Genomic DNA, 51890 nt, shown 5'->3' with positions numbered 1-51890 from the left:
CACTTCATAGCAGATTTTTACAACTATTGACATTTACTTCTAAATAAAAATTGTTTTCATTTTGAAATTCCACTTCTATAAACTCATCACAAAATATATTTTACAAGTGAGCAAAGATTAAGAACATTCATTAGAGTATCTTTTGTAAGTAGACAATAAAAGACTGGTTCAATAAATTATGGCACATTAACACCAAAGAGTATGAGGTAGCTACTAACAAGAATGAAGAGACTTTTTCATACTAATGCTAAAAGCTACCCAGAATATCTTGTGAAGTGGAAAACAAACAGGTTATAAAGTGTATAGGATGATCACAATTTAGTTTTAGAAAATGTTCATTCATACTTAATGGGGAAAAGGCCAACATTTACTAAAAACTTAACTATTGTCAGGCACCATTTTAAGTGCTTGACATATTAAATAGTATAGGTACTGTTATTATTCCTATTTTACATATGAATTTTCAGATGAAAAGAAGCTAAGTTCTTGTCCAAGGTCATTAGTGACTGGCAGAGCTAGTTTCCTGGAAGACAGGCTCCAAAGAATATAATAACATAGATTGCTAATGCTGGTTGTATCTTAGCAGGTAGGTTTAGATGAGACTTTTGTTCTTGTATATTTCTGTAAGGTTTAACTTAAAACAAAACAAAAAAATAAATTTCAGCTGGGTGCAGTGGTGCACTTCTGTAATCCTGGCAGCTGGGGAGGCTGAGTCAGGAGGATTGCAAGTTCAAAGCCAGCCTTAGCAACTTAGCAAGATTCTGTCTCAAAAAAAGGCAGCTGGTGGGGGGGGGGGGGCGGGCAGGGCGGCTGGGGATGTGGCTCAGTGGTTAAGCATTCCTGGGTTCAATCTTTGGTAACAAAACAAAATGTTACCTTTTTGGTATAGAAAAAAACAAAAAAAAGGTAAAAAAGGAAAAATTGCTTTCCTGTTCACTGGCTAGGCATGGTAGAAGAAAGTGGTTTGGTGAAGACTAGTGTGTAATCTATTGTAGCACTTGCATATGCTAGACCTATTGACATTTTAATTTTTTCTCCTCAATATCTCCAGAGGAGTCTGCAGGAATTCAATTAAAAGTCTGGGAGTCAGGGGATCCTAGGGTTTTGAGATTCATTAACTGCTTTGCTCTAAGTTACAAAGGGAAAAAAGTAACTCAACCAAGGGGTTGAATTTCCACAGTTGGTTAGAGGCAGAGTCCTCTTTGATTCAGTCAGGGCCTCTGGCAGAGGGAAGGCAGCTCCACACAATAGCACTTATTAAAACAATAAAGGCAGTGGAAAGAGCCTGTCACAAATACTTCCATTCCACCAAAAGGACACTTGAATGTAAGCCTAATGTGGCTTCAAGTCCTTGAATGATTTTTTGTTGCTAAGAAAATGACCAATAATACGGTAAAGCAAGTCAGTTCCAGACCCCATTCTTCTGATTTTTTAAAATATTTTTTTAGTTATAGATGGACACAATCAATACCTATATTTATTTTTATGTGAACCCAGCGCCTCACACGAGCGAGGCAAGTGCTGTACACTGAGCTACAACCCTAACCCCCCATTCCTCTGATTTTAAGGTCTATCTGGCTCCTGCATACCCAGATGTGGTCTCCCTGGTTAGAAAATAATTTGTGTAGGTTTTTTTTTTTAAGTATGTCCCCTAGTTAAAAGATAATTTAAAAAAAAAAGTAATAAATGATTATAAAAAAATAAAACAGTAACTACATCAGCATTCTGAGATATGTAGTTTTGAAATTTTGGAACACTTTCTTCTAACAGTCTTATATATGGATATTATATAAATACATATTTTTAAAACTTGAACCACACTCTAGTATTCTATAATTCTGTATCATTTTTTCACTTAATATGTAAAGATTTTCTGACAAAAATATTCTTTGAAAAATAATTTTTAATGGCAGCATAATACCTCATCATATTGATATGACAATTTTTATTTAAATAGCTCAAGATCTCTTTACCAGATCTAGAAACAGCAGAACAGGTTCAAGAAAGGGTTCCTTCATTTCCTCTTGTACATTAACTGCAAGAGACTGCAGGATACCGCCAGGGGTCAGTGCAGAGCCATCTTCTTCAACAGAAGCTATTACCATGCAATTCTGCAAGTAGCCTTGATGTAAGAAAACTGGTTATGCAACAATCCATATTAATAAATTCTATCTACGAGGCTAGAGAAATCCAATTCACATTATTATATTATTACATAAGAGTAGGCTTCCTTATACATATTTCTCAGATTAAAAATGATCAGTCTTCCAAATTAATTTAACATTTCCAAAAATAGAGATACTTTATAAACAATGTCTATTAATATAAGACGTGGTGTTAGAACCTGTTCTCACCTGATTTGTGTGAGATCAACTGTGCATAATATACTTGGCTTATTTGATACAATTGTTGGGTACAACGCAGCATATAAACTCATATAAACTTAAAATTATACTATATTTTAATTATATGTTAATCAGCTGTTTGGATGAGTTATCTCCTACAAAATAAAGAATTCCAGGTAGTAGTTTGACTATGAATAACGAGATACAAGGGCATATAGTTTAACATCATCTTGGATTATTCAGTCAGTTTTCTTCCCCACAGCCATTGCTCTCTGGTTTTCAAGGTCATTGTAAAATTAGTCATCTATCGTTCCTAAAAGCTAAAGTTATCATTTATAGTCAATTTGGTTTTGGTTATTTTCTATCCTTATTTACCTGAGGCTCCTTCAGGAAAATTACTGTGAGCTCAGAAATAGCTTAAATAACTTACAAGTAGGTGGATAACAGGGATCCAAAAGGCATTCCAGGCCCAAAATGCTTGACAGGCATTCGTGGTTGGCCTTCCTGGCCCCTCTGAACCCAGAAGTTACTACTAGGAACAAAAGATACCCAGGCTTCTGATTCAGTCTTTCACTCTTCCTTCTGTCTCCATGACCTCTTCGGTTCTTAGGGCCCCATCATTTCACATATGGGATGGAAAGGAGCTGGGGCTAGTGTCCTAGGTACCTGCAGCACTCAAACTCAGCTTGATGATGGCTTTCTGGGGAGCAGCCCAATCTTCTGACAGGTCTACTCTGACCAATCTCAGGACATACAATGGTCAGGAAAAAGAGGTCCTAGGGAGTCCCTTATCACTGACACCTAATTTTCTACTGGGCTAGAACCTTAAGCTCTCTGGTGACAGAAGGGCACAGAGGCCACATCAAATGAAGATACATGCACAGCACACCCCACAGTGTGGGCAGCTCCTATAGAGAGTGGTCCTGCATTTTCTCTCTGAGGTCACAAGGTGCCAGCTGAGCAGTCTGTGCTCTAGATAAGGAGAGTTCTTGTACACTGTAGATGTTTGAGAAATAATAGTTACATGAATGAATATCAGTATTAAGCCATAAGACCAGTATTAGACCACAGAGTGCCTGGATACAATCATATTTCTATGGCCAGTCAAAAAAATAAGCAACAAGCTGGGTATAATGGGGTATGCCTATAATCCCAGATACTCAGGAGGCTGAGGCAGAAGACTCACAAGTTCAAGGCCAAACTGGGCAACTTAGTGAGACCCTGTTTCAAAGTAAAAAGTAAAAGGATTTGGGGGTATAGCTTAGTGGTAAAGCATCCCTGGGTGAAGTCCCCAGTACTACAAAACAACAACAACAAAAATCTGGAATTGAAGGACAGAACTAAGCATGGGGTACTGAAATAGTTAGTCTATAAGTCCAATACCCAAATGAATGCAGAAAAGCTCAAGAGCCATACAACAGCAATGCAGCAACCAAGATCAACCACTGTCATTATTTAAGAATAGGATCCAACTGGGCATGGTTGTGCACATCTGTTATCCCAGTGAGGCAGGAGGATCCCAAGTTCAAGGCCAGCCTGGGCAGCAAGACCCTGACTTAAAAAATAAAAAGGGGCTAGGGACAGAGCTTAGTGGTACAGCACCCTTGATTCAATCCCTAATACCATAAACACACACATAGACGTACCCACACACAAAGAGTGGTTTTCAATATATAGGGCCTTGAGGAGTTTACAATTCCCACAAGGGCCAACTACCTGAGATCACAGTCAGATCAGCTGGCTGATCCCACCCTGCATCCAGGAGGGCTCTGAAATACCAGCAGTGCCAACAAAGCAGTCCCAGGAAAGTGTGATTCCCCTGGCTTCAAAGCCACGAGTAATGGCCTTTGACCTCCTAACCTGTTAGGCTTCCCACCTGCTTCAGTCTCAAAGATTGCTGCAGATGCCTGTGCTAAAGAATGAGCTGTCCCTTGCCTAAGAAGGAGCCCACAAGCACATATGTCCTGGTCATTCAATGTTGTCATAGACATGAATCACATCCTCATAGTTGCCAAGAGCCTGGATGAGATGAGCAGCCTTCTCCAGGTCGGGGTCAGCCAGTCGCACTGTTGAAGTGGGGATGAACTCCAGTGTACAGGACACAGAGCATAAGCCCAGAGAGTCCAGCTTGTTCCTCACTTGATGCAGTGAAGAGGCATCACAAATAAACTAGGGATAAAAGAAAGTCAGAAGGTATTAAAACAAAGCCAGATAGAACTTTGCAAAGTTTCAAGTGGAACTGCTGTACTGTAATATATCATTGGGTTAAATTCACAGTTTTCAATATTCTGACTCCTTCTCATCATCCTCAGTAGAGTAGGCCCCTTATCCAGTATTCATTTCATTAATGTTCATACAATATGTGAACTCTTTTCCTCACCTGTACCCTGGGGCACAGGAAGAAACAAGAGAGGCATGTTAAGCCCACCAAAGATAAAGACTTCAAACTCACTTTAAAAAGGTTCTTTTCTTCTTCATCTTCAGTTTCCTTGACATCTTCAGCTCCTGCTTCAATTGCCAGCTCCAGGGCACGCTCTAGGTTCACAGCTTTCTTCTCTCTGTCTTCCACTCCAACCACAACCACCCCCTTTTTGTCAAAAGAATGACGAGCTCCTTCTGTCATCATTCCCCTGAGAAGAAAGGAAATGGGCCAGAGTGCATGGATGCCTTTAGACATTCAGCCTCCACAAAGTACAGACTTTAACACCACCTCTTCCTCACTGGGCCTATAGAGCAAACATGGACATGGAGCAGCTCCCTCCCTGAGGAAGATGCAGCTAATGCTAGGTAAGGAATAGTCTAAGAACATCCCCACCCTCTATTTCTGCCCTGATTGGAGTCTGAAGGATACAAAGACTTTGCTAATTATTTCCTGGAGTCTTAAAGACTCCAGTCCTGGTAAAACATTTTAAGACCTGACCATTATATAGCTACAGATGGGATAATGGGACACAGATCCTGTCTACACAGATGAACATGTCTTTTGGATCCTTCCTAGAACAGAATATATTAAGATCAAATCAATTATGCCAGGCTGGGGTTGTGGCTCAGTGATAGAGTGCTTTCCTAACACATGTGAGGCTCTGGGTTCGATCCTCAACACAACATATAAATGAATAAAATAAAGGTACTATGTCCACCTACAACTAAAAAAATATTTTTAAAAATTCAGTTATGCCAGTGGATTCTAATAAGGAGAAGGTATGCTTATAATTTGAAATACCACAAGAAGTCAACAGTACTTACCTTGCATAGATTAGAACCAGAAGGCTCTGTTCCCTCCCACACTTCTCTCCCCTAGACACACACCTACCCATTCTTGTTCAGGATATGTCGAATGTCTGACTGGCACTTGGAGCCACTGTTAGATAATGCCTCAATGAGCAGAGAAGAGCCACCAGGGCCTCGACCCTCGTACAGCAAATAAATGCCCTTAGTTTTCTGCAATAAATAACACAAACACATTTTCCTGTTTCCCAATTCCCTCCTACACGCCAAGTCCAAACCACGGGCACCACAAAGTTGGCTTCATAAGATGGGCCTCTAGGCTGGAGCCTGGACTCTCAAGTCTTTATTTCTGTCCCCATCTTCTCAGAGGAGGCCCTAGGGACCAACTTTTGAGGTAACTGAAAACATCACCTCTTCTCGGAAGGGAGTCTGTTTTGGTTCCCTGGTCCCTTGAATAATCAGCCATCTCTGAATTCTGCTTCCTCCCCTCCCCAGCCAAATCCCACATCTGTCCTCCCAAGTCACCCCCCACCAGGATTCATCCTCCTACATCCTATTTTACATGAAACCCACCTGTTAAGTCTCAATGCTCCTACCCCTGGATTGCTGAATACCGATGCATAAAAATCATACAACAGGGCCTTGTCCTAAGAGCTGGTGAAAATAGCATGGACTCAAAATTCAAACACTCCAGAATGCCAAAAATCAAATTCATCTGGACTCCCCACACCTCTTACTTACCCCTGTCTACGCATCCAATCTCTACTACTCTTTTCAAGCACCCTGTCCTGCACCTTTCTGGAACTTTCAACTGATGACTTTTCTTATTCTTTCACAAAGGAAATACAGGGACCCTGGGTGGAAGAAAATTGTATCTCTGCCTCTGTCTACATAAAGGCACTATGCATAATGTTAGAGCATAGTTTCTGGAGTCTGATTCAAGTCTGTCATTTTCTGTTTGAGCTAAGTCCAGTCACCTAAACATTCTGTGCTTCAATTTCCACTTAAGATCATTTTGAGGATTCATTGAGATAATGCATATAGAGTTTTTAGCAAAGTATTTGGCCTGGCATAAACACCCAATAAACACTAGCTATTAAGATGATTACTAACTCCTTCACATCATTCTTCCTTGTCCCAGAGGAAAAGTACCCCTCGCAGGAGTTCAACATCCCTGCTCCTCCCACCATCACTATCGCTGTCACCCTTTGCCCTTCTACTGGCTTTTCTTCTACAGGGCATAAACATTTGAAAAAGAAAAATAATCCTTCTTCAAACTAATATCAGGGCTTTCCCCACACTGTGCCCATTCTTTCTATCCCATCCCATCACAGCTTGGTTGGGAAGTTCTGGAACACCATCTACTCATCCTGCTTCTGACTGTGCTCCTCCAAACCCCAGAGGCACTTGGGTTGAGAGTGTCTGATAATTTAAGGAGTGTTTGGTAGCCTTCCAAACAGACCCTGTGGGAACTGTGTTCAATAGCAAGAACATTAAACTGAAGACACACCTCCATTTTTAGTGCTGCCTCAATCGTTGATTTGGGCATATGCTTGCTGCGACACACCTCTAGGATATTAGCTAGGTGGCTGTTGCTCTCAGGGTCAGGGCCTCCCTCTGAAATAAAGAAAAAAAGAGTCAGCAAAAATATCTCATTACAGCATGGGAGAAAAAAGGGATTTACAGCCCTACTTCCAGCCAAAACAGTGGCAAGTTACCATTTCATTCATTAAAACAATGTACCCATGCTGAGCACAGTGGACAGGCCTGTAATCCCAGCCATTGAAGATGCTGAGGTAGGAGGATCAGGAGTTCAAAGCCAGCCTGGGCAACAGTAAGGCACTAAGCAACTCAGGGAGACCCTGTCTCTAAATAAAATAAAATAAAATACAAAGTAGGGCTGGGGATGTGGCTCAGTGGTCAAGTTCCTGAGTTCAATCCCCAGTACCAAAAACAAACAAACAAAAACCAAAAAAACAATGTATCCAGTACCTGCATGGAATATAGGAAGTATTTTGGAAAATAAATTTCTAATTCTCTGCGTCTTTGGGAATGGTTATCATTCTGCTAGGTTTTGGCAAACTCTACTTTTCATTAGATAAAATGGTGAGAGACACTGATGATAACAATATCTCCTAGATTTATTAATACTCCTTGCTCTAATTCTATTACTTTGTGCATAATTACTGAAATGTTCATATGACATTGTAAGTACGCTGTCTCTGAGACTAGGGGCTGTATCTCATAATCTTTGTATGATCAGTGCCTGTCAGGAAATAAAACATTCCATACTGTTAGTTGAACTTAATATCAAGAATTCTTAGCTGGATATGCCAACTCATTCCTGTAATCCCAGTTACTCAGGAGGCTGAGGCAGAAGAATTCCAAATTCAAGGCAAATCTGGGCACTTTAGTCAGACCCTGTCTCAAAGTAAAAATTTTAAAAGGGCTGGGGATGTAGCTCAGTGGTAGAGTTCTTGCCTAGCATGTGCAAGGATGTGGGTGATCTCTCAGTACTGGAAAAAAAAAAAATCCAAGAGTGAATGGCTGTTGGTGTTAGCCCTTCAGTAAAACACATACATACATACACACAGAATTCAGAAGAAAAGGAATCAAAAGAAATACCAGGCAAGAGTTCTAGAGGCAAATTAACATTAAATGAATGCTTATTATGTTCAGTAAAATACTTAAAAGCAGGCAAAATCCATTTTACAGAAAAGGAAACCAAAACCCAACAAAGTTAAGCCACTTGTGCAAGGTCTTGGATTAGAATCCAAGTCTTCCTGATTTCAAAGTCCCTGCTTTTTACAGGATTTTTTTTTTCTCTACTCCTATGGGTGTCTGACACTAAAAAGAATACAGACTTTTTAGGGTGGCTACAAAACTGGGAAAAGATATGGCTGCAAGCCTACCTTCTAAGAAAATATGTCTCAAGAAACCCTAATGAGGCAAACTGGGGCTTAGGCAAGCAATAGCCTCTGCCACAACCTACATGCTACAAAAAGCAACTGCAGAGGGCTTGGGTTTGAGACATATATCTGACTTGAGGATTTGTTTTTATGGAGCTCCTAACTACAGACTTGGATGAAGTCACTTTTACTTCTTATCTTTCTTTCTAGGGCAGCTCTCTTTTTAACAAGAAAAAGTGTTTGGAAGAGTGAATGAGGGACATCCAATGTAGACAGGTTCTGAAGGTTAATGAGGTGGGTAACAGTGGTAATTGGGGAAAGAAAAGAAAATGAAGGTCTCGGGATCAGGGTGCACCCTAGCGCAACCCCAGGAGGCAAGCGAGACAATAGGGTCGGAGAGGGCATCGGCGGCCAGAAGGGGCTATCAGGTTCTCACCTTTAACCGCCAGGCGGATGCTCAGACAGAGTTTGGAGAAGATGCGACTCCTTTCTGTATCCTTGGGACCTTTAATGTGCCGGACTTTAGACCATTTGTTGTGCCCGGCGAGGGACGCCGCGGTAAGGTGCAGCTTCTTGCTCGCAACAGGGCCGTAGCCCGGAGGCTCTGGGTGGGAGGCGAACCTAGATGCCGCAGGGAACCCGGGGCCTCGCGCCCGCAAGCATCGGGCAGTTGTTTTGCTCACGTTGGCGGCAGCCCAAAACGCCATCGGCTCCCACTCTTGGCTGCAACTTCCAACAGCAGCGGCTAAGATGAGCCCGTCCTGTCGGCTGCCGGAACGAGTAGGTTTGGACGCTGAGCTTGCTTCCGCCGGTCACGCCTGCCTGCAGCAGTCTAACGAGGAATAACCTCCGCACTGTCCTCCCGGCAGCCAGATGTGGGGAACCTTGAAGGAGTAGTGCACTTCCTCTCACAAGTCCGTTTCAAAAACAGGTCCCCATCGCCCGCAAAGTCCGTTCCGTGGCTTCACTGTACTTGGCTCCTGTTTTGTGGTTCCCAAGAGTCTGAGGCGTGGCCTAGTGTTCAGTCCTTCCGGGTTGCTTGGGGGAGCACCGAACTTTATGTCCCACAATGATTTAATAGGGATACATCTGGTTTATGAAACTGATTTTGCTTCCAAATTCCTTCCTAACACTGAGCCAGTCCAGAATAATAGGTCGTCTGCTGCTGTTGCAAAGAAATATGTCGTTTAATTGCCTCGTTTTAAGGTAAGAAAGCCGCCCTCAGAGAAGTGAGTTATCTAGACCTTTACTCTCTGACTCATTTACATTTACTCTCTGGCTATAAACAAGGATACCAACTTTACCAACGTAGAAGAGTTCAAAACACAACACAAGCCCTTTGAGCTTTAAAGTAATAAATTCTAATATAAATGACAGCAGTGATCATAGTGATTAAGCTCCTAAACACAAGAGGTTCATTAGGGCACATTCAGATGAGCCACCGGCTTTTGGGGGAGAGGAGCCTTTTGTAGTTAAACTCGCTGCTTTAATTTCTGCCCTGTGGCTGAGTTCAAACTTTGGCTGTTTCATTTACTAGTGCAACGTGGGGCAAATTCCTTTACTTTTCACTTCCTTAGATATAAAATCTAAGATTGAGGTAGAATAGAAGAAATAAAAATATATAGGCAGAAAGGAGACATAAAGATAAAAGAAATTCTGCATAATATTTCAGGCCAGTCACTCCCTAAGCCAGTGTCTCCTAGGCCAGTCACCCACGAATTCCTGTGAAATCTGTAATTCTACCTTTGCACTGTTGTTAATCAACACCCCCCCAATAAATATGTTAAATAAAGAGAGATGTAATATTTTGAGAAACCTATAATTTAAGGGACTTTCCAGTGCTATTGATCAGACAATCAAGAACACATCGCCTAAGGATCCTGAGATTGCCCAGACCACCATAAACTGTCGAGATCACTAGACCGGTATCTTTCTCATACCTCCTCTCAGCAAGTTTCTTTTAAAAGAAGAGCCAGAGCCTGGCACAGTGGCACAATTGGTAATTCTAGTGACTTGAGAGGCTGAGGCAGGAGGATTGCAAGTTTGAGGACAGCCTCAGTAACTTAGGCCCTAAGCAACTTTGTGAGACTCTGACTCAAAAACAAAATATATAGGGCTGGGGATGTAGCTCAGTGGTAAAGCACCCCTAGATTCAATCCCCAGTACCTAAATAAAGAGCCAGAATTTCCAAACCACATCTCTCATTCTCAAGATGGCCTGTATTCTCACTTGAATGTGTATTCCTTGCTTTACCTCCAAAAGCATCTATCTTGAGATTGTCAGCATTCTCCCTGAACACATATCTACCTTCCTAAATAACAGGAAGTAGACCTCTGTTTATGCCTCTGACTGATACACACTTGAAATTATTTTCCATCATTTAAGGAAAAGATCTTGCTAGTACTGAGTCAAATCCCCCCTTCCCTTTGGGATCTCCTAGAATCCTTCTCCAGAGACACCTATTCTCCAGTGTCAGGATAATGGGATAATAGATGTAAAGCACACAGACATAGATTTATTATTATTATTAATTATTATATTTTATTTGTTATGTATTATTTTATTTGTATATTTTTATTATATTTTGTTAATATTTATCATTTTATTTTATTACATAAGGACCTCCCTAATCCAGCTACTCATTTTGCAGTCTCATGTCCTGATGCTGCACTCCAGTGTGAGGAAAGAGTTCACTATATCCTTCCTCAGCTCCTACCACCTGACCCTTTCACTGGAATTACAGTGGTACACCACTATGCTCAGCTCTGAGTACAAAATCTTATCACCTCTTTGCATCTGTTTAAAATGCCTTCGTTGTCTCATTGGTGAAATCTTTATCATCTCCCAATTTGGCTATCACCTTCTCAGTGATCCTTCTTATGGAACTTCTTCAAAATTTTAGCTGTAATTTTTTTCTTGTGGTGCTAGAGACTAAACCTAGGTCCTTGTAGCATGCTAGGCAAGTGCTCTGCCACGGAGCTACATCCTTAGCCCTTTAACTGTAATTAATAGTTCACTTAGTAATGTGTGTGTGTGTGTGTGTGTGTGTGTGTGTGGTGCTAGAAGTGCCAGGATCTTGAGCATGCTAGGCAAGCACTCTATCATTGAGCTATACCCCCAGTCTTTTTAAAATTTTGAGACAGGGTCTTGCTAAGTTGCCTAGGCTGGCCTAAAACTTGTGATCCTTCTGTCTCAGCCTCCTGAGTAGTTGCAGTTACAGGTGTGCACCAATGTGCTCAGCAAATTTAACTTTTTAAAAAATCCAGGCTTCTTAGTGATGAACGCAGGCAGGCATCCTCTTCCTTGCAGATTAGCAACACCATATTGCTCTTAATACTTCTCCCAATTCCTTTTAAGCACAGACCTATGTCTTTTTTTTTTTAAAAAAATGCTTTGTCCTTAGCACAATTTTATTTAATTTTTGGTGGTGCTAGGGATTGAACCCAGGGTCTTGTGCATGCTAGGCAAGCACTCTACCAATTGAGCTATATCCCCAGCCCCCAGACCTATGTCTTTGCTGGGCTCTATTATACTTCACTTTACCTGGTTAGTTTTCATTCTTCCTTCAGGATGTAGCTCAGGTTGTCAGGCTTGATGGTGCATGTCTATAATCTCAGTGACACAGGATGGTGAGGCAGGAGGATCACATGTTTGAGGCCAGCCTCAGCAACTTAGCAAGGCCCTAAGCAATTTAGTGAAACCTGATTTCAAAAATTAAAAACAAAAGTGGGGGCTAAGGATGTGGCTTAGTGGTAAAGCATCCCTGATTCAATCTTCCCCCCCACCCACCGCAAAAAAAAAAAAAAAAAAAAGATTCAGCTCAAGCATTATTTCCTATCTTAAGATCAATATCTACAAACTCTCAGGTTGGGCTGAGGTGCCCTACTCTGCCCTCATATAACCCTTCATGCATGCTTGTATTTTGGTACTTACCTTTTTTTATATCAAAATGCTTATGTCTCTCCATTATGATACTATTCCTGTGCCCATAGTAGGTTTTGAAAAAAAAAATGACTTTATTAATACATCCCACATGTAATACAGGCCATCAACTTAAAAATGATTTTTGGTATATTTACAGAGTTGTGTGGCCATCACCATAATCAATTTTACATTTTCATCATTCTCAAAAGAAACACTATATCCATTAGCAGTCACTACCATTTCTTCCCAATTTTCACTGCCTGAGGCAATAGCTTCTGTCTCTGTATATTTGACTGTTGGACGTTTCATACAAATGAGATCATACACTATGTGATCCTTTGTGATTCACTACTTTTTTGCTTATGTTTTCAGGGTTCAGTTATGTTGTAGCACATCAGTATTTCATTCCTTTTTATTGTCAAATAATATTCCATTATATGAACATACCACATTTTATTTATTTACGTTTCCACATTCTATTATGAATAATGATGCTATGAATATGTGAATATGTGTAAACTTGGGAACTTCACTTCTCTTGGGAATATGAGTGGAATTTCTGGGTCAGGTCGCAATTCTATGTTTTACCTTTTTGAGGGACAGCCAGACTGCTTTGCGGAGTGGTTGCATTACTTTATATTCCCATCAGCAAGGTATGAGGGTTCAGTTTCTCACACCCTCACTAAATTTATCTTTTTGTAATTGTTACCATCTGAGGGGTGTGATGTGTTCTCATTGATTTGATTATACTTCCCTTTTGAGTAATAATGTTGAACATCTTTTTTTTTTTAAATCGTGTATGGATTGTATTTGTAATATATATATATACATTTTTTAATATTTATTTTTTAGTTTTTTTCGGCGGACACAACATCGTTGTTTTGTATGTGGTGCTGAGGATCGAACCCGTGCCGCACGCACGCCAGACAGGCGCGCTACCGCTTGAGCCACACCCCCAGCCCCAAGTTGAACATCTTTCTATGTGCTCACTAGCTATTCATGTTACGTTTTATAATTAAATGTAGTTATGATGTTACCTTAGTAGCAAAATGCAAATTAATAGAATTCATATTCACAAATAAGTGCAGAAATCAAACAAGGTTGCGACTGTTCTTGTATCATCACCAGTCCTCCAGGGACAAACCTGTCATCCAACAGTCAAGCTGTTGCTCACTGCAGTAGGGGAGAGTACACACCAGAGGAATGGTGGGAGGATGGTATCTTGTCAGGTAAAGGATATGACAGTTACTATAGGATTATGGGGAAGGTGGAGATTTAGCCAAATTTAAGTGAAACAGTTTGATAGGCTCAAAGGAACACAGAGTATGCAAAAATCTGCTGACATCTGCTTGGACTGCAGAGGGCCCAAGGCATCAGTCTCCTCAACAGATATAAAGTTAAGATAAATTTAAAGTTGTGTTCACAAACCTCTGCCTGGAAGCCCTATACCTGGATTGGAAATCAAGGCTATGCTCCTTTCTGTCAAAGTGACAGCTCCTCCAAGTAAGACAGTCAGGATTCAAACAGCAAACTATGATTTTAGAGAACAGTTTCTTGGTGAATTTTTTTAAAAAGTAGTCACTCAGAAGAAAAATGTGTGTTTTTGACACTTTAAGCTTCAGCATGTGATTTGGAAAGAAATATAATTTGCTTTGACTCTGAAGCTGTTTTTATGTGTATTTTATTTTTTTGACAGGGCTTGGGATCACTCCCAAGGTATAGGCACACACTAGTTCTACCACAGAGCTACATACCCAGATTTTTTTGCTTTTTCAGTCCGAGCTATTTACTTCCTCAAGACCAATTCACAAATGACTGAACTATCTCCAGAGGCTTGATTGTCAGGATCATTGAAATCGCTTAAAAATGAACCTTGGAAGGGTGGGGCTGTGGTGGCTCAGTGGTAGAGCACTTGTCTAGCACATGTGAGGCAGTGGGTTCAATCCTTAGCACCACATAAAAATAAATAAAATAAAAGATATTGTGTCCATCTACAACTTAAAATATATTTTTTTAAAAAAATAAAACTTGGAGGTAAAAGACTGGTAGAAAGTATCATTCTATTAGGTTCAAACAGCTTTCAACAAATGACGCTGTTATTCCAGGTAGTGCACCCTATGATATATTGTAAAGACATTACTATTTACTGGTCACTTTATTTCCTCTTCCAGGGCCCACAGAAGACTTGATTTCTTGACTTTCCTTATGTTGGAACCATGTGACTGAGTTTGGTAGACATGGGCAGGAGTAAGCCACTTCTAGGCCTACCTGAAAAATATTACTTCCCCTTTCCAAAGTGACTGGGAGGCCAGATGTTCCAGATGAAGGTGGAGAAGGGCTGATCTATTGCCAAAAGACTTTGTGTAAGCAAAAAACAAACTTTGGTTGTGCTCAGTCACTGAGATTTGGGAGTTTGTTGCACAGCCTCACCTTACCTAGCCAATTGAGAATGCAGTCAAGTGTCACTCTCCCGGTTTTATCCTTAAAAACATGGGAGCAGAATCACGTATTTCCTATAAAACATGCATTGTAGATCATAGCCCAATTCCAACAGAGCCAGTGGGTGCTCGGGAATTTTAAGTTCTTGAGTACACACTTGTCTTCAAGAACCTGTTACCTCAATTCCATGTTCTCTTGCAATGGCAGGCACTTGCTGAATACTGGCTCACTAAACTAACCAGTTTGCCTTGCTTCTCTTAAAATGGACTAACAGGAACAAATAGCTAAAATAAATGGGGGGGTTGCATTTCATCCAGGCTGCACAGCATTGGAATAGCAGTGGGATAGGAACCTTTTCCCCATCCTACCATGTTGGATCATAGGTTTGAGAAACTGGCATGGCTTTGGAACTCTCGAGTCAGCTGTTAAGAGCCTGGTGTCCAGATATGAGATTTAGAAGTTATCATCTCTTTGTTTTTCAAAGTCAATAGATTACTGAATTTTGAATATTCCTTCACTGTGCCCTGTCCTCCTCATCTCTTATGCTCCTGCCTTAGTTCAGGCTTTTGTTTTCTCTCACCTTGACTAATACAGCATGACACAACTCCCCATCTCACTACCCTTTCAGAGGCTTCATTGCCTATCCTTCTAAAATGCCTTTTTTTTTTTTTTTTTTTTTTGTACCAGGAACTCAATCATGACCCTCTTTCCTCATCCTAGAGTGCTTAACCACTGAGCCACATCCCCAGCCCTTTGCTCAGCTCAGTTCTCTTCCTAGCCCTTTTTGGTTTATTTTGAGAAAGGGTCTCACTAAGTTGCTGAGGCTGGCTTTGAACTTGTGATCCTCCTGCCTCAGCCTTCCTAACTGCTGGGATTACAGATGTGCACCACCATACCTAGCCTAAAATGCAATTCTGTTCATGACTTCATTTTATGTAAATTTTCCAATGTCTCATACATGAGTATTAGGTATAAGGTCTAACATTTTTGCAAAGCACAAAACTCTCCCTGATTTGCTTCTGCTTACCTCTCTACATTTCCCACAATTTCCCATGCACAATTCATTAATATGTAGTTCTTTCTTGCCTCTACATATGGGTATTCTCTCTGCCTTAAGTAACATCCCCTATTTCCAAAGAACTCCTACTCAAATTCCTGCTCCATGGCAGACTGCCAGTCCCCAGTGCTGAAAACTAAACAATATAAAACCTGAGTCAGGCTCCCCTCATCTTGCAGTCTTCTCTGGCTTCCACCCAGGCAGAGGCCAATCACGGCTTCCTCAGGGCTACCAGTGTGCCTGAACACATCCCTGTTATTGTAGTAACATTACAAACTATTTGTAATTTGTCTCCCTTTGTAGAGTGTAAGCAGTCTGAGGGACACAATCCTTGGCATACCAAATAACAAGCAAGTGACCAAAACAGAGCAAGAGATGATGAGCTGGACTGTCAGATAAGTGTAATAGGCTGAGGTGGGGTTTAATCCTCCAGCCAGTGTCTCTGAAACATTACCAAAAGGGCAAACTGGGAAGAATTGAATTCACCACAAGAAGAAATTCAATCTATATATGTTCAAGTTTTATTACAAAGTATGATGGGCAGAAAATACGGTACTTCTTATACAGGAGGCTGAAACAGAATGAAAGGGTGAAAATTAGGTTTAATATACTTAGGAAACAAGAACTAAAGTCATAGAAACACTCCACTTTCAAGTGCCTTTGAAGTGGCCTTCAGTGGAGATCCTCAGTGTGGTTTCACAGCACAGTGTTATAATTTTATTACAAGCCCTGTGTACAATCAGTCCTGTGAAAATAATATTCATAAAAGAAAAACAGTTACAGTACAGTTCTGTAAGGGGCAGCTTCCTCTCCACCTGACAAGGGGATGCCACAAAACCTACAGGATAGAGGGAAATTTTAGATATATAACAAGAAAATAAGTTCAGACATACTAGGCTAATGGGCACAGAAAGACTGGTTAGATAACATTTTAGGGAACAAGAAATCTCCATTTTCTACATCGAGGCTTATACAATCATGCTACAAATTCACACTTGGTGGGGAACGAGGCAAAATCACTGTCAGAGGGGTCATAAAATACACAGGAACCAAAGCAAGTGATTTATACTGGACTAAAGCAATTAAAAGCTTCAGCTCAACATTTTTCATAACACACTGTATACTACAATCAACCCAAGATGAGAACCTTTCTTTTAAATAGTAGATGTGACCATAAGTTCATCTTCACTGGTTTGTCCCAAATGTGGGTGCTTGTATGTTTTCCAGCTGTCACACAAACTGTCACCATCTTCCTTCTGGAGTCCAACTTTCTTTAGCTTATTTGTTTCTGGTGTGACATACCAGTCCAAGCCTCTTTCAGAAGGCACCTGCATGTTTCCATTTTTAAAAACTGACAACCAGATAAAGCAGTCCAAAAGGACCTGGCCCATCCAATGTAGCCACATATTTGACTTTGACCATTAGCAGCAATGACAACAGTGGGAGGATAGGGTGAGGTGGGCAAGGTGCAACATAAGACACTCTCAGCAGTGGCACAGCCAGCACAAAGAAGATGACTCTCGGAAAGCCTGGCCCAGGTTCACCTTGCTTTGCTCAGCTCAGTTCTCTTCCCAGAAAACTCAACCTAAGCATCAATCATGACCCTCTTTCCTCATCCTGGAGTGCAGACAGTAAAGGGAGAAGGCTCTACTTCAATTCTCTGTGTTTGGGTCAGTTCTCTACCCCAAAGCAGACAGACCAGAGATGTCACATTCTTAAAATGGGGAAGTGAAGGGCAATCTAGAAGCCCTCCCACATTTGGTAAACCCAGCAGTTCTTGTATGTCCTTAGAGCCTAAGATTCTAGAGTCTAGGCTGCAGCAGGGAGAAGGTTCTATAGTGGAAAGGTAAGGGGTAGAAAAAAGAAAACAAAAAGGAGGAGGGAAATATGACTGCTTATCACCTCTGTGCAATACAATCAAGAAGAACCATGGTCTGGAATGGTCACAGGTCATGCAATGCTTGTGGATTCTTATCACCCACCAGACATTGCCTATGGCTGCCTGCTGCAGGGAGGGGTCCCCTCTGACCTGAGCCATCATCCTGTCTCATAGCTACCCAGCACCACTGATTGGTCCAGGAAGGCAGACTTCACGTTCAATACTGCTCAGGGGCGAGTTTAACAAGTGTGGGTAGAGCTCTTAGCTGTTTCAGGATGAGGGCAGCCTCATTCCACAGCCACAAAACACTCTCTGAATCCCTACTTCAGATCTGAAATGCCCTCTAACATTTCCTCCTTTCATCCACAGAAACACCACTTTTTCCCATGTCCAAAATTTCCTCCTAAAATTTCAACTATTGTAAACACATCGTAGGACTCTGAATTTTTTTTTGTTGTTGTTCTTCCTGAATCTTAGCCAATTTTCTGAGCTGAACCTGATTCTATATGGAATTCTCACCAGTCATCAAATATCATTTCTCTTCAAGTCCTAACCTTGCAGGCTCATTCCTCCCTGGAAGGGGAGGACTTCAACTTCCTGAGTCCATCATTCAAGCCCCTGAATGCCTTGGACTCACCAGCTTGGCTGTCTGATTGTTAAGAGACCTGAGGTCCAACTGACTCAGCATTCCACCCTTCCTTGGAAGCAAAGACACCTGAAGCTCAGCCTGCCAAGATAAGTCAAAGGGCCATCACAGCTACCAGAGCTCAGAGATGCCTCTGTGGCCTCCCTAGTGAAGTCCTAGCAGCATCTCAAGAAGAACAGATCAGGAGCCCCCTTGTTGACTGTCATTTTGAGAACCAAAACCAATTAAAGAGATCTGCTTTAGAAACTAAAACTTCAAGACTTTCTACATCCTCACACTACAGAAATAGCCACCTCAGCCATAAGGCCATGTTCCTGATGGGAGGGTGAGAGACCTGGATCTTTAAAATACCAGTAACCTGGCAACTGTGTGTATATGTTTTTTGCTAAGAGAAGCAAGAGTGAAGTCTCAATTTTGTTCCAAGTGGGGCACAGAAGAATAGGACTGCACTTCAGGGCCTACAGCAAAATGACAGGTCTGGAAGTCCATAGGGCAAGGAGGGAAAAAAACATCAGAAGTAGGTGGTTTCCTGGGTAAATAGCTACCTCATCAAAATCTATTTTAATAACTATTGCTAATTATATTTTCTGAATTACTATTTTTGAGTTCCAGTTAATAAATCTCCTTGCCACTCAGACCAGGTTTAAGTCCACATTGAAGCTGGGCATGGTGGCATGTGCCTGTAGTCCTAGCCACTTGGGAGGCTAAGTTTGAGACCAGCTTGGGCAACATAGCAAAACCCTGTCTCAAAAAAAAAAAAAAAAAAGAACTCAGTAGAGATAGGCCATCCCCAGCAAGACCAGCCCTTGCTATCACTTTGCAGATTCTCTCCACAGAAAGAAACTGGGGGCCTCCTAGAGCAATAGCCATCAGCTGGACTTGCTACCTTTAGAGAAGACCCCATAACCACTAGCAAACACAATTAAAAGCAGAGAAGGAGGGTCAACCAAGAATTGCTCACTCTACATCTTCAAATGATACAATGCAAAGCTGGTGGTAAATGCAGAAAAGTCAACCTCAAGTAGATGGCCAAACAGATCCCCAAATCAGAATGATAAAGTAAGAAGGTCAAAGCTGAAATACCCCAACTAGAAAAGGCTCTCCTATGGGACAAGCCCCTGTGTGGTAAAGCAAGCTATGACTTTTGGCATACTACTCCATCAGCTGTGGAAAAGAAAGACAACCATAAGAGTTTAAGGGCTCAGAAGAATGAAGTTAACATTTACTTTTTGGTGAGATCCCAAGAGGACAAAACCACTGGCCTCTAGACCTGCTACTCTCCTAATCTCAGACAAGTAACTCAGTCTAAAAAACCTTCAGGCACTTGGTAGAGCCTGACAAGCTAGGTGAACTCTCCTCAGAGCACATTACAAACTGTGCCCACCCTAAGGGCTCATCCAAAGTTGGAATTACACACAAGCCTCTTCTGTGAAACCCATTCATGTAACGGAAACTGACATTTGTGACCTGTAAGTCAACAAAGACAACTTCAGACTACAAGTCCAATACTGCTCAGAGGGTAAACTGGGTGAAGGTGAGTTTGACAGATAAGGGTAGATCTCTTAGCTGGCTGACCCTGGAGCCTGTGATTCTTTTATGGCTATTTACTTGATGGCCTGGGATCATCACGGCAGATTAGTCCATCCCTTATGAACAGCCTGTATCCCCTACTCTAATGATCTTGCTCAAGGTCAGACGCATGGACTGTATCTCTCAGGAAGGTACTTGTTCAGAGCACTCAATCCAGAGGGGCCAATATCCCATCAGGCACAGGAAGCTCAAGAAACCAATACCCAAGTTCAGCTTAGAGATCATTCCTGCCTCTCATTCATTTCTGAAACGGAGCAGCCCAGGGTTTACGTCTGGAGGGAAAAACAGACTCTGGAACTAGGTACTGAAAACATAATCTCAATTCAGTTTTCCTGAAACAATTCCCCTTTAGCCTGGTCCTTCCAGGTACCTGCCTATCTCAGTTCTAACAAGTGCCCAAAGGTACCTAATAGGGCCTGACACAAGAATTTCAGAGTGTAACAGAGGCCTCCTACATCTGTCCTGGAGCCTAGAAAGGCCTTGAAAAGGGCCAGGTTGAGAAAAGGTTGAGGAGTCGGTGGACTTCAGAGCACCAGGCAGTTTGAGATTCCTGGTTGGATGTATGCCACTCAAGCAGTGACTCAGGAAGGTAAACTGCTCATGGGATCAAGGACCCAGTACCCATTCCAGGCACTGAGGGAAAAAAGAAAGGTGCAAAAACAGAGGACTATGAAACAAAGGAAGAAAACAGGAAGAATGGAATTCTTTTCATAAAAAAATTAGCCTGATAGATAAAAAATACACAAAGTGAGATTTGTTGAAGACACTGATACCAGGAGAAAAGACAACTTTGAATTTGTTCCCGCTTAAGTGCTAACATGGACATGGATGGGGAAGACATGGACTGCTGCCTTGGGCAGCAAACAGAGACAGCTAGGGCAGATGGATACAACAGAGCCAGTGCTCATTAACACAACAGATGACAAACAAATATACAGAAATGTTTAATTGAGGCAGCAAAGGAGAAGAAGAAAGGAGAGAAAACAGTAAAACTCAGCCCTGGGCTGAGGAGGAGCCACATAGCACTGAGTCCGGCACAGAGAGTGAGGGGTGACTGGCCGGGAACTCCTAGAGCAGCTTTTGGAAACAGTGGGTGCAAAGCAACAATACACATACTGGCCACTGGAAACATGTTTCTTCTTACTTGGGGTGGGGCAGAGACGGGAAACACAGAGGCCCCTGCCTTGTGGGTGAGGTGCCACCAACACTACACTCGGAGTATCTCCAGGCAGTTGTTGTAGCAGATGGCAATCCAGTCGGGCTGAGTGGATGCCCATTGCACATTGTTGATCTCTCCTTCAGCTGTGTAGGCCAGGATAGGGTCCTCGATGGCCCGGGGCATTTGCTGGATGTCCCAGATGAGAGCCTGATGGTCATCCGCTATGGACAAAGAAAGTGAGCAAACAGTGTCACAACTCAGGCAATGGGTAATGAGTCACAGCTGACAAAGCAATGCCTGTGAGGAAGGTTTTGTTTTAAGACCCTTTTTTATACATGAGGAAACAGTTTCAGAAACGTTAAGGCACTTGCCCAAAGTCATACAGCTATGCAGTCAGTGAGTGGCAAGCTCAGGTCTAGTCTTTATTCCAGGTCATATATGTCCTCAGGCCCCATGCACATTGCACCAGGGTTAGGACATTAGATCAGGACTAAATGAGCACCTCTCATTGGGCTCAGGCATCAGGAGAGGGCAAAGGGATAAAAAGGATCCCAAAAGAGGAAGTCATTTTCAGACACTAAAAAATACCCGAGTGATTAAAGATCCCGCTCTCATGATTCAATGTAATGTGAATATAAGCCTATGAAAATGACTAGAAGGAAATCTATCAAAACGAGAATGATGGTAACATTAGAAAGACTAGGTTATCTCTACTCTTCTCCATTTCCTAAGTGAACTGTAATGTGGTCACATTACTTTTTATTTGGTACTGGGGGCTGAAACCAGGATGCTTTACCCCTAAGCTACATCCCCAGTCCTTTTTATATTTTGAGACCGAGTCTTGCTAAGTTGCCAAGGCTGGCTTCATATCTGCAATCCTTCTGTCTCAGCTTCCCAAATTGTGAGATTATAGGCTCATGCCAAGTTGATCACAGGACTTTTATAACCGAAGTAAAAAACTTTTGAGAAAAAAAAGCAAGGACCTTCACATCATCCATCCTGATGTGAAAGCCAGTCTTGGATATTCAAGGAATCTGAATAAACTGATAGACTAGGCTAACCATAGGCAACACTGGTCTCTTATCAAGTCCATGTAACATGGGCAAAGTATAAGATCCCTTTCCTGGGAACAAGAGATCTGAGGCATTGCTTCAAACCCTCAGTCATCCAAAGCCCTGAGATCCTGTCCTAATACTCAATAAAGTACTCTTAAGCAACAGCTCTTTCAATGGAAGGGTCTCAAAACAAGTGCAGCATACACACAGCAGGGAGCCTGGCGGAGGCACACTGTTGGAGCAGAAGGTAGGGCATCTGCCAAGCCAGTACTACTCTCTATGAATGAAGAGTGACACTTTTTTCTTCCTTTTCCCTCCCTATCCATACTCCAGGACAAAAAGAGGGAAGTAATGAAGAAGGCAGACCATGACATGGGGTTTAGAAGGTGGCAGCAGCCTCCAAGTGGTCCTCAATGAGATGTGAAGCCATGAGCAGAGGGCTATAATTGAGAAATGCTTCCTGCTAGTCAAATTAATACTATGATGGCAGAAAACCATCAATCCTCGATGCTTCTTTGACTATATAATGGATAAAATTCATCATAAGGCTAGTAATTATTGAGGAGAAGAAAAAGTATGGTAGAAGGAAGCCTGATGGGCTGGGTATGGTGTAGCACATGCCTGTAACCCCAGTGGCTCAGGAGAGTAAGGTGGAGGATGGCAAGTTTAAAGCACTTAGTGAGTCCCTGTCTCAAAATAAAAAATAAAAAGGGTTGGGGATGTGGCTCAGTCGTTAAGTACCCTTGGATTCAATCCCTACCACGCACCCCACCCACCCAATACACATACACAAAGCCTGATGCACTGGGGAAAAAAAAGAAGAATGCTGTGGGACTGGAGTAGAATCCTGTTGCATAAAATAATGGGATGTGTGCTCATATTTGGGGGTATGTATATGCTTGTATACACCAAAAGGGTCCAGAAGAAGACACCAACTGTTGTTAAAAGTCACCTATAAAGAGTGTGGTTCAGAGGTGGAAATGATACAGCAAGGAGAAAAAAATGACTTTTACCTTCCTATTATACCTCGGCATTATTTTCTGTCTTTTTTTTTTTTTTTTTGGTGCTGGGGATTGAAGCCATGCGAGGCAAGCACTCTACCAACTGAGCTTATCCCCAGTTCCCATTTTCATTTTTAATAATAGACTTGCATTATTTCTAGAATAAAAGTTACACTGACAACCATCATATTTTTAAGGGATACTCTTTTTGGTCTGCAAAAATGGTGAGAACTATAAGTCACATGATACTGATCATGCAAGGTTATGTGCTCTTCAATACATTCAGAGCTTCCTGCAGATTTGTTATTGTGAAGGTAGGAAGTCTTGACAGTTCCAAAGATTCTATTACAAGAGGGATGCCTCTTCTTGAATATGCATTCCCTGTGTGAACCTAAGTTTCCCAGGGGACTTTGAGGCACAGCCTCCCCTATATTATTTAATATTTTTTTAGTTGTAGATGAACACAATACCTTTATTAATTTATCTTTTTTATGTGGTGCTGAGGATCAAATCTAGTGCCTCTCATGTGCTAGAAAAGTGTCTACCACTGAACTACAACCCCATATTATATTTATATTAATAAATACTTTATTAATTTAATTATATTTTAACAAATACAAATTTAATATTTATATTTATTAATATAAATATCAAATATATTTATATATATTTTTTTTTATTGTTTGTCGTTCAAAACGTTACATAGTTCTTTTTTTTTTTTTTTTTTTATTGGACGTTCATAACATTACATAGTTCTTAATACATCATATTACACGGTTGATTCACGTGGATTATGAACTCCCGCTTTTACCCCGTATACAAATTGCTGTATCACATCAGTTTCCCTTCCATTTATTGACATAATGCCTTTCTAGTGTCTGATGTATTCTGCTGTCTGTCCTATTCTCTACTATCCCCCCTCCCCTCCCCTCCCCTCCCCTCCCCTTTTCTCTCTCTACCCCTTCTACTGTAAATCATTTCTTCCATTTGTATTATCTTGTCTTACCCCTCCTTTCCTCTTATATGTCATTTTGTATAACCCTGAGGATCGCCTTCCATTTCCATGCGATTTCCCTTCTCACTTTCTTTCCCTCCCACCTCTCAACCCTGTTAATGTAAATCTTCTTCTCAAGCTCTTCGTCCCTACCCTGTCCTTGTTTCCTCCCCTTATATCAAAGGAGTCATTTGGTATTTGTTTTTTAAAGATTGACTAGCTTCACTTAGCATAATCTGCTCTAATGCCATCCATTTCCCTCCAAATTCTATGATTTTGTCATTTTTTAGTGCAGAGTAATACTCCATTGTGTATAAATGCCACATTTTTTTTTATCCATTCATCTATTGAAGGGCATCTAGGCTGATTCCACAATCTTGCTATCGTGAATTGTGCTGCTATGAACATCGATGTAGCAGTGTCCCTGTAGCATGCTCTTATTAGGTCTTTAGGGAATAGACCGAGAAGGGGGATAGCTGGGTCAAATGGTGGTTCCATTCCCAGCTTTCCAAGAAATCTCCATACTGCTTTCCAAATTGGCTGCACCAGTTTGCAGTCCCACCAGCAATGAACAAGAGTGCCCTTTTCCCCGCATCCTCTCCAGCACTTATTGTTGTTTGACTTCCTAATGGCTGCCAATCTTACTGGAGTGAGATGGTATCTTAGGGTAGTTTTGATTTGCATTTCTCTGACTGCTAGCGATGGTGAGCATTTTTTCATGTACTTATTGATTGATTGTATGTCCTCCTCTGAGAAGTGTCTGTTCAGGTCCTTTGCCCATTTATTGAGTGGGTTATTTGTTATCTTATTGTCTAATTTTTTGAGTTCTTTATATATTCTGGTTATTAGGGCTCTATCTGAAGTGTGTGGAGTAAAGATTTGTTCCCAGGATGTAGGCTCCCTGTTTATCTCTCTTATTGTTTCTTTTGCTGAGAAAAAACTTTTTAGTTTGAGTAAGTCCCATTTGTTGATTCTAGTTGTTAACTCTTGCGCTATGGGAGTCCTATTGAGGAATTTGGAGCCTGATCCCACAGTATGTAGATCATAACCAACTTTTTCTTCTATCAGATGCCGTGTCTCTGATTTAATATCAAGCTCCTTGATCCATTTTGAGTTAACTTTTGTGCATGGCGAGAGATAGGGATTCAGATTCATTTTGATGCAAATGGATTTCCAGTTTTCCCAGCACCATTTGTTGAAGATGCTATCCTTCCTCCATTGCATGCTTTTAGCCCCTTTATCAAATATAAGATAGTTGTAGTTTTGTGGATTGGTTACTGTGTCCTCTATTCTGTACCATTGGTCCACCCGCCTGTTTTGGTACCAGTACCATGCTGTTTTTGTTACTATTGCTCTGTAGTATAGTTTGAAGTCTGGTATCGCTATACCGCCTGATTCACACTTCCTGCTTAGCATTGTTTTTGCTATTCTGGGTCTTTTATTATTCCATATGAATTTCATGATTCTTTTATCAATTTCTACAAGATATGCTGTTGGGATTTTGATTGGCATTGCATTGAACTTATAGAGAACTTTTGGTAGTATCGCCATTTTGATGATGTTAGTTCTGCCTATCCATGAGCAGGGTATATTTTTCCATCTTCTAAGGTCTTCTTCTATATCTTTAATATAAAATGTCATTAGTATATGGATAATGCTCAGATCTCCACTGAGGGTAAAGATGATCTGGAAATGTGGAGAGGCTCCTGATAAGTTAGTTACTTTGTATACATCTCTTAAAACTAACCTTGACAAACAGTACGGATTATATTCCTAAGAACCCAGGAGTCAAAGATTCTTCACTACCCCTTGTTAATTTCTCCCCATCACGGTTACCTGCAGTGCAGATGTGGCAGGATGAATGTGGGGCCCAAGCAATGCCATTGACACATGCTCGGTGGTTGTTTAACCTGGCAACAGGTGTGCAGGGAACTCGGACATCCAGAATCACCACCTGTAGAAATACAAGCAAAATGCCCAGGAACTGCAAGGTGTGAAAGAAAAAAAGAAGAAACAAGCAAAACACACTATACACACAATTTTTTTTAACATAACTGTTCATTTGTGGATTTAAATAATATTAAAGGCAGATTTCCCAAGGGTTGAGGAATAAGAAAATAAAGAACAAAAAAAGTCCCTATTTTGAACAACATCAGGCCCTGAGACTGATAGGAAAGGGGAAAAGAAGGAGTAGGTAACGTGAATTTGGACAACACCAAACCCCAGTAGGTGCTTAAGATTTTATTTTTTTCTCTGTGCAGAACTGGGGATTGCACCCTGGCTGTGCACATGCCAGGCAAGAGCTCTACTACTGTGGCTCCTGGTAGTGCCTATGGTAAGAATTCTGTGCATCTCAGCTAGGCAGAATGAGAGCCTCACCAAAACAGAAGTTGAAATGTAAGAAGTCTGAGGCATCCACTTCACCAAACCAAGGTAACTACTACATCATCTCTACCAACAACCTACTCCTTTCATCAAGTCACTGTCATTTCTATATCTGCTTGCTGAAGTCAGATGGGCAAAACTGCCTGTTTTTCACTCACCCTATAAACACAAATGATTTGGTTTGCTTTATAGATTCTGCTTGTTTTGGTCCCAACTCCAATTCTTCAGATTAGTAGAAGATCTTAACAAAGTCCTTGTTCTTGATCTTGGTATTATTAACATTTTGGGTAGGATGACACTTTATTGGGAACTGGCCTCTGCATTGTATGATGTTATCAGCATCCCTGATTTCTATCCACTAGATGCCAGGAGTACTAACTGCCTCCCACCGTGTGTGACAACCAAAAATGTCTCCAAATATTTCCCAAGATCACCTGGGTACAAAATTGCCATCAGCTGAGAACCAGTCTTCTAAAGATATACTAAGAAGTGATGGAGTTAGGTGGCAGGGCCTATGTGAGCCTGCATGGTATGCTCACCTCCATTCCATCCATGGCCATGGTGGCCAGATAGTTAGGGTCCTGCTTGTTCCAGCAGAGGCGAAGAAGTGGGTGATGCTGTGGGTCTTCATAAATGATGGTGCTGTGTTCCAGATGGCGGAGGTCAAACATCCGAACTGAGCCATCGGCACCCACAGAGGCAAACATATCCCTGCCACCCCCAGCTCGGCTAAACGCAATATCATAGACCTGTTGATGAGGAAGAAACTTCAGTCAGATTCAGATCTGTTGCCTCCTTTTCCTGTATCAGGGAAATTTTTTTCATATGAACCCCAGCTCAAAACACTGAAGCAGATAAATAAGCCCAAATGGTGTCTGTGAGTATTGGAACCCAGAGCTCTGACACCCTTTCCAAGTCCTGATTTCTAAGTCTTCTTCCTCCAACACCTGTGATAAAACAAAAGGCACATACCCTGGTAATCAACATAGTACAAATAACTCTGAACAAGAATTCAATATTCATAGGCTCAGTGGAAGTCAGAGCCAATGGCTATCTTCTGCCACACTCCAAGACTGAGACACTTATTTCCTGGGTTCTGGTGGCTTTCACTTGTAGGAAATCACAGGCAGGTCCATGACCACATTATGGTTAAGGTCATGAATGTGAGAGGTGAAAGCCAGCCCTCCTGTGGCTACTTAACAGCAGTAAAGCTGGTTCTGTTATGACACCTGGACTTAAGATTCATTTGCAAAAAACATGTAATAGCAATTTTGAATCATGAGAGACTCAGGTTTTCCTATATTCACAAAAGTTTAGGATCACTCTCTTGCCCTAAGACATGTTTTTCTTCTCCTAGAGGGCTTACGTTCATAAATGAATGAATATAGGTTTTTTGTATTTATAATTTGCTGCAAACATTGTGTATCACTAATGCCTATGAGGAAACAGAGAGACAGCAATGGAGAACTTCAAAGAAAGAGAGGGACTGAGAGAGACAGATAACGCCAGCACCAGATGAGTGGAGAGAGACAGAAAAACAAATGCCAACCAAAACCAACCCTCTACAGTCAAGATAACAATGACAGCTGACTTCTAGGGAGACATGGGTGGAATTTCTCTCTAGACACTGCAGCTCCCGCCCTCCTAAGGTTCTGCTTACTGAGGGACATTGCCAAAGGAGTATCTATTTCTATCCAACCTCTTTAGTTCCTTTCTCCCTGGCTGACTGTGAAGAAATTATGCTTTTCTATGACAGAGATTTAGAGTGGTTCAAAAGGGACCTGGGTCAGTTATCAATAGGAGGCACCCAGGCCTAACACACCTGAACCTCAAGGCTTTGTCAAGTGCTGTCCAGCTACTTGTTTAGACAGACATGTTTAGCAGTATGTGTGCGCTATGGTGCCAGCTCTGGTTAACTCTTGGGGACAGAGATACAGGGGCCCAGGGACAGTGAGGCTCAGTAACAAAGATTGATCAGTTTCATTCTCCATCTGTATGATTAATCAGAAACAAAAGGACAATAACAATTCCCTAACATACTAAACCTTCCTCTACTATGATTTGCCAAGTAGCCACAAAGCCTTCCAATGAGTCTTTATTTAGACAGAGAGGTGGACTGAGAGAAATCAAAGATTCTAAGAAGTATTTCTGTTTAATTCAGAGTCACCATCCTTGGGTTCATTCTGTCAAGGCCAGGGCATTGGGCCAGGGACTGTATGCAAAGATCCATTCCTGGTTCTCCCCCAGCTGCTCCTCTTTGTACCATAGGGAACTGATTCCTACAGGTTAAGTTTGGCAGTCCCAAGCTGTGAGCTGCTTCTGACTGGTTCAACCACGGGAGGCCCTGTGGGAAATGGATGGTGGAAAGTAGAGAAGCTAAGTATTTTTTCCTCCTCGCCCTGTTCTTAGAAGCATTTCTGCCAGGTAAACTCAGCCCCTGGGCTCCAGGAACCCTGCCTCCTCCTTTGCCACCTTTGGTCTACAGGCAGTGTCAGCTTCCTACTACTCTTAGCTCAATTATTCACTGTTGCCTCTGTAGGTTCTCAGCTTAAACAGCATCTATGGAAGCAATTCCCTGGCTTGAGGCCTCCCGGTTCAAATATCAGAGTAATTGCCATCTCTGGGTTGAATCTAACAGAGAACAGTGAGCGAGGCTGTCACATAACTAAAATGCAGCATTGTTCCACATGATGCCCAAGATGGTTTCCAGAAGTTCCTCACTAATCCTTTCTGTAGGACAAACCTTCATATGATTAGCAGGAGTCAAGCCAATAGTCTTTGTAACGAATCTTATGTTTAGAAGTACAGAAGCCTGAAGAATAATCCCTTACTAAAAATGATAACCTGATTGTCACCATCCTAGTCTCTTGTCAACCTCAAGTTTCTGGCATAAGGTTAAGGCATTTTTTCCCCCCTTTTGGCCACACTGGGGACTGATTGCAGGGCCTTACCTCACATTATTTTTGTTTTTTTTCCTGTACAAATATTAATACCCCTAGCCATGTAGGTAAGGGAGAATAGAAAAGGAAACACGACCTCCAGGAAATCAGACAGGAGCATGGAATGGCTCTGGAAAGAAAAATTTATGACCATTTCCCCAAATCATCAAAGGAATGCTTTTACTAAAATATAATCACCAATAGCTTTTCTGACAGATTAAAAGTACAAGATTAATAAAACCTTTTTAGACAAAAAAAAAAAATTGAAAATTAGGTTGGTCTGTCAAGAAACAACCTTTTACTGCCTCCCTTCCCTCCAACAAATGCTATTAAGTTTTGAGGCAAGTATTACTCTAAGATTATTTTTAATCACATCAGTTTCCACTGTGTCTGTAAGGGACTTCATTATTTTTTAAAAAAAAACAACTTTTGGGGAGGCTGAGGCATGAGGATCCCAACATGGTTGAGGCCACCTTAGGAAACATAGTTGACACCCTGTTTCAAAGAAATTTTAAAAAGGCTGGGATAGAGCTAAGATTGTGGCTCAGTGGCAGAGTGCTGCTTGCCTCACACATGTGAGACACTGGGTTCAATCTTCAGCACCACATGAAAATAAATAAACAAAATAAATATATTGTGTCCATGTATAACTTTAAAAATATTTACAAAAAAAGAAGGCTGGAATATAGCTCAGCGGTGGAACATTTGCCTGGCATACAAAGGGCCCTAGATTCAACCCCCAGTACCCAGGTGGGGTGGAACCCCCAAAACTCCAGTAACCTTTGGCATGAAAAGAAAAATGATAAAACTATAGAATAAGTCATTCATATCGGTCAAAAAATTCATTAGTTGCTGGGCATGCTGGCTCGTGCCTATAATCCCAGCGATTTGGGAGGCTGAAGCAGAAGGATCTCAAGTTGCTTCAGCAAATCAGTAAGGCCCTGTCAAAAAATAAAAAATAAAAAGGGCTGTGGATTTGGCTTTGGGATTAAGTGTCCCTGGTTCAATCTCTAGTATCAAAAGAAAAAAAAAAGCATTAGTTCACAACATATCTGCTGTTTTGACACGTTACTGTTTTTAATTTAGACAAGCATATTGGCATTATGATCTTCTATGTAACAAGCACAATAGTGAGAGAACAGCCTGACCTCTCACATACAGATACAGAAACATTTGAGGAAAGAAGAAAGTGTCATTACCTCTTTGTCATGTGCGATCAGCTGGGTCTTCACATGGCCAGACACAAGATTCACTCGCCCCAACACCTGCCCTGTCTCCAGTCCCCAGATGGTGCAAGTTGTGTCGATGCTTGAGGTACCTGCAAATACCACTTCAAGTGAGAGGCTGCCAGGAGTGAGGTTCTCCTTGCACACTTGGGGAGTGAGGTGCACACTTCCCTCCTGCTCATCTGCTTGGCCAAGCAGACAACATGCCACAAATACTTTCTTAGCACAGGGAGGGTCAAATATAAAATTATTAACTCATGACCTTAGATTTTAACAAGAGACAAGACATATACACATAGAAAGCTCAATTCTATATAGAGGAGTTAATAACTATATTCCATATTTAGCCTACTTCTCACTTGGCCAGTTTTAGGATGATGTACTTAAAAACTGGCCCAGGGGCTGGGGGTATACCTCAGTGTTACAACATTGGTCTACCATGCATAAGGCCTTGGGTTCTATTTCCAGGACAGCAAAAATGAAGCGGGGGCGGGGGGGACGACTGGCACAGTGTTATATATGAGAATATGTATCTCTGCTTTTTCAAACTGGACTACATGCTCCCTAACTTCTTTACCTAAAAGATAAGGATCCACCTCATTCCAGTCAAAGGAGGTCAGGGGGGCACAGAAATCCGAGTTCTTGTTATTGTTTAGCAAACATTCCAGCCTAGTCTCTGTTTCTCCAACCTAAAGGGAGGGGGGGAAAAAAATCAACCAGTCTTATCTTAACCAACAAAACAAAACAAAACCCTGTTTAGGTAGTACCTTAGTAAATCTAAGACACGAAGGAAAACATTTCAGCATAAAGAATGAGAAACTTCCTAAATGCCACATTATTTCAAACTTTCTCCTCTACCCAACTTTGCTTTCAAAATTTTCTTCCCTGAATCTTTTCAGAGGGGTCTTCTCACTTTGCTCTACTCAGAATCTTGGCATCTTGCCTGCTAGACACAATGCCCAAGGCTACTAAGGATGTTGCTGATGGTGAGCTAAGCGATGGGGCAGGAGTGCTCCAAGACCCACTCACTTCATTTATTAGACTCAATGACCTGGTATTTGGTTTAGTTTACTCAAAAGTATCTTGGTTGTCAAAAGAATAAGAGGCCTGACACCCACTGAGGGCTGTTCAAGTCATATCAGGTTAATTAACTAAGCCTCAGGTTTTCAAGGCTGACTACAGCCAGCAGTAAGACTCATGGAATCTTTAAAGAAAATCTGCTGAGCCAAACAAGGTCAGGCCAGATAAGCTGCACTTGCTTCTCCCTTGCTAAAATGACACTTGCCTCTAGTCCATCCATTCTCTGTGATTCCACACTAACAGCTGACAGTAAGAAAGCCCATTTGTCTGGCTGCTAATGAAGCATCTGCTTACCCTCCACACTCGGAGATAGTCACCACTTGTGGCCAGTAGGTCTGGATAGACGCCCTTTGTGTCAGGGATCCACATGAGTTTTGTGGTGGGATATGGATGGTCAAAGGTGTTTCGGCAAATAAACTCCGAACTTTCCTCATCTAAACCAACAAGCTGAACCTGCAACATAACAAAGTTGAGCCACATAAGCTTTTTTTTTTTCCCCCTTCCTTTCTTCTCTTTTTCCCTTTTTTTGATGCTAGGGACTGACCTGAGTGACATTCTACCTAGAACTTTTTGAGACAGGGTCTCACTAAGTTGCCCAGGGTGGCCTCAAACTTGTGATCCTCCTGTCTCAAGCTTCCCAGTCTTTAGGATTACCAGTGTGTGCCACCACACCCCAGCCAGCATAAGCATTTGTTCTTTTGGAGAAGTATCAAATACATCAGATCCCTAGCCAGTGATAGAAATCTTGACCCTGTATTATACTTAACTCAGAGTAAGAAATTATTACATTGAGAGGGCACTTAGACAAACCATCCCACTGCCAGACAGAAAAATCAGACCCAGAAGGTTCCATTACATTCAATACTGCAAAGCCAGTATTAGAGACAGATAACCTCTCAATACATGTTCTCTGACTCCCAATCCTACACTCTTGACCTCAAATCACAAAACTGCATTATCTGTTCAGCTGGATGTTACTTAAAAATAGTCAGGGTGAAGAAGTGCTTTTGACTGGAAATGTGGTGGGCATCTGGTGCTTGGAAGCCAGGTATATCAAACACCTTGTGCAGTCTCTTACAGCAAATTATGTCCCACTAAAAAGTCAACAATGCACAATCCTCACTCTCACCCCCAACTTTAACAATGGTTAGTTACAGGTTTATACATAAGGGTTTGTGAATGAGTATTTGAGAATACAAACCACTGTGAGTGGCAAAAATAGTGGCATCACTGATAAGAAGTCCCACCTAGTTCTGGCTACTTTTGCTTAGAGTCAGTTTTCCACCATTAATTTCCAACTTCTCCTGTCAAACTCAATCTGGTTCAATGCGAAATGACACTCACATACATTTGCTTACAAATTTTTAACTCAAAGACAGAATGGTGGGATAAGAGGAAAAGCACTAACCATAGAGCAGAAACAAAATTCCTTGTCTTTCTGGTCTTAGTTTTAGATACCTGTACATACTCTCCCCAAATTAGGTTTAGGTACATAAATAAATTCACTCAAGTGTACAGTTCCGTGACTTTTGGTCAACATACACAGTTATGTAACTCCCACAACAATTAAGATATAAACACTTCTACCAGCTAGGTATAGTGGCTCATGCCTATAATCCCAATGACTCAGGAAGTTAAGGCAAGAGGATCACAAGTTCAAGATCAGCCTGGACAACTTAACAAAACCCCATCTCAAAAAAATAAAATAAAAACAAATACAAGGCTGTCTGAGTGATAGAGTCCTCCTAGATTCAACCCAAGTAACCCCATTCCACACACAAAAAGAACACTTCCACCAACTCGAAAAGTAATCTCTGGCTTCTTAGCAGACAACTTGGTTGTATTTTCTTCCATATTTCAAGCTGTGCACTTAGGCAAGAGTCTTACTCAATGTGAATGTTTCATTTATGCAACCTAGTATCATTTCCCAGAGACCTCATATGTTTGCACCAAATTGTGTTTTATTCTCAAACAGACCCAAGCTCTTCTATTCCCAGTTGCCAACCAGATATGAGAAGAATAACACTTGGCTCTAACTTTGGTTTGAATTTTTGTTCAGATACTCAAACATTTAAATTTGACAAAAGAGAACATGAGTTCTCTGTGAATAAATTCACATAATACAGAATAAAATGATAAAGTCTCCCATTAACTTCACCACCGATTTTGATTCTACTTATTGACCGTAACAAATTTTTATGACAGTTCTACATTGAGAAAACACTATGTGATAGGTATTTTTCCAAATGTTTCTCTATGTATTTGTATGTGTACAGGTCGGGTGTTTTTGTTTTTTAATATTTTTATTTATTTATATATGGCGGTGAGATTGGAACCCAGTGCCTCACACATGCTTGATGCTAGGCAAGCACAGAGCTACTACAACCCCAGCAACCCCCACCCCCGCTTTTTTTTTTTTTTTGATGGTGCTAAGGATTGAACACATAGCTTTGTGCATTCAAGGCAAGTACTCTACCAGCTGAACTATATCCCCAGCCCTTGTTTTGTTTTTCTAAGCATAGATTTGGTACATAAAATTTATCTGCAACTTGGTTTTAACAACTTGTCTTGAAATATTTTCCTGTGTCTGTACAAGATAGTGCCATCTCACTCTTCTACAGCAGATTATGATAAGCACACCATAATATTAACTATTGTTATTTTGATTGTATTCCATTGCTTTGTTATTATAAACAGTTCTATAATGAATAAATATCCTTATTCATTTATCTTTGTATACATGTACAAATGCTTTTGTTGGATATCCCTAGAAGCAGTTGTTGTATCACATTATTCCTTCTATCAGTCTTCAAAAGGTTACTTTCATTTATACTTTTATCAACAGTACACGAGAGTGCTAATTTCCCCATGCGAATGAAAAATGGCCATTTTCCAACATTGTATTATTGACTATTTTTGAGTAACAATAATTAATATCTGAGAGCATATGATGAGCCATCTGTAAGCACTAGAAATGCTTTATGTGAATCACCTCATTTAATCGTCTCAATATCATCATGAAGTAGTTACACTTCCAGAAGAGTATGCAGAGGAAAAGAAAGTTGAAGTACCTTGCCCAAGATTTAGAACATCTGTCAAATTCCTACTGGATTGTTTATCTTTTTCTTACTGATTTGTAGAAACTTACAGATGGTTATTCTGCCTTTATCTCTTACATGTTTCCTTTGGTAAATTAGCCCATAAAACTCCAGGGGTAAGCACCTATTTGGAGGTAGTCTTTGACTGTATTTTCAATATTTTCCATCATTTCAAAAATTATTCAGGTTTTCTACTTATTAAGAAAATCTGGCAGTACTTGCTTTCCTATGTTTCATCTAGATTTTCCACTGTGCTATGACAAATTGTTAATAGCAATCTTACTCTTTAAACTTCTCTCTCCCTACTCCATATTTCCACTCGTGCACCAAAAGAAGAATGTGTTCCTGCCCCTCTTCCCCCTGGGGAGAATATTTAGGGTGAGGGGTCCTGATCTTTCATCCCAACTAGTAACTAGCTCCACTCAATGGAGGAAGAATTGTTTTTTTTTCTTCTTTAAAAAAAATTTTTTTTTTTTAAAGAGAGAGTGAGAGACAGTGAGAGAGAGGGAGAGAGAGAGAATTTTTAATATTTTTTTTTTAGTTCTCGGCGGACACAACATCTTTGTTGGTATGTGGTGCTGAGGAGCGAACCTGGGCCCCAAGCATGCCAGGCGAGCGCGCTACCGCTTGAGCCACCTCCCCAGCCGGAGGAAGAATTGTTGAAGTGACAGCAAAAACCTGAGTTGGGCCTGTGGGCATGTCTCCCTGGTGAGCCTGACCACTCTCCCTTAGGCATACCCCACAGAACTCTTGCTTACTCTTCCAGGCAAATCAGTCTTCTCAGAATGCCTGTGTCCATCATCTACTCCAGTTTCTCAGAACCTACAACTTCTGGGGGAGCTCAAGTTGGATCTGTCCTTGAAATAGAAGTAAAAATTCAGAAAAGTCTCACTTCAGCTTCAAGGCCAAAGTGCATTTTTCCAACTTAGTTTACCAGGACGCAACACTACATTAGAGGTGATTAATCAGTTAATAATAGTGAAGCTGTTTCCCTTTTGACGACTATAATTTTTTTAAATATTTATTTTTTAGGTGTAGATGGACACAACACAATACCTTTATTTTTATTTGGTGCTGAGGATTGAACCTGGGTCCTGTCCTGTTAGGCGAGCGCTCTACCACTGAACCACAATTCCAGCCCCACGATATGATTTGAATGTAATTTCTTTGATAAGAAGTTCCCATCCATGGGCTGGAGTTGCAGTTCAGGGGGTAGAGTGCTTACCTAGCATGTGTGAGGCACTGGTTCGTTGACAACTAAAAAAATATTTTTAAAAAAGTCCCCTTGGCTGGGGATATGGCTCAAGTAGTAGTGTGCTCTTCTGGCATGCGTGAGGCACTGGGTTCGATCCTCAGCATCACATAAAACTAAAATAAAGATATTGTGTCCACCTAAAGCTAAAAAAATAAATATTAAAAAAAAAAAAGTCCCGGGGCTGGAGTTGTGGCTCAGTGGTAGAACGCTCGCCAAGTATGCATGAGGCACTGGGTTCAATCCTCAGCACCACATAAATGTAAAATAAAGATATTGTATCCACCTAGAACTAATAATAATAATAATAAAATAAAATAAATTTTTAAAAAAGTCCCCAACCAAAAAGGGGGTGACTGGTAAAAATTTAGATACCAAGAATTCTATTCCTGAACCCTTTAGCATCATTTTCTTTCTTGCTCTTTGTGGGTGGAGGTGGGGTTTCCTGGGGAGTGAACCCAGAGGCCCCTTACCACTGAGTCACATCTCCAGCCCCTTTTATTTTTATGTTGAGACTGAATCTTGCTAAGCTGCTTAGAGCCTCACTAAATTACTGAGGATGACCTTGAACTTGTGATACTCCTGCCTTAGCCTCCCAAGTTACTGGGATTATAGGTATGAGCCATGCCATGATGCCCAGCTGCTTTTACCCTTTATGTGACTTTGGGTGATTTAGCATATCTTATAAATCTCGTCATTTTCCCATGAATTTTGATATGTAGCATTTTTTCTTGGTCTGTTGGTTTCTTCTTCTTTTTTTTTTTTTTTGTCAGTTGATTCCCCCCTAACTTTAAAAAGAAATTTAAGACATAATCAATAATTTTCATAAACTGGTTTATCTTTTTATTTTTTGTTAGGTTACTTTGGGGGGGGTACCAGGAATTGAATTCAGGGGTACTTAACCACTGAGCCACATCCCCAGCCAGCCCTTTTTATTTTTGATTTTGAGACAGGGTCTTGCTAAGTTGCTTAAGGCCTCACTAAGTTACTAAGGCTTGAGGCTGGCTTTGAACTTTCGATCCTCCTGCCTCAGCCTCCCAAGCTGCTGGGATTACAGGTACGTACCACCACACCTGGCTGGGCTACCTTTTTATTTACTTATGTATTTAGTTGTAGACAGACATAATATTTTATTTATTTTTGTTGTGGTGAGGATTGAACCCAGTGCCTCACATGTGCTAGGCAAGCACTCTACCAAAGAGCTACAACCCTGGGCCTGGGTTACCTTTTTAAAAACTCCATGTGAATGCAAACTGGAGATTGAACCCAGAGCTTCAATACTAAGCATGCACTCTACCACTGAGCTATATCTCCAGCCCCTTGTTGGTTGTAATTTTAACAATATAAAGTATTTTCTTTTGTTCCAACTTTTTTTTTTGCCTTGCTTTTAATTCTATCTGAAGTTAATATTATCAGGCCTGATTTCTTATAAGAGATCTTGCTTTTTTGTTGTTTGTCATTCATTCCTCTTTATTTCCTTTTAAGTCATACTATGATTTAATTATTTTTAAATCATTTAAAAACATTTAATTAATGTTAACTGTTTTACTAGTTATATTTACAAAAGGTATAATATTTGAAAGGCACAAAAGCAACAACAGTGAAATTAAGGCCCTACATCCATCCTAGCTCCCCTTCCTGGATAAGTCAACATTCCCCATCTCTTATGTATCCCTTCCACACATGAGCATATATAGGTATGCATGTGGATGTGTGCATTTTTTTTTACATGAATGGTAGTTTGTAATATGCTATTCTGCACATTGTTTTCTTCACTCAATGTTTTTTAAAATGTTCCATATTAGTATATGTAAAGCTAATCCATTCTTTTTTTTTTTTTGGCAGGGTGGTACTGGGGATTTAACTCAGGGGCACTCTACCACTGAGCCACATTCCCAGCCCTGTTTTGTATTTTATTTAAAGACAGGGTCTCACTGAATTACTTAGCAACTTGCGGTTGCTGAGGCTGGCTTTGAACTTGCAATCCTCTTGTCTCAGCCTCTGGAGCTGTTGGGATTCTGGGGTGTGCCACTACACCTGGCTAATCCATCCTTTAAATAACTGCAAGGATGTACCACAATTTATTCAATAATTTCTTTAATATTTTCATATTTTATGCTTATAAATAATGCTAAAATGAGTATCTCTGCACATTTCAAGCATGTAAGCATAGTTGTAGTGTGAATTCCCACAAGTGAAACTACAGGGTTGAAGGTAATTCCATTTTAAATTTTGATACCAACTGCTACTTGACCTCCATAGTGGCCAAGAGAAACTACACATACACTCAATGTGTGTTAATAAGGTTTTAGATTTTCCTTTATCTAGCTGAAACTTTCCTTTTTCTTATGAGGTTCAGTTACATTTTTTTATACCTTTATTTATTTGTTTTTATGTGGTGCTGAGGATCAAACCCAGTGCTTCACATGCAAAGCAAATACTCTACCAACTGAGTTACATCCCCAGCCCCATCAGTTCTACATATGCTTAAGAATCATTTATATATCCTTTTCTGGGAAGTATTCATATTTGCTTCCCTTTTTCTCTTGATTTACTGGGTTGTAATTTGCTGATGTTTATATATTAAAAGATGTATGGTCTACAATGTTACATGTAGTTTTTCAATGTCACTTATTTTTTTACTTTGTGGGGTTAGTTGGTTTTGCCGAAAGTATTTTATTCTTATATGGTATTGTTCATTCCCACTTTTACGCTTTCTCACGCCGTGATTACAAAATTCTTCCATGCTCTATAGTTGTATACTCACATTTTTTTTTATTCATCTGGAATTCCAGTATAAGGTTTAAGAGAATTTTTTTTCCCTAGTCTCAATGCCACTGATTTTTCATTATTCATATTGCACCATCTTTTTGCACAGACAAAATTTCTTTATGCATTCTGAGTTCATTTCTAGAGTCTCTTCTGTTCATTTGTTAATCCTCGCAGTACTACCAAACTATCTTAATAACTACAGCCTTATAGTTACAGTTTGTTGTTGTTTTTTTAACATCTTGGTGGTTAATGTCCCGCCTCCTTCATTGCTCTTCCTTTTCTGAAGTTTTCTGACAATATGTGCATGTTTGTAAAATGCCTGTGTAGAATTAATTAATCAGTTTACCCTGGTTCTAAAAAATTTTTTTTTTAAATTATGATATTTTTAACAGGGATCATATGAAGTTTATGGACATGGATACTGATGCTAAGCTTTTCTAGAGTCTACCTTTCCATTTTTCAAGCCTTGTCTCATGTTCATCAGCATTATTTTTTCCATATAAACCTTATAGATATTCAAGTATACTCCCAGGTACTTATAGTAAAACACAATCCTACAATATTTATAGATCTGTAAACATTACTCCATTGCCTCTGTCAACAAATGTAGTTAGCCTAACATCTTTTCCCCTTCTTAAAGAGGACTTGAGCACTTTGATTAGATGTTCAAAGAATTCTTTCTTTATTCTTTTTTTTTTTTAATATTTATTTTTTAGTTTTCGGCAGACACAACATCTTTGTTGGTATGTGGTGCTGAGGATCGAACCCGGGTCGCACGCATGCCAGGTGAGCGCGCTACCGCTTGAGCCACATCCCCAGCCCTCTTTCTTTATTCTTAAAGTGCAGAAATTTTCCTACAATGTTTCAGTGCCAATTGCTTTTTGATAATTTTTCTTAAGACTCTGTATGAACTCATTACTTCAAATCTCTACCTCTGAATTCCTCTTTAACTATGTATTTGAGCTTTTGATTTTATTTCTTTGGTTCTCTTCTTCAGGGAAATCATTATACCTAAGTTAGATCTTCTTTCTTTTTAAAAAAAAATATTTATTTTTTAGTTGTAGTTGGACACAATACCTTTATTCCATTCTGCTGCAAATGACTCACATGCAGGTCAGCATGAACAAGCAGAAGAAACCAAAGAAGCAGAAGAAGCCCCTTTATTGTATATAGCAGTCTTTATATAGTATTGTGAACAAAGAAGGCAGCATTCCAACGGCAATGAATCAGGTTTTTAAGTTAGCTAAACATAGTACACAGAAGTAACTTACTAATCAGAAGTAACCTGCTTCTCATCGATTAATCTACTCTTGGGCCAGAGCATTCTGAGCTCTGCTTTTTGTTAAGAACAGATAAAAATTTTTCTCAGAGCCCTCCTAGCCCACTTGGCAGAACATCCTGTTTGCAGGCAAAGCTCCGTCAAGATAGCAGAAAGTCACCTTATCTAAACCTTGGTGGAACATCCCATTTGCAAGCAAGGTCTGCCATGATTGTAAGGCTCTCCTTTGCAAGTAGCTCACAGTCACCTTATCTAAACCTTGGCGGAACATCCAGCTTGCAGGCAAGCTCCATCAAGGACAGCAAGCATCTAATTTTCAAGCATGCTCGAAGTCACATTCATTTATTTTTATGTGGTGCTGAGGATTGAACCCAAGGCCCCGCTCGAGCTAGGTGAGCGCTCTACCGCTGAGCCACAATCCCAGCCCCTAGATCTTCTTTCTTTTTGACCTCTATTACATTCTAATGGTTAACTTCTCTCGTTTTAAAATATTTGTCCTCCTTATTCTTTTGTTTTTGACAGCTTGTATTTACCTTTATTGTTTCAATGTGGCTTTGAATCCTGTGATAATTTTAGTTTTCTCTTCTACTTTTCTGTGCTCTGCCGGTTCCATTTTCTCCTGTCACTGTGCCTTATTTTACTTGATCTACTGTATCTCTGCTCAGAGTTTTGAATTTTTTTTAAAGTTCTTTGAATTCTGTGGCAAGATTGGCCATCATTTTTTTAGCTGAGGTGAAACACTATTCTAAGTGAGGGTACTATGAGACACTTGTTTCCACTTGCCCATCCTTTCTTATAGTATCTTTCTGTAGCTTTCATACTGGTTCCTTTCCAATGAGACAGGTTCTTCCCAGATGATTTGAAGGAAGCTCTTGTGGAAGGGAGGCCAGGGCCATGGTCCAAGTTAGCAAAACACGAGAAGCCTTTGCATCTCCTCAGCCAATAGAGAGGTGAGGTGCCACCATGCTGCTCGTAGTTCAACCTCTCTTCCTTCTGCCTCATAGAAGAGGCAGCACACCAATATGTCTTCTGGTACACTTAGCTCCCCCCCCCCAGCTTTTGTTTAATATCTTTATTTTTTTATTTATATGTGGTGTTGAGGATCGGACCCAGTACCTCATACTTGGTAGGCAAGCACTCTACCTCTGAGCCACAACCCCTGCCCAGCTTAGCTTCCTTCTTATCCCAGGTGTTTTCACTGTCCCAGAGGATTGATTCTGTCCATCAAATCCTATTTTGAAGAACTGTAGCTGTTCTGATTTTGGAATCTGCAGTCACAGATTTCTGCGGTCACTGCCCTCCTTTCTCAGTATTTTCCCATAGCCATTAGCCTTCCTTACATAGTGTGGAAGCATACAGAAAAAATAAACCTGACTTAAGTGGTTGACACCTAAGTCTTTCTCTGCCTTTTTCTCCACAGTATTTCCTGCCCTCTTGCTAAGTGTCATTTATCTCCTACCTCCAGTGCCTTTCTGCAACCATTGTTCCACAACGCTTTACCCAACATGTGAAATGAAAGTCCCTAAAGAGAAAAGGCTGCAAAGCAGGATCATTTTACTCAGGTTTGTTTGTTTTAATATTTATATTTTAGTTGTAGTTGGACACAATACCTTCATTTTATTTATTTATTTTCATGTGGTGCTGAGGATCGAACCCAGGGCTTCACATGTGCTAGGAAAACACTCTACCGCTGAGCCACAACCCAAGCCCTTTACTCAGGTTTTTTTGTTTTAAGGTCCTGGAGATTGAGCCTAGGACCTTGAACATGTTAGGCAAGCACTCAACCACTGAGCTACCTCCCCAGCCCCAACTTATTATTTTTAAAAAATATTTTTAGTTGTAGTTGGAATTAATAACTTTATTTATTCTTTCATGTGGTGCTGAGGATCGAACCCAGTGCTTCATACGTGCAAGGCAAGTGCTCTACCACTGAGCCACAACCCCAGCTCCATCCCCAGCTCATTTAAAACTAAATGTTACTGTGTGTCTAGACACAATGGCACCTACCTATAATCCTAGCTAATCAGGAGATTGAGGCAGGAAGATTGCCAAGTTGGAAACCAGCTTCTTCAACTTAATGAGACCCTGTCTCAAAATAAAAAAGGGCTGGGGATGTAGCTCAGGGGTGAAGTTTCCCTAGGTTCAACCCCTGGTACTGCAAAATAAATACATAAATAAATATTGTCTAGGGGCTGGGGATGTGGCTCAAGCGGTAGCGCACTCATCTGGCATGCATGCGGCCCGGGTTCGATCCTCAGCACCACATACAAACAAAGATGTTGTATCCGCCGAGAACTAAAAAATAAATATTAAAATTCTCTCTCTAAATAAATAAATAAACAAATATTGTCTGATGTCTTCTAAAAATCAAATATGGAATATAAAATACCCCTTGAAAGCATGATCACAGCTTCACTTTCACAAAGAACATAAATTACACATTATTCATACCTGTTTTTTTTTCAAAGTATCATTATTTACCTTGTTTGTTATTATAAGCTCCTGGAGAAAACTGTGTATTAGACTTTAATACATATACAGTTAGCACAGAACACAAAGGAATGTATGTGAGTATAGTCTTTAAACCAGCTCTCAAGTTATCCAGTTCAGCACAACTCCAGCCATGGCACCATTTCCCCACAATTGTTAACATAACCAAAATCAACTACAGCAACATTCTGAGGGTATAAACCAGCTTTTCCTGGTCTTTTCCACTTGTCCTCCCTTCAAACCTATTCCTAATTTTTACTCTAGGGCAGTGCCTGCAGATACCTAAGACCTGCCCTATCAAATTTTTAAGATGAATTCTGGTACCACAGCCCTTTGGTTCCTGACTCAGAGACTGACCAGTCAGTCCTGGCAGCAAGGCCTCAGGCATGCCAGACTATCTCCAGAAGAGATTCAGTCCTTATTCAATCAAAGCATCTCCAGTAGTCTAGGGAATGAGGTTAGAGCAAAAAACAATGTATTCAGTGATCCCATGGGGGAATCAGTCCTCTCACTGACTAGAAAAAGGAAGGGGGAAGTAAAACCAAAAGAGTTTAATGTTTTAAACTTCCTTGCTGACAGAAAACCAGAGACTGGAGGAACACTTTTGCCAGGGCCTGGCAAAACATGGTAAATTTCTAAATATCTGTCAAAATTACTGACAAGTACTAAAACACATTCTTTTCATTGCTTTTGATCTCTCATCTGCTGATAAAGGCTACAGAAGTTTTCCAAGTATGATCCCTGTGCTTAAAACATGTATACATGTTCAGTACATACTTGTTCAATTAATGAGTAAATAAATGAGAATGGGCTGCTGCAAAAACTGAAAGATGAAAAATCATATACCAGTGTCAAATATACCAAATATATAAAGTAACTCTGCATTTAAAATTTCAGAGGAAGCAACACATACTGACAAGGCAAATGTTTATGTGTGAGTACTGCAGGTATAAGGTGGTTGCACACAGACACACTTCAGAAAGCATCAGGTATTACCAACAGTCTCTTTCCTTGAAAATGTTCTCCACATGCTTAAGAGCTCAAGTGCTAAGTTAGTTAAATATTAGGGAAAAATAAATCCCAGCCACTCTGCCAACTTTATTCAAAACCAATCCTGAAACATGTGCCTAAGAGAAAAGCCCAAGAACTGCTACCTTTCTTTTTCTAATAAAAGAAGGGGAAAACCACCTGCCTAGACCAGATACTGTTAAAACTCAAAAGAAATGTAAAATTCTTGTATCAGAGTTACTGTGGGCAAGCCAGGTAGAACAAGAGAACACGGGCTTAAAGTAATACACTATGCTACCAGGAGTCTGACTATGTGAAACTGGAAGATCAAAAAATGGGCTGGGATCAGAAATTTTCCCCTAGGTCTTTAAAGAAAGGGAATGAACATAATGACACTTTATGGTACCTTTCTGATATATAAAAGTAAATTTACCCAACATACATACAGTTCTCCTTGAACATATTTCAATTACAGACACAGTAATGATGATGATTAAAAAACAGCTAACATTTCTATAAGGTTTACTCCATGTCAGGTAGAATTCTTATTAAATCCACTACATATATTAACTCACATAATGTTCCAAACAAATTTATAAGGTAATAAAATGAACTTATTACCCTCATTTTACAGATGAGGAAAATGAGGCATAGAGGATAATTTGCCCAAAGGCCACACAAAACTGGGAAGCAGTAAGATGAAAATCACAATTCATGGGGCCAGGGGTATAGCTCTGTGGTAGAGCACTTGTCCAAAAGCACAAGGCTCTGGGTTTGATCCCTGGAGAGAGACACACACACACACACACACACACACACACACAAAAAAAACAAAAAAAAAAAACAGAACTATTAAAAACAAAACAAATCAAACCAAACTATCTCAAAAAAGGCTATCTCACACTAGAGTTTTTTCCATGGATGAACTTGGATGGAAGCAACGTTTAGAAGCCTGCAGATGCAAAAAGATTCAATTCCTGCCGCTAGCCAGCAGATGGCAAAGTAATTCTTAAAAGGCTATATGGCCCACCTGTGTCTGTTAACTTCAGGGGTGGAGCCCAAGAATACAAATCCCTCAGTGGATTCTCACACACAGTAATTTAGAGAACCACTGTTCCAAAACAAAAAAGATTATAAAACACAACCACAACTAATGAGGCTTTTTTATTGCAGGTGTAGTTGACTGAATTGGTTTCTTTTTCTTTCTTTCTTTTTTTCTGTAGTTGTAGATGGATAGCATGCCTTTGTATTTTTTATGTGGTGCTAAGGATTGAACCCAGTGCCTCACATATGCTAAGAAGCACTCTACCACTGAACTACATCCCTAAATTTATTCTCATGAAGGGATATCTGGAAGTCAAGTTCTTGATTTTTAGATTTAATTCTGTGGACCAACCAGGAATAATTTTATAATAGTAAATCACAATTATATTAATATAAAATTTAAAACATCATAATCATGTTTTCTCAATGTGTCCACTCCACATTTAAAACAATGATCATTTCTAGGCTTTTTAATGAATGTTAATTTGCTATGTTACTTTGTCCTCTGCTGGTATCCAAGATCCATGGCAAGCAGAAATCAAAGACCTAAAATTTTTAAATTTTTAACTCCTCTCACTTATGTAGGCTACCACCCCTATGACAAGGTTTCTTTAAAACTTAGCCCAGGAACCAGTGCTTTAAGGTGGAATTTACTGCCTACCAGCCCCTAGGCACAGATCTCTGATGCAGGGTTTCTTAATTTCAGGTCCATGAACTTGAACTGAAAATTACATCCTTATGTTCACTAACCTCTAGTTGACGTTAAGTATTTCTTTAGTTATAAATGGAGGCTGCCACCTAGCAATATGAGTATCTATGACTTTATTGTCAACAGAATCACTGTTTTTTTTTCCCTATCATATTACAGGTGTTAAACATCTTGAAATACTATTTATCCTTAAAACTATTTCAAAATTATGGTAATTACACCAGATGGTATAATTTAATGAGCTGATTTTAAGGTACGTATTGCTATATTGCCACTGTTTTAAAAGTGTTTTTGATATTTGTAGTTTGATTTAATTGGTTTCTTTTTGGAATCCTACATAACTTATGCATTTGAAAACAATTATAAGAAGTGTTCTATTGGCATCAGCTTTCAAGTGTTCCCTTCACAGCATGCGCGTATATATGTGCACACACACAGAAAGAACCCTGATAGGTGGAGGCACAAAATAGTTCTAAGACTCTGCATTGTCTACATCATGGGAGTGAATTAAGATATTGTTAACTAAGTTGTGCATGGTGATGCGCATATGTACTCACAGCAACTGGGGAGGCTGAGGCAAGAGGGCCACAAGTTTAAGATCTGTCTGGGCAACTTAGTAAGACAATGTCTCACAACAAAATAAAAAGAGCTGGGAGTATGGCTCAGTGGTAGAGGGCTTCTGGGTTCAATCCCCATTACCAAAAAAACAAAAAAACAAAATGAAAGAGAGACAGAAGTTAACCACTTATTCTGTTAATGCTGGGATTGCTGGTTTGCATGCTACCCATGTCCCTGGCACACAGTTGCTAAATCAAAGGACAAACTTTGGGACAGAGTTCCTGCAAATGAAGTTTGACATCAGTTATTCCACTGATTCCATCAGCAGTTGAGCTGTGACTCAGTTTCTCCTCTCTTAGAAATGGCACCACAACTGCTGACCCAATGACTCTGAAAGAACTTAGAACAAAAACACATCAATTTGTGTGAAAAGATTCCAGCCTTTTGAAAGACAAATTATACTGTATTTTTTTATACCTTTATATTTATTTATTTATTTTTATGTGGTGCTGAGGATAGAATCCAGGTTCTCACACATGGTAAGCAAGTACTCTACCTCTGAGCTCAATCCTAATATCCTTAAGCAACAGTTCTAGTCGTCTTAATTTTATTAACACAGTGTCCACATCAGAACCTTGAATTCCATTCCAGTTCTGCTATTCACTGTGTGAGAAAGGGGCATCAGAGAAAAGGAAATAAAACTGTCTTGCTTGAACAAGGGTGGATCAATGCATTCTCCCTGGGATTTGTTAACTTTTTGTGTACATGTACTGTCTAGGCACTGAGAGTTCATCCATTTCCTCCTTTTCTCAAAGGACACTCCAAAGAAGTTAGGACATACTCCAGAGAAACAGATGTGTTCCTGACAAACTAAATCAACTTAAAATGTTAAAATGTATCTTACAGGAGTTTCACTTGTAAAACAGAACCCTGCTCCCACAGCAAACATAATAATGGATCTCACATATAATAATACTGGTCCATACAACATCTTAGAGCTAATCAATGGTCCCAACAGGACATAACCCTAGATAACCTGGCTTTTCCCACTGTACCCAATTTATTACTGTCTACAGTTTTGACTCTTAAATCTGATGTTCAGAGCAATAAACAGGAATACAGGCTTTCAATACAACCAGCCAAAGTTTTCAATTGTTCTGATCACTATCAATAACAACCTTTATTCTAATAAAACAAAAGGAAGATATTAAGAGGTAAAGGAAAGAAAATTCTTCCCAAACTCTCAAAAATACATTTACACTGAACAACCAGCTTAAAAGCTTCCCCCTCCTACCAGTGCTTCATGAAGGAGTCTCAAATCCATGGATGTACAACAAGACTTACTACTTAAAGGTTGCATAAAAGAAATCAGCATAAAAGAAGCTAAGATTAGGCCAAATGTCATCTTTCTCTATTCAGAAACAATGGCAGGCTCATGATACAGGCCAAGATTTCCAAAAAGAGATCGCTTGGGAGAGGATGGATATCAGAAAGCAACAGGCAATAAGACAATCCTGGCAGAAAGCCTGGGGATCCAGTAGTAGTATTTGGGGGTGGGAGTACGGGGCAGAGAAGCCGGTTTAATAAACAGTCTTACAGAAATCTAGTGTAACCAGCAGTGCACGACCACTATTGGAAACGCCTGCATTTTCCTTCACAGCCATCACTACCACTTCCCTCCCCCACCCCGAACTGAAGCAATGCGGCAGAAGGGGGGGGGGGGGATTAGAGGAACAAATGGCGTAGCTCTGGGGTACAAACTAGGGTTTGAGACCTGTTACCTACACGAAATACCTGTCTGCCTAGGACAAGTCGCAACACCGTGCCTCCGTCTCCCCACTACACAGAAATGTTGCCATAATCAAAGGTGACCCGTTGGCAATGCCAAGCACAGGGGCAGACATTGAGCAACCGCTCCGCGACGCTAAAGCCTGTCCACAGGAGGGTTCTAGGGTCGAGGCTCCAGCCCCGAAAGAGCGCTCTCGGGCCCGCTTCCCGTCACCTGGGTTCCGAGCCCCGGCCCGGCCCGGCCCACCTTGTTGTTGTACTCCTCCACGAAGCTGCCCAGCGCCAGGCGAAAGCGCTTGTCTGGCCGCACGCTCCAGTTCATTGCGTAGACGGTCCAGGGCGCTTCATACTTGTAGATCTCCTTCCGTTTGCCGTGAAGGGACATCGTGGCCGCCGGGCCGCAGAGCGGGAGGGGGCTGCGGCGGGCTGCGGCTGGTGGGGTACGAGTCGGGCGGGGAGCCGGGCCTAGGACGCAGGGATCGGAAGGGAGGCGGGGCGGGCAGGAACGGCCTAGCCCGGAAGAGGGGCAGCGGCTACACACAACGACGGCCCGGCCCGACCCCCAGTTTCAAACCTGCTTCGGCACCGACAACAACCACCTTCCGTTTGGGATGCCGCCCCGCCCCCTCGGAACGGAAGCCACGCGACCCCCGCAGCAACGCTGGCCGTTGGCTGCCCGACACGTCCTTTGGAAGCTATTCTTTCTTTTCATTGGTTATTGCGGCCGTAGTGTTCGAAATCTCCTCACTATTGGCGTAAATGTTTGTCATTCCGGCTGCTCGATCGGCCCAATTCCTGGAGGCAGGCGCTTTCGCTGCCACAAAGGTCATTGGCTGGCCAAGCCATCAGTCAAACAGGTGACGGCGCAGTGTGGGCGAATGGGGCCGTGTGTGGCCTGTAGGCGAGCTTGGAAAGCTGAGGGCCTTCAAGTTCTAGGCCAAGTCTCTGAGAGTGAAAACTCTTGTGTGACCCGCCCTTTCTTCCCCTCTGCTGCTGCTATTCTAAGTGGCCTCTTAAGACTGTCGAGTAAAATAAAAATTCTGTCTACAGCTTTTTCGTCACACTCGGCAGCCTGGCATGGGCCAAATGGAAACCACCTTCGCTCCTCACTTGTCCTAAGGACGTTTAACACGGAAAGCTACTATCCCGGGACCCCAAGAATAGGCCCAGACACGCAGATGTGTAGAGCTAGGCCAGTCTGAAACGGGCCTTCTCGCGCTGTCCTGCAGAATCCAGAAATGCTCTCAGGTTCTAAGGCTGGTTTTCAGTGAGCAGTGACGGGTCCAGCTTGGCTCTAAGATTTTGTCAGTTCCTGTCCTGTCCCTTCCCCTACGTGAGTCCCACGGCAAATGCTAATCCAGCTCTAAATGTCTCTGTGCTATGATTTTGAAATGGAAAAGTCTGAAGCTGGATAACATCGTTATAAATTTAAATGGTTTCCAATATGATGGAAGGTTTGTACCGAATTGTTAAGACGATGTCATCAGGTATACCTCTAAATGATAAGTGTCATTTTAACGGACTATTCAGAAAGGGTCAAAAGAAGAGGGACAATCCTATATATAACGACCCTCTTTAAGTTTTCTCTTTTTAAAAAACAGTGAAGGGGGGGCGCGGGCGGGGGGGGGTGTGGCTCACCGGTAGAGCGCTCGCCTAGCACATGCGAGGCCCTGGGTTCGATCCTCAGCACCACATATAAATAAATAAAATAAAGATATTTTGTCCAAATACAACTAAAAAGTAAATTTTCAAAAAAAATACAGTGGGCGCAGTGGCACACGCCTATAATCTGTGACTGGGGAAGCTGAGGCAGGTGAACCTCAAGTTCAAAGCCAGCCTCAGCAATTTAGGGAGGCATTCAGCAACTTAGATCTTGTCTCCAAATAAATGAATAAAAAATCTAAAAAGGACAACCCAGTGAGGTCCTGTCTCAAAAGTAACAAGGGCTTCTGATGTAGCTCAGTGGCAGAGTGCTTGCCTGCCATATGTGAGGCCATGGATTCAATTCCTAGTACTGCAAAGAAAGAAAAAAATGAGTATCAAACTGCTGCTAGACCTTGTCTTATCATAATAAAAAATAATACTATCATTCACAGACATAGGAGTCTTTTTTTCCTTTTTTTTTTTTTTTTTGTATAGGGGATTGATCCCAGGGGCACTTTGCCACTATGCTACATCCCCAGTTCTTTTTTTTTTGAAGAGAGAGAGAATTTTTTTAATATTTATTTTTCAGTTTTCGGTGGACACAACATCTTTATTTTTATTTTATGTGGTGCTGAGGATCAAACCAGCGCTTCGTGCATGTCAGGTGAGCGCATTACTGGTTGAGCCACATCCCCAGCCCCATCCCCAGTTCTTTTTATTGTTTATCTTAAGACAAGGTCTTGCTAAGTTGCTTAGAGCCTTGCTATCTTGCTGAGGCTGGTCTCAAACTTGCAATCCTCCTGCCTCAGCCTCCTGAGTTGCAGGGATTATAGGCATGTGCTCACTCAGCCATGGAAGTCGATTTGGAGTTAAAAATTCCCTATTTTAAAAGATGTAGTCCCAATAAATTTCAGATCTTATAAAAATTTGAATATACATATGTCACTTTTGAACTGTACCAATAAGTGTAACTCTTAAAGCCTTATTAGAGTCATACAAATTAATTTTAAAATTTTAATTTATATACCTATCTTGCAAACATGATAGGGTGATAAATAATAGACTTTGAAGAATAAAAATATGGGCCGGGTTTGTGGCTCAATGGTAGAGCACTTGCTTAGCCCACATAAAATAAATAAATAAATAAATAAATAAATAAATAAAGGTATTGTGTCCATCTACAGTAAAAATATTTCTTTAAATACATGTAGGGTATGAAGATGTGATTTTGGTGTCAACATACCTTATATACAATCAGAGATATGATAAATTGTGGTATAAAAGTCTATTAAGAATTGTAATGCAATAAAATAAAATAAAATAAAATAAACAGAGCTCCTAGGGAAAAAAAAAAGGAAAAGATGCATTGAGAGCATTCTGAATTAAAGAACTAGGGAGACACCAAAAAAAAAAAAAAAAAAAAGAGAGAGAGAGAGAGAGAGAAAGAGAGAGAGACATGAATGATGTATATCTTTCAATTTCTTTACATAATCTTTAAATCTCTCAGCAACATTTTGTAAATGCCAGTGTACATTTCTTTCTCATTATTTGTCAGATACATTTTTAAGTAGTGCATGTTAGAACATATTTTAGAAGCTATTTTTTTTTCTAATTTTCAATGTACAGTCATTCACTACCAGTATATAGATATACAATTAATATATAATTGATGTTTCTTTATTGGTACTTTATACAGCAAACTTGCTGTGTTATTATTAGTTCTGGTAGCTTTTGCGAAGGTTTACTATTTTTTTTTTTTTTTGCATAGGCAATCATGTCAATTAACAATAAAACCTATTTTGATTCTTCAAAAAATTAAAAAATAAATACATGTAGGGATAAAATCCTGGGGGGATGAAATTAAGAAAAAAAATGATATTAAAAAAATTTTTAAAGGTTATTCTTGTGTGTGTGGTGTTGGTGATTGAACCCAGGGCCTCAAGCAAGCTAGGCAAGCACTGAGCTATATTCCCAGCCCCACTTTGTATTTTTAAAATGGATGATGGGGTGGTTCTAAAATCACTATGCTATTTGGATGGAAGTGGGCTGATATAAATGAGGAATTAAAACATTGTAAATATTTATAACACATCGGACATTATATCCTTTGCAGCTACTTAAATTTAATCAATGACTTGTTTCAGGTATCAACAATGTGGGAGGGGGGAATACACATTTTCAAAAATTTTGGGGTAGTACTAGAGCAAAAAGAACTGAGGGCCAGTGTTCTGAGTGACCAGGTACTTTGGGGACAATAGCCCTTTTCACTGATGAACCAGGTGCAAATGCTTTCAAGTCAGACCATCTGGGTTGAAATTATGTTCTCCTTTTCCTATTGTGTTAGGCATGATTCTTTCTTCTTTTTTAAATTGAAGTATAATTTATACAAAGA

General features: G+C 40.6%; 2 protein-coding genes across 3 annotated transcripts; both read right to left on the bottom strand.

Annotated features, from left to right (window-relative positions):
- Positions 1-1885: 1885 nt before the first annotated feature.
- Taco1 (translational activator of cytochrome c oxidase I) lies at positions 1886-9360 on the bottom strand. The gene is made up of 5 exons (XM_026402242.2): positions 8919-9360; positions 7084-7190; positions 5659-5786; positions 4798-4975; positions 1886-4514 (listed from the first exon to the last, which is right to left on the bottom strand). The coding sequence occupies exons 1-5, from the start codon at positions 9187-9189 to the stop codon at positions 4314-4316; spliced, it is 885 nt and encodes a 294-aa protein (XP_026258027.1). The 5' UTR covers positions 9190-9360; the 3' UTR covers positions 1886-4313.
- A 7046-nt stretch (positions 9361-16406) lies between these two features.
- On the bottom strand, positions 16407-48455 carry Dcaf7 (DDB1 and CUL4 associated factor 7). Of its 2 annotated transcripts, XR_013343942.1 has the most exons (8): positions 48102-48455; positions 32151-32309; positions 31354-31465; positions 30750-30868; positions 27151-27360; positions 26063-26180; positions 21162-21397; positions 16407-16473 (listed from the first exon to the last, which is right to left on the bottom strand). XR_013343942.1 is itself a non-coding variant. In XM_077800719.1 (7 exons), the coding sequence occupies exons 1-7, from the start codon at positions 48237-48239 to the stop codon at positions 21225-21227; spliced, it is 1029 nt and encodes a 342-aa protein (XP_077656845.1). In that variant the 5' UTR covers positions 48240-48455; the 3' UTR covers positions 16421-21224. The 2 variants fall into 2 exon arrangements, 1 of the variants encoding a protein (XP_077656845.1); XM_077800719.1 differs by having other exon boundaries at positions 16421-21397.
- Positions 48456-51890: the final 3435 nt, after the last annotated feature.

Source organism: Urocitellus parryii, chromosome 7 (genome assembly GCF_045843805.1).
Source record: "Urocitellus parryii isolate mUroPar1 chromosome 7, mUroPar1.hap1, whole genome shotgun sequence".
NCBI classification, from domain to species: Eukaryota; Metazoa; Chordata; class Mammalia; order Rodentia; family Sciuridae; genus Urocitellus; species Urocitellus parryii.
Note: the sequence above shows the minus strand (reverse complement) of the source record. Positions and strands in the feature narration are given on the sequence as shown.

Excerpts from the sequence above, each read along its gene's own strand:
- Dcaf7 (XM_077800719.1), bottom strand. The coding sequence starts at position 48,239 with ATGTCCCTTCACGGCAAACGGAAGGAGATCTACAAGTATGAAGCGCCC. Across the intron at positions 31,466-32,150 it reads ACTATCTCCGAGTGTGGAGG|GTTGGAGAAACAGAGACTAG; the intron begins GTAAGCAGATGC and ends CCCTCCCTTTAG. Across the intron at positions 21,398-26,062 it reads CTGCCACATCTGCACTGCAG|CGGATGACCATCAGGCTCTC; the intron begins GTAACCGTGATG and ends CTTTGTCCATAG.
- Taco1 (XM_026402242.2), bottom strand. The coding sequence starts at position 9,189 with ATGGCGTTTTGGGCTGCCGCCAACGTGAGCAAAACAACTGCCCGATGC. Across the intron at positions 7,191-8,918 it reads CATCCGCCTGGCGGTTAAAG|AGGGAGGCCCTGACCCTGAG; the intron begins GTGAGAACCTGA and ends TCTTTATTTCAG. Across the intron at positions 5,787-7,083 it reads AGGCAGCACTAAAAATGGAG|AAAACTAAGGGCATTTATTT; the intron begins GTGTGTCTTCAG and ends TATTTATTGCAG.